Consider the following 55,388-nt stretch of genomic DNA (forward strand, 5'->3'; position numbering starts at 1 on the left):
TGGCCGGGTCTTCCAGAAGGTCCAGGGTAACAGAAAAGCCCATACAATCTCCTAAGTCCCCTGTGAGGGTGATAGATAGTTTGCAGCCCTTTCTGTAAAGTCCAGCACTGCCTGTCTGGATCTTCCACCAGGGCCCGGGCTAAGGCAACCTGTAGTGAGCACCTTTCTCCTTCCAACAGAAGGTCCATGAAAATATCTGTATTAGGGCGATTCACACGAACATATTTGCAGAGGCATTTCCGCACATTAGTAAGTTGCACATATACCGTGCCCATTTGACGCCTTTGCTTACAATGGCTTCGTTCAGGCGAATGTGTTTTTTTGGCGCAAAATATTCGTGCAAGAAAAAATAGGACCCGCTCTATCTTTCTCTTTTATACGGGATAGCTCTTGACCTATCTTTGGCCATGTTATGCACAAAGCTGCCATAGACTTCTATGGCAGCTGAAAAAAGGGAGGGAGAGGGAAGCGGGGACATGGCTGATTTCCAGAGACACAAAAAGAAGAGTTCTTGTAATTTTTCTATGTTCAGTATTCCTTTAACCCCTTAGTGACCAAGCTTGTTTGCGCCTTAATGCCCAGGCCAAATTTTGCAAATCTGACATGTGTCACTTTAACATGGAAAAACACCAGAAAGGTTTTGCATATCCTAGGGATTCTGACATTGTTTTTTCGCCACATGTTGTTCTTCATTTAGGCGGAAAAAAAAAACCAATAGAATTTGTGTTTATTTAATAAAAGCGCCAAAATTGGGAAAATATTGAAAAAATCGTCATTTTTTCACATTTCCGACTGCAATATCTTAAATATGTGCAAACATAAAATAGAAATTTTTGCTAAGATTTATATTTCCACCCGTGTACTTTATTTTGTGCGCACATTGGAAAAACTTTCGTTTTTTTTAACCATTTAGGAGACGTACAAATTTAACATTACTTTTTAGCATTTTGAGGAACACTTTGTTTTTCTACACCAAGCCAAGATTAGAAAGGCTCATGAGTGTCAGAATAATAGATACCCCCACAAATGACCCCATTTTAAAAACTACACCCCTTAGTGTATTCACTGAGGGGTGTCATTAGTATTTTGACCCCACAGTTTTTTTTCAGGAATTAATTCAATTTAGAGGGGAAAAAGTAAAATTTCATATTTTTGCAAATCTATAATTTTAAAGACATATTTTTTTCCTATAGTTTACATGGAAATGAGGATACACCCCAAAATGGATACCCCTGTTTCTCCCGTGTTCAGAAATATACCCATTGTGGCCCTAATGTTATATCCAAGTCCACAACAGGGCCCAAAATGAAAGGAGTAGTCAGTGTCTTTCAAAACAGAAATTTTGCTTGAAGTCCTTTTAGGCCCCATAGCACACATGTAGAGTTCTTGAGCGCCCAAAACCATAGAAAACCCCCACAAATGACCCCATTTTGAAAACTAGACCCCTTAAGGAATTTATCTAGTGGTGTACTGCATATTTTGACCCCACAGGTTTTGAATGAATTCAAGCCAAGCAAAAGGAAAAATTGTGATTTTTGTTTTTTTTGGCAATTCTGTCATATTAAAAACAGCTTTTTTTTTGTACAGCACACATATGAATGAAGACTTGCACCCCAAAATGGATACCCCTGTTTGTCCTGTTTTAGGAAACATACCCATTGTGGCCCTAATCTTATGTCTGTATGCACAACGGGGCCCAAAATGAAAGGAGTAATCGGTGGCTTTCAGAACATAGATTTTGCTTGAAGTCCTTTTAGGCCCCATTGCCCCCTTGTAGAGTTCCTGAGCGGCCAAAACCATAGAGAACCCCCACAAATGACCCCATTTTGAAAACTAGACCCCTTAACGAATTTATCTAGGGGTGTACTGTGTATTTTAACCCTACAATTTTTGAATAGATCTAAGCAAAGCAGTAAGAAAAAATTACAATTTTCATTTTTTGGGCTATTGTGTCAATTTAAACACAGGTTTTTTGTACAGAACATATAAATGAAGACTTTCACCCCAAAATGGATACCCCTGTTTGTCCCGTGTTCAGAAACATACCCATTGTGGCCCTAATAGACTTACAGGACCCATGGCTAGGCCTACAATGAAAGGAATACCCGTTGGATTTCAGGGTACAACTGAATAAATTCCAGGCCCCATTGCCCACTTATAGAGCCATTGAGCGGCCAAAACTATAAAGAACCCCCACAAATGACCCCATTTGGAAACCTGACCCCTCAACAAATTCATCTAGGGGTGTACTGCGTATTTTGACCCCACAGTATTTGAATTAATCTAAGCAAAGCAGAAGGAAAAAGTTACGATTTTCAACTTTTTGGGCAATTTTTTAAATTTAAAAACAGTTTTTTTGTACAGCGTACATAGGAATGAAGACATTCACCCCAAAATGGATACCCACGTTTGTCCTGTGTTCAGAAACATACCCATTGTGACCCTAATTTACTTACAGGACCCATGGCAAGTCCTATAAAGGAGGGAACACCCGTTGGATTTCAGGGTGCAACTGAATAAATTCCAGGCCCCATTGCTTATTTGTACGGAATAAAAATTGACTCCCTAAAAATTTTCCCCCTGCACCACCCCCACACACTCCGCGCCCTTTTCGGCGTTCGTAAATCTTAGATAAAAGTAATAATATGAACTGTGTGGTATTTCTGAAGACAGGGGTAATTACGGAGGCTGGTTGGAATGGGCCCATGGGCAATAAAACCGGTATCCCCCCTCCTCTCATGCTTTTTGGGGGTATTTCTTGACCTCAGTGGCTGGTATGGGGTGTAAAAAGTGGCACTCTGTGAGTCTCTGTAAGCTTGCTGAGGTGCGGCGGTCTCACACAGAAGGCGCTCAACAAGCTGCTCCTGGAACTGCATGAAGGCGAGCGTTCCCGGGGCTTCTTGTAAAATACGTATTACAGGTAGCGGTCTGAATAACGCTGGGCTCACGCAGCCGTAGGCGGAATCCGCTTGCGGAGGCCCGCAGCAGATCCCATCTGTGAGTCCGGCTGTGACCCTGCGTACGGCCGCGTAATGTACTGCGCATAACTGCGTACTTACACGGGCGGTCATGCGCAGTACACTTTTTTTTATTTGTATTTCCTGCACCGTCGCTTAGCGATGACACGGGTACCCACAGCCCATATACAATGTAGTTGCGTATGGGCAGCGGGTATATCCGCGACCATGGAGCACAATGGGCTGCGGATATAACCTGCTGCGTTCTCTTTACTGCGAGTGGATTACACAATTCCAACCCGCTAATGTGAGCGGAATTGTGTAATCCAATGCGATTGATCTGCGTATTAGCGCGGATCAGACGCATGCGGAATCCGTAATTCCTATCCGGTCACGTGAGACCGGCCAAAGGTAGATAGCTACCTTTTTATCACGTGACCGGGGACCGCTCAACAAGGCCACCCGTCACTGCTCCAGGCTAACGGCGACCGTTGGTCGCTGAGAGCAAGGAGATTTTAAATTTCCTGGGCTCCACGACTCCTGCGCATGTGTTCGCTGTTTTGCCGGCAATCGCATGTGCAGAATCCGGGAAAGTTCACAAAGGAGGATTGCATCGGGGTTCAAATACGCAGGCCTCTGGTAAAAAGTTTCATCTCCTCTCACCGATCGCATCGGTGAGGGGAGATGAAACTTCAAATTTTTTTTTTAACTTTTATGTGACCGCCATTATTGGATAACAGCGAACACGTGATCAGGAACCGCTCACCGCGGCCCCCGGTGAAATATCCAGGCTCTTGGCTACGGGCGTGTGCGCAGAAGCTGGGGTAAGGTCCGCGGATTAATCCGGGGCCTTATGTACGTACTTTCATCCTCCCTCACAGATATGATCCGTGAGGGGAGATGAAACGTATGCTTTTTAACCTTTTTTTTCCTTTTTTTACACTTTTTTTTTACTTTACATGATCACTGTTATCCATTGGGCAACAGTGATCATGTCCCCGGTATAATCTCTCTGCTCCTGGCTACACATGGCAGCCAGGAGCAGAGGGATTTTGAATTTCCTGGGGCTCGAGCCCCTCTGTGCACGCGCCCGACGTCAATCATCGGGCGCGCATTCGCAGAAGGGGACTTCGGGTCCCGGGACAGCGGGACATCGGGGAGGACCGAGGTGAGTATTTTCACCTCCCCTCATGGATCTGATCCATGAGGGGAGGTGAAACTTTGCTTTTTTAAAAAAAACTTTTATTCACTTTTCGGTCCCAGCTGACATCTTCTGCCTCCCGGCTACCTACAGGAGCCGGGAGCCAGGAGATTTTAAATCTCCCGCAGCTCCGGGCCTTCTGCGGCTGACGTAATGCCGCCTGGCGCGCATGTGCAGAAGACCGGCTTCGGGGCCCGGAGGACGAGGAGAGCAGGGAGCAGTGCGGCGGACCTGGGTGAGTAATTTCAGCTGCCCTGATGGATCCAATCAGCTGAATCTTTAACTTTTTTTCAACTTTTTTTAACTTTTATGCGATCGGCGCTATCGATTGGATAGCGCCGATCACATTGCCGGGGGGGGGGGGGGGGAAGGGGCTGTGCAGCCCGGGATGACAGCTCCATGCTGTCGGCTACCTGCGGGCACCGACAGCATGGAGCTGTCACGTCCAGAGCCCAAGGGGCTTTATTCTCTGTAGGACGCATGTTTTTACGTCCTCAGAGAATAAAGCCCACTTCGGGAGCACGTAAAAAGGCTATGGCCCGGTTGTTAAGGGGTTAACATACGCCATGGGTAAGAAGAGGTTCCCACAAATGGGCATAATGTTACGTCCCATGGATGGTGTAGGCTCAAAAGGTGAGCCCATGCCAGCTGCAGCAGGAATTGGCAGTAACTGACAGCTGGTCTCCTTCTGCAACAGCGGGGATCGGTGAAAATGCGGATCTCCGCTGTTAGACCCAATGTCGACGGGCAGACTTTTGCTACGTAATCCAGAGCTGGTGTAGCGCTCCAAATTCCGCAGCAATAAGCCTTCATAGAACGCTATGGTAAAATGATCTTTCATGTTCTGGAGCAGAAACCAATTGTGGTTTCTGCTCGCGGTTAAAAAACCTGCATGCTCCATTTTCCTGTGGTTCCCGCACAGATGGCTTCCGTTGAAGTCAATGGAAGCCGTCCGATCTGCAGCTCATCCGCAGTTGATTCTGCGGACAGGCTGCGGATTCTGCAGGAAAGTAGGAGTCTGAAAAAAAAATTGTTGCGCCGGCCGACACTTCCGCTCACACCTGCAGTACAGAAAAAAAAAGACCTTGACAGGGTCTTTCTCAGACGTATCTTTTATACTGGGCGTGAAAAGATAGCTCTTGACCTATCTTTGGCTGTGTTATGCACAAAGCTGCCACAGACTTCTATGGCAGCTAAAAAAAAGGCAGGGAGAGGGAAGCGGGGTCCCTGACTGCTGGCAGGGTCGGATTCCGCTGAAATCCAACCCGCCCATGGACATGAGGCCTTAACCCCTTACATGCTGCAATCTATATTGATCACTGCATTTAAGAGGTTCAAAATGGGAGGCACTCATTCTATCATGTCCTGTGTCCAGTTGTGCCGTGGCCTGTGATTGCTACAGTAGGTGATAATGCATTGCAGTATAGAAGTACTTCAGTGTATCAGAGTGATTATAGCATCCAGGTTCATGTTCCCAACAGGAAGACAAAAAATGTAACAAAAATAAATAAATAAAATTAGTAAAAGAAAACCTAAAAACACTTTTTGGCCTCCTGCACATGGGCGGATTTGCATTGCGAAATCCAAAGCTGGATTCCGCAGCAAATCCGCCTATAGCATGCAATGACAATCCGCGATTTCCGGCGCGCGAGCTGAAATCGATTGCGATTTGCTGATCGCGGCTGGGAAATCGCAGAGTGCTGCGATTCTGTGCGGGCTATGCACAGCTGACTTCCATTGAAGTAAATGGAAACCGCCTGTACCGCGGCATTTCCGCAGTGAGCACTACGGGAGTATCGCGGGATTAGCGTTATCGCAAAGTGACGGCGGCTACTGCGCATGTGCGGCGGAGTGCTGGCGGGCACGTCCGCAGTGCTGAAGACTCCGCAGAGAAGTCTCCGGACATGAACGCTAGGGTCACTGGCCGGGTTGAACTCTGCTGGCGGGAATCCCACATGCAGGGTCTGACCCGCCCGTGTGCAGGTGGCCTTACCCCTCTTATTTAAAAACAAACAAAACAAAAAAACCATGTTTGGTATCGTCACACGCATAACCCATAATAAATTGTGGAACATACTTTTTATCCCTTATGGCAACCCTAGAAAATAAGGCCAAAAAGCTGAGTCAAAATGTTTTTTTTAGGTAGCATCACTAAGGGGTTAAGCTTTCTCCAGGGCGTGTTTCTCTTTAAGAAAAAATTTCCAAAAAGACCACTTGTGATTTTTTGATGTTGACTTCATTTTTTACAGGTATTTTTCTTTTTATATCACATGTAGGTTTTTTTGTGTTTTTCCCATAAAAAATTCTAAAGGGAAACACTTGAAAAAATGCCCCTTAGTACATTGGTTGCACTTCACCCCAGCGCAATATTTACTTAGACCGCTTTATAAAACGTGACAGCCGCCTATATGTGTGAGATAGCGGAGTAGGATAGCAGTCTGTTACCGTCTACACAATACGCTGCAGCCAGGCAGCATCAGAAGCTCAGTTCTTGCTCGGTGACTTTGCCATCTGCTTCCTTTTGCCTACAGCCACTCATCTTCCCTGCTCCAGACTAAACACACTCTGGCAGCGCTGCGAATTGGACGCCGTGTCTGTTTGACTTAGTTCCACGGAAGCCGAACTTGTGAATGAATAAATCTGAGTCAATGGAAAGAATTTCTAGAAGGAATGAAGGGAAATTATAATAATCATAGATGACATCAATACTATATAAAACTGAGTTTCTTATAGCATTCAGTATCCTCAGGTCTGGTCATCGGTGCTAGACTAGTCGGGGCCAGGAGTTCACTGCCAGCCTTGTGGGGTTTTCTTGTGTAGCAGTGTGGAGAGTATACTGAGAATGGTGTGATCAAGGAAAACATCCAGCAAAAAGGAACAGATACAATCTGTCACCAAAAGGGGTCAGAGGAGGATGTCAGGAATTGTTCTAATGAACAGGCGCTGCAGTTAAGAGCAGCTGAATACAACGCTAGTGCTCCAAATAACGTGTCCGAACACACAACTCATTGTTATATGATATGTATATGACAGCAGACAACCAGTTACAGCACTATTGTGTCTAAGAGAACAGGAAGAGACACCAGGGAGCAAAAGAGCGCAAAAACTGTATCACAAAGGGGCCGTCCATATTAGCATTTGTTCATCCGTGAAATGAAAAAGTAGCGTTCACAGTTCCATAGGCTAGAATAGACTAAATGCGATCAAACTATGTATACACATTTGCCTACGTTTAGCCTGGCATATGTTTCTGTGTGGGATTAAAAAGAAACACAAAAAAGTATTAAAACATCATTTTTTTTTTACATTGCAGTGAATGAAAAACGTATGGAAGTGTATGGCTTATTGTTTCTATACGCTTAACTATATGTTTTTTGTGATCAAGGAATAAAATGTGTTGAACTGCAAAATGTTATTAAGCAAAAAAGAGTTTGCAGTGAAAAACGTATAAAAAATGGATCAAAATGCATATATGATTTTAAAAACACATGCTGAGGGCTTATGCCAACGTGCGTATATCAGCATGGTTTTCACGCCCGGCCGATATAAGCCGTCCCTCTCTGTAGGGGGAGGTGGCGGGCCGGGGCAGGAGCAGTGCACTGAGTTCCCGCCTCCTCTCTGCCCCTCGCCACTGTTTGCAATGGGAGGGGGAAAGGAGGGGGCAGGAGCTGAGTGCACTGCTCACAGCCCGGCCCGCCTCCTCCCCCTGTAGAGAGAGATGGCGTACATCGGCCGGGCGTGAAAGCCATGCTGATATACACATGTCAGAATAAGCTCTTAACCCTTTCCAATTCCCTGTCTGATGTCTAAAGACATTCTGATTTGAAGGCTGCACAGCTCCGATATTGGAAGACGTCCGGCAGGGTATTCTTACTGTAGATTACTGGCCGCTCTGCTGTCCGGGGCCTCTCTGGCATGTCACATACCGCAGTGCTGGCTCTAGCCAGCAGATGGCGCCATTGTATAATGGCAGAAAGAGAATGCCCCCTAGGAAATCCTGAATCCAAAATTGGATTGCAAAGGGTTAAAATGTAAGTTTTTACAGATTTTTTTGTATTTCTTGCATATGTGAAATGTATGTGAAAGTGCCAGTGTGGACCGGACCCTGAGCAGTAGAAAAACATCGCATGGTCAGATGAATCCAGATTTCTATTGCAGCATGCTGATGTGAGGCAAGAATTTGGAGAAAGCAGCAGTGGCATAGCTATAGGGGTTGCATTTGCGACCGGGCCCTCAGCTAGGGTGGAGACCTGTACTCCTCTCCCTTTTTGGTAAAGACGTTCTTCACCCCTCCGACTGCTGATATCGTTCCTGCAACTGCAGCACCTTGACATCCCAGGTGGTCCGTGCTTTTTCCTCCTTGGCTCTTTCTCCTCCACTTGGGAGCCTCAGAGCACCAGAGAGGCAACAGCACTGACAGCCTGTGATGTCAAGGTGCAGCCATCACAGAAAGGATGTGAGCAGTCGGAGAGATTAAGGGCTCAATACATAGAAGGGTACAAAATGCTAATATTATACCCATCTCTATAGCCATTCCAGGCAATCTGGTCCTGTCCATTCCCTCCTCTCTTTGGGTAGTGGTCACATAATAAAGGTCACGTGACTGCTGCAGCGTCTGGGTCCAGAGATTGGAAGGACGGAAGCTGAATAGATTAACCCCTTCCCGCTCCAGGGCGTAAGTTTACATCCTGGGAGCGGGGTACTTCCCGCAACAGGGCGTAAACTTACGTCCTGGGGATAGCGCGAGATCACATATGATCCCGCGCTAACCCGCAGCGGGAGCCGGCTGTTAGTCACAGTCGGCCCCCCGCCGCAACAGTGGGGGGTGCATCGGAGATGCAGCATCCGCTGTTAACCCCTTCCCTGCCGCAATCTAAGTAGATCACGGCAGGGAAAGAGTTCACAGAGGGAGCGCGCTCCCTCTGTGTCTTCGGCCGGCTCTCGCGATAACATCGCGAGAGCCTGGCCTGTCGGCATGGCAAAAGGACGTCAGACACTGGCGTCCTGTGTTGCCAGTGCCTGAGATCGCTGTATAAGCGATAAGGCATGGCAGGGCAGTAGCCCTGCCATGCCTTATCACAGCGATCATCAGGGCTGTGGTGAAAGTCCCCCAGAGGGACACAAACGTTGTAAAAAAAAAAAAAAAAAAAAAAAGATTAAAAAAATGAATTAAAAAAATGTAAAAAAAGTTACAAAAAAACACCTTTTTTATGCTTTTTCTCAGATTAGCATAAAAAAAGGTAAAAAAATTAAAACCCCACATATTTGGTATTGTCGCGTCTGTAACGGCGTGTACAATAAGTTGCATATGCTTTTGACTGTGCACGGAAAAAAGCGTTAAAAACGTTAAAAAAAATGCTAAAAAACTGAGGTAAAAATGCCTATGAAGAGCTAGTATCTAAAGATATATGGGCACTGTATGAATGTATGTATGAGGGTAATATTGGTCCTTATATAAGTCCTTTGTTTTTTTTTTACCTGGACATTTTTTTACTCTACTATTTTTTTTACTTTTATTGTCTGTTTCTGCGGGAACTTAAACTGCTGGCCTCCAATTGCCTGGTGTGAAGAGAAATTGCCAGAGGAAGGGGGTACAAACTCTTGTATCCGGTTCCATGACTTTTTAGGTACACCCCTGGCAATGACCCCTTCTGTTAGGCTACTTGAGGTGAAGAAATGATGCTGGTAATGACTTATTGCCAGATGGTTCCTATGAAAGCTCTGGGTGGATTCAACAATGAACTGCTGTGATTCTGAAGTCTAAAGGAGGTCAACGTGCTGCTAAATGTGCGTGTACAGTGTAAATATACTGTTAGGGACTTGTACTGACTGTATCTTGTTCTGATACATTTCTTATAGCCCATCTGACCTCCAATTTTATATAAAAAGACCCCTTATATATAACCTGGGTTCCAAAATGCAATATAAGATACTTAGCTTTTGCTACTGCACCATTGTATATAGTACATGATGTCATCTGCCCCACTCCATGTCTGTCCTCCTACAAAACCATAACTCCAAATCTGCACTGACAGCTGTCAGTTGGGCAGCCCTGATGTACAGACTTACCATCAGACTATCTGCTCACATACAGTGTATCTGCAAGGCAGTAAAAGAGAAGTCAATATTATATTTACTCCCCAATATTTGAGGGCACATACTCGTTGATTCCACGTTCGCAACCTTCTATGCTTTGCCTGTACTATGATCTTCATATTTTGCCTTTTTTTATTGGCCGTAAAGCACCTTGAAAGTAAGACCCAGATGTTCTCATTATAGTAAGTGCTAGATGCAATGCCCCCATTAAGAGTCTCTGCCACAGGTTCTTCCTTTAGTCTTGCCATAGGTTCCACTTTTGTCTGCCACAGATGTCTCCCTTAAAGCTTGCCATAGGACTATCCTTTAATGCCAGCCATAGGTACTTTCTTTAGGGAATGCTATAGGTCCCCTTTTAAGTGCCAGCCTGTGTGCCACTTTAGTGCTTGCCATAGGTGCCACTTCTAATGCATGCCATAGAAGAACCCTTTAAATCAAGCTGCCATATGTGGTTTCTTTAGGGATTGCCATAGGTGCCCCTTTAATGTTTGCTGTAGGTTTCATTAGTACTTGCCATAAGTGTTCCTTTTATGTTTGCCATAGGAGCACACTTTAATGCAAGGCATAAGGATTGCTATAAGTGCCACTTCAATGCTTGTTCTAAGTTTCTTTAGTACCTACTATAATTGCTCATTTTATGCTTGCCATAGGTGCCACCTTTAATGTTTGCCCAAGTTCCACCTGTAATGCTTGCAATAGGAGATCCCTTTAATGCCAGCCATAGGTGCCCTCTTTAGGGATTACCATAGGTACTACTTTAAAGTTTGCTGTAGGTTTCTTTAGTGCCTGATATAACTGATTCTTTTATTCTTGCAATATGTGTTCCCTGTAATTCCTGCTATAGATGCCCCCTATGAAGCTTGTCGTAGGTGCCTCCTTTAGTGCTGCCATAAGTATCCCCCTTACTGCTTGCCATAGGCGCTCCCTTATGTCCACCAAGTATCCCTAACCTTACTCTAGCTGCCAGATGCCCTGCCTGCAACCAGATGAGTGCACCCTCATGTCACCATGTTGCGTTACTCAGGGGCGTAACTATAGTGGAGCCCAATAAGTTCTCTCTAGACCAGTACCAGTACTATATATGATAATTACAGCGGGGGGGCCCTGGTACAATATTTTGCATTGGGGACCAGTAGCAACAAGTTATATCTATACTTAGGAAGATCTCCATTTCCAGTATTTGGGTTTATTGCCTTCTGAACATCAGAAGCAGAAATCTTTTGACCTTTATGCCTGAAGTAGCAAAACTTCTGCTGGTTTAGACCGAAGAATCACAATAGCTCACAGCCAGGGGTCCATACATGTAAGCTGTAAAATGGTGTTTAATAATAGAGTTCAATACAAGTAAAATGCATCTGCGGTTGGAATCAGTTGCCATGGTATTTAATGGAGAGGAAATACAGTATTTGGCCCGTCTTCACACAACGACCCCCATGGTTTCTGCTATACAACTGCTTAGTAAATACTTCTAGTGTGACAGTAGGGGGCAGGTGGATTTTCTATGGGTCACTGATGTATTTGATGATTCTCTGTAGCAATACAAGGATTGTAATAAAGCTGAGCTGTAGGTAGACAGGTCCAGTCGACGACCAATTTACTAACTTTGGTTGCTTCTTCTCCATGGGATGCGATTTCGGTTTCGCCTTCCAAGATACTGTATTTGTTTACTGCAGTAAATCTCTCCAGCTGGTGCTAAAAATTGAACTTGGTAGACGTTTTGGCATTACATCATCATCTTCTTCAGTAGTAACTAGTAGTCATCACATTATCACACAACAAAGAGGAGCTTTACAAATTGCCCTAACAACACAGTATTGTGCAAAAGTTTTAGGCAGGGGTGGCAAAAATACTCCCAAATATGGAAGCGTTAATAGATTAGTTTTGTCAATTAACAAAATGCAAAGTGAGTAAGCAAAAGAGAAATGTAAAACAAATCAATATTTGGTGTGACCGCCTTTTGCCTTCAAAACATCAACAGTTCTTCTAGGTACACTTGCACACAGTTTTTGAAGTAACCGGGCATGGAGGTTGTTCCAAACATTTTTGAGAACTAACCACACATCTTCAGTGGTTGTAGGCTTGCTCAGATCCTTCTGTCCAGAGGCATGGCTAGGCTAGGCCCCTTTACCCCACCTCCAACTCCCCAAGAAACATCAGTCTTTACTTCCAGGTGCAAGAAGCCCCCCCCCCCCACCACCACACAACTCTTGCAGACATGACAGCGGTAGCTCTAATAGAACCAAGACTACAGCCGTTTATATTAGAACAAGCACAGTTTATCCAAGACTGTAATGTCCTTTTCCTGTAGAACCAGCTCTGTTCCAGGTAAACTGTAGAGGCTTAAATTGCCTGCACCCGGGGCACATGCCCCATGCTCCCCCGCCCCAGCTATCCCCTGCTTTTGTCTCCTTATGTGATCTCAGACAGACTCGATGTTGTTGAGATGAGGGCTCAGAGGGAGCCACATCATCATTTTCAAGACTCCTTGTCCTTCTTTACACTGAAGTTAGTTCATAATGACATTGACTTGGGTTTTCTCTATACTGGGAAAGATCTTTGAACAAATTATTAAACAGCGTGTATGAAAATGAGAGTAATTAACCAGAGTCAGCATGGGTTAGTAACAAGCAAGTCATGCCAGACACATCTAATTTCCATCAATAACAGAATCACCGACTGGGTTGAGGGAAATGAGGTAGATATAGTATATCCTGACTTTAGTAAAGCATTTGACAAAGTATCTCATCCCTACCTTTTGAAAAAATAACCAAATATGGGATTGACAAGGCGACTGTTAGGTGGATTCACAACTGGCTGAGTGATCGTACTCAAAGAGTGGTCATAAATGGAAGAATGTATCAAGTGGGGTACCACAAGGCTCTGTCCTAGGCCCAGTGTTGCTCAACATTTTTATAAACGATCTGGAGAAGGGAATTGATCACATTTACTGATGATACAAAGCTAGGAGGGACAGCTTAAGCTGGATTTACACGGGACGACTGTTGGGCAAACAATGCACATGTGCAAAGTACTTGGGAATACTAATAGATTACAGACTAAAAATGCATTAACGATGTGATGAAGTAGCAAAAAAGGGAAAAACACAATTCAGGGATGTATTAAGAGAAGCATAGAGTCTAGATCACGTGAGGTCAGGGGCGTAACTATAGGGGATGCAGGGGATGCGGTTGCACCCGGGCCCAGGAGCCTTAGGGGGCCCATAAGGCCTCTCTTCCCCATATAGGGAGCCCAGTACTATGAATAAAGCATTATAGTTGGGGGCCCCATTACAGGTTTTGCATTGCGGCCCAGGAGCTTCAAGTTACACCTCTGCGTGAGGTCATTATCCCCCTCTACTCTGCATTAGTCAGACCCCATCTGGAATACTGTGTCCAGTTCTGGGCACCCCACTTTAAAAAAGACAGATAAACTGGAGTAAGTTCAGAGAAGAGTTACCAAGATAGTAAGCGGTCTGCAAATCATGTCCTATGAGGAGCGGTTAAAGGATCTGGGAATGTTTAGCTTGCAAAAAAGAAGGCTGAGAGGAGACTTAATAGCGGTCTACAAATATCTGAAGGGCTGTCACAGTGCAGAGGGATCAGCCCTATTCTCATTTGTACAAGGAAAGACTAGAAGCAATGGGATCAAACTGAAAGTGAAGAGACCCAAATTAGATATTAGACAGTGAGGGTGATCAATGAGTGGAACAGGTTACCACAGGAGGTGGTGAGTTCTCCTTCAACGGAAGTCCTCAAACTAAGGCTGGACAAATATCTATCTGGGATGATTTAGTGAATCCTGTAGCATGGGGTTAAACCCGATGACCCTGGAGGTCCCTTCCAACTCTACCATTCTATGATTCTATGAACACTCAAGTACTGAATATACCCTCCTTTAGAGCAAAAGTAATTATTTAATTATTAGATTATTTTTGTAGAAAAAAACTGTTGTCTATAGCCCTGTCTGACACTACCACACCATAATAATGCCAGCACCCTTCTTCAATATATCAGAGTAGTTAGTGGAAGATATGACCTGATGGTCTGGGATGATTTAGTGAATCCTGCATTGAGCAGGGGGTTGAACCATATGACCATGGAGGTCCCTTCCAACTCTACAACTCTACAATTCTATGATTACTATGGAGAGTATACTGAGAATGGTGTGATTGGGGAAAACATTTAGTGACACGGGGATCATGTGGATGGTAACAACTCATCACCAAAAAGGGTCAGAGAAGGATGTCAGGAATTGTTCTGACCAACAGACACCACACAGTCAAGAGTAACTGAATACAACACTGGTGCTCCAACTAACATGTCCGAATATACATGATAGCATGGATGAGCTATAACAGCAGACGACCAGTTCCAGTGCCACTATGTCTAAGAGAAACAGCAAGATTAGACTTCAGGGGGTAAAAGAGCGCAAAAATTGTATTACTAAGCAGCGGAAAAACATCTCCTGGTCGGATGGATCCAGATTTCTGTTGGTCGTGCTGATGGGAGGTCAGAATTTGGTGCAAGCAGCATGAATCAATGACCCCTTCCTGTCAGCTGGTCAGAACATGTCAGCACCTCCATCTAATCTGCAGCAACTATAAAAAGCTTCCTGTCCGCAGGGGCCAATATCCCTGCAGAACGATTTTATCAACGAGTGGGATCTACACCATAATTTCTGTTCAATGTGCTACTAGATGGGGGTCTCAAATAAAGTGACCATTCAGTGTATAGTACATCATTTTCATGAAGACAAATCTGATTAATACTTCTTAGTACTTGTATACTGTCCATATGAATACAGTGCCGCTGTTTGCTAAACCAGGCTCATGCCGTATGAATAGACTCTAATTAATGGAATCAGATGAACCATGGATGGCAGTCAGTGATATCAGGCATTGGAGGATACGGTTATGGATATTTAGAATGCGGTGAACATTGAGCTGGTGATCATTATGTACTGAATATTGAGACAAATGACGTCAATCTGATAAATGCTGATAATTAAAACAAGAAAAGCGAAAATATAGAAGAGCTCCTAAATGGACAAACATCTGTGAAAAATATTCGAGATTGTAAGCAACACAGTGAAAAACAAGGTTTGCTGTCCAGAAGGTCCAAGAGATCAAAAAGAAATGGTTTGTCCATGATAAAAACATCAAAAAATCATCTGCTCTGCCATACAGGCTCCGTGCTCTGCCGTACAGGCTCTGTGCTCTGCCGTACAGGCTCTGTGTACCTACACACAGAGGGTCCCTGCTCTGTAGTACAGGCACCGTGCTCTGCCGTAAAGGCTCTGTGTACCTCCGTGCTCTGCCATACAGGCTCTGTGCTCTGCCATACAGACTCTGTGCTCTGCCGTACAGGCTCTGTGCTCTGCCGTACAGGCTCTGTGCTCTGCCGTACAGGTTCTGTGTACCTACACACAGAGGGTCCCTGCTCTGTAGTACAGGCACCGTGCTCTGCCGTAAAGGCTCTGTGTACCTCCGTGCTCTGCCATACAGGCTCTGTGCTCTGCCATACAGACTCTGTGCTCTGCCGTACAGGCTCTGTGCTCTGCCGTACAGGCTCTGTGTACCTACACACAGAGGGTCCCTGCTCTGTAGTACAGGCACCGTGCTCTGCCGTAAAGGCTCTGTGTACCTCCGTGCTCTGCCGTACAGGCTCTGTGTACCTACACACAGAGGGCCCCTGCTCTGTAATACAGGCGCCATGCTCTGCCATAAAAGCTCTGTGTACCTACACACAAGCTCCATGCTCTGCCATACAGGCTCTGTGCTCTGCCGTACAGGCTCTGTGTACCTACACACGGGCTCCCTGCTCTGCAGTACAGGCGCCGTGCTCTGCTGTAAAGGCTCTGTGTACCTACATACAAGCTCCATGCTCTGCCGTACAAGATCTGTGGATCTACATATAGGCTCCATACTCTGCCGTACAGACTCCGTGCTCTGCCGTACAAGCTCTGTGTACCTACATACAGGCTTCGTGCTCTGTGTACCTACATACAGGTTCCGTGCTCTGCCATACAGGTTCCATGCTCTGCCGTATAGGCTCTGTGTACCTACATACAAGCTCCGTGCTCTGTCGTTCAGGCTCTGTGTACCTACATACAGGGTCCATGCTCTGCCGTAAAGGCTCTGTGTACCTACACAAAGGCTCCCTTCTCTGCATTACAGGCTCCGTGCTATGCCGTAAAGGCTCTGTGTACCTACATACAAGCTCCGTGCTCTGCTGTTCAGGCTCTGTGTATCTACATACAGGGTTTATGCTCTGCCATACAGGCTCTGTGTACCTACACAAAGGCTCCCTGCTCTGCATTACAGGCTCCGTGCTATGCCGTAAAGGCTCTGTGTACCTACATACAAGCTCCGTGCTCTGTCGTTCAGGCTCTGTGTACCTACATACAGGGTCCATGCTCTGCCGTAAAGGCTCTGTGTACCTACACAAAGGCTCCCTTCTCTGCATTACAGGCTCCGTGCTATGCCGTAAAGGCTCTGTGTACCTACATATAGCCTCCGTGCTCTGCCGTATAGGCTCTGTGTACCTACATACAAGCTCCGTGCTCTGCTGTTCAGGCTCTGTGTATCTACATACAGGGTTTATGCTCTGCCGTACAGGCTCTGTGTACCTACACAAAGGCTCCCTGCTCTGCATTACAGGCTCCGTGGTCTGCCGTACAGACTTTGTGTGCTTACATACATGCTCCGTGCTCTGCCATACAGGTTCCGTGCTTCATGCTTTGTGAAAGGGGACTGATTCTCTGCTCCATGTTCCATACTGTGAGAAAAAGGATCTTGTAGACGGAAACAACTCGTCGTCTAAAGCGGTCAGAGTCTCTGTGCTATTTTGTACTGGCTTTGTGCACTGCTGTACAGGTTCCGTGCTTTGGCATACGGGGTCCATGCTCTGGCATACAGGCTCTGTGCGCTGATATACAGTCCCTGTGCATGGACTCCGTGCCAATCTGCATGAGTCCTTAGAAGAACTCTTTGCAATATCCATCGTGTTCTGGAGGCAGTTAATGATATCATCTGCACTGAAGAAACTTCATTTCTGGAAGATGAAGCCAAATTGTCTCAGAGATGATTGCCAAATAGGGAAACCGCAGGAATTGATGGCATCACAATAAAAGTATTACACACAACTCAAGGATGATTACATTTATGCCAAGACGTCTGGAAAACGACTAAATGACAGATTAGAAACCAGCAGAAGGAAAAGAAAGAACAGAGCCTAAATATTACAGACTACCATACAATTGTCCTTCTATCACATCATCAAGAAGAATATACCCCATATGCCTATTAGGTGAGAGAGTTCTACCTACTTGAGAGATCAGGAGACCCTGACCCAGATTTGTCAATGCAAAATGGCCACCATGCATGTAATTCTTTTGGTTAATTTTTATGGAAGCGAGCAGTAAACCACTTTTTCCGTAAAGATCTGCACACACGCGTGGTCACTTCATCATTAAAGGGGTTTTGTCAACATTATAAGTCATATTGTAATCACTGCATAAGGGGGAAACTTTCTGATTGGTATAGGTCTGACCGTTGGGAGACCTGCGAACAGATCCTGAGAACAGGGGTTTATAAATCTTCCCATATGACTGGAGGGGTGGATGAGCATGCGCACTGCTGCTTTGTTAATTTCATTGAGACTACCAGAGTTAGTCAAGAGCTAAAAGGGATTTTCCAATTACTTAAAATTGCATCACAACTGCTCTGTCCGTCTTGGTTGCTGCTGACCAGGACATGTGACTGCAGTTGCCAATCAGTAGCCACAGGTAGTGACCTTCTGTTGGCTTCAGCACTCACATGTCCTTGTCAACAGCAACCAGGAAGGACATAATACTTGTGAAGCAATTTGGAAAACCCCTTTAACCCTGACAATCTATGGCAGCCCCATCGAAATGCGCATGCTCAACGACTGCCACTCTATTCCTCTGGGGACATTCAGGACCCCCATTCTCGGAAATGGTGGAGGTCCCAGGAGTTGGATCTCTACAAAGTTATACCCTGTCCCCTAACCCAGCAGCAAGTGTTTAATTGCCCTGCAGCTCCCCCACAGGAGAAACAAAGAGTTATAGGGGATATTGAGATATGTGTTCCCACCTCTCTACTCCTTCTCCTTCTCATCTAGATAGGTTCATCAAATAACCATCAGGTAGGATGGGTGCTGGAATCCTCCAAGGTCCCCTTAGTGGTAGAGGGTCCATAGGGCTCCATGGTGGTTAGGGGTCCCTAGGGCACTAAGTAGAACTGGATAGATTCAGCAAATAGCCATCAGGGAAGGTGGGTGTTGGAGGGCTTCTAGATTTGCATAGTAGTGCAGTCTCTCTAGGGGCTCATAGTGGTTAAGGGCCCCTGTAGCCTCATTGTCATTGAGGGTCCCTTGGGCCCTATGGACAGGTAGACAATATCGCTAAACAGCCATGGGAGAAGTTGGGTGTTGGAGACTCTCTAGATCTCTATGGTGGTGGAGGGTCCTAGTGGTTAAGGTTACCTGCAGCCTCATCATGGTTAAGGGTGCCTAGAACTTATAGTGGTTAACAGTCCACAGAGCTCCACATACAGCTAGAAAAGATCGCCAAACAGACAACATAGATGGTGTATGTTGAAGGTTCCCTAGATGCACATAGTGGTAGAGGTTAGTAAAAGGTGCCTAGGACCCCATAATTCTTAAGTGTATCCATGGCCCTATGTACAGCTCGATAGGATCACCAAACAACAATTAGTGAGGCCCCCTATGTTACCATAATAGTTAAAAATCCATAGGGCCCCTTACATACAGGTAGAAAGATTCACCAAACAGTCAATCAGGGTGTATTTTGGATGCCTTCCACACCCCTACACTGGATAGAGGGCCCTAGGGCCCCATTTATAACTGGACAGATTCACCAATATTGGTGGTGCAGGATCCTTAGAGTCCTCCATGACCCCTATAGATGGAGTCTGCTCCCTATAATCGAGCGCTGGTTGCCACTGAAATCAGTGAATGAACAAAACTAACAATTTGTTATCATAATGTAACATTTTTTCCAAAAATTGCTCATTATTAGTATATTCAAAATTCATCAAAAGATCCAAGACAGAAACCTTTGGTACGTTTAGGCTATTTTGAGAAACTCTCAAAACTCCTTTGAGAAATAGTTATGAGAAATTCTTGGCTGGCATAAACTCGGCCTTGTTCCAAGAGGCAGACATTAAATCCTTAGCATCTCCGTGTCTAATGAGGGTAAAAAAAAAACTGATTTGTTCCATGGTCACAATTTCCCATCCTATTTGTAATCTGGAAAGGTGTGATACCCATAAACGTCCCAGATTATAACTGTGATACTATGTTAAGAGCTGCATTAAAAATCCATTTCTCCGGTCACAGTAGAAGGATGACTAATACTTTCCTTCAGGCTCGGTTGATTTTGCAGTCCTTTTTTCCCCCCTCCAGCTGTCTCCAGTATATAACTTGGTACAAACACACTTTTCAGGAACTTTTTGACCAAGCTGGATGCCTCTGCCTGGATCCTCTAGCTGAATGGCTCCGAGGCGTATTAGCATCTGGTGGCTTCTGGCTCTTTTTGCTTTGCCGTGTTGCCTTGGTCAAGACGAAAACATGGAGGTGAGGAGAAGATCTAATAAGCTGTCGGCCAAAGTAGTTGGGAGTCATCATCAACGGACGGGCTTTATATCCGGCAGGGAAGTAGTAGGAGAGCGGAATCTCCACATTGAGACATTTACCATTAATACTGCTACTGAAAAAGAGTTGGGGAACCCCGAGGTAGATGAGGGAGAGCACACCTCACACAGAGTCCAGGTACTCTGCATTCATCTTCTTCACCTATGTCTTTTTCTTAGCTTGCTAACTAGACCAGCGGTTGGTCTTCCTGTTTTATATGATGCATAGGCACAGATGTAGCAGAGCTGAATGTGTCCTTATTGAACCAATCTTCTAACTCTGTACCTGTGGGCAACATATTGAGACAAACGTCGTATGAAATGACCGATCCGCCTCGAACCACATCTGACAAACTCAGCCCTGCTACATCTGTAGTCCGTCGTATGTCACTTTCTCGCACTGTTACCAATGCATTTTTGTATTATGACGGAGATATTTGGCCAGGTCTCGCTTGATTTGCTATGTTGTTGCATTAGCTAGTTCATTATGAGCAATGCTTATAGATTTCTATGTTTCTATTCTGTTACCTTTGGCAGTTTATTATGACTATTTATGACTTTTTTTTGTCATTGGTAGTTCTTTAGATTTTTTCGTAAATTGCCATTCATAGCTGTGCGTTCCGGTATATTACAATGAATGTATATTGTAGGATCATCAGTCTGTTTTGTGCAGACAACCATACCACCATGTAGTGCATCCATGCCTTCCTATTCAAGTACTCTCTTGTTAGTTCACTATAGGACAGCAGTTTGGAGATATAGCGCTGGATCCGGATTTTTGACTGCATCCTGTATAGTTGGGCAAATGCTATAATTGCTGATATTTATTGCTTCTGTGCGTCTGGTTTATGTAACAGGCACTGTTGTGGCCCCTGTGGACACTGTGAGTGGTCTTGATTCCAGTGCAGTGGCCCCTTATAGGTCACTGTGCTGGGCAGAGGATGTGTGTCTGTTGGATGAATGGTAGGGCTTGTCTCACCCCGCAGGGTGGTGTCTGTCTGGTATAAATGGCGGGGTGGGACACAAGCGCATTTGTTGCTGTTGCTACAAACAAGTGAAATGTTTAGTGCAGTCGTGAACCGCGAGCGAGCCCCTATAGCCGGGGGGCAGCCGATAGCACTGTGCTGTGTGCAAGCCATGAAGACTTCTCATCTTGGATCTATGTCTTGACTGTCGAGCAGATGGGTCTCCAGTCGTTGATCTGCTATATGGCTGTGTAAGAGAGAGAAAGCCCTCCATAGAGACTGAGTGTACAGCATTGTGACTGTCCAGTGTCCACGGAGCCACACCAGGCCGGCTGAATATTTAAAGGGAAAACTTCAAAAGAAGGCCCTTTCACATGGGCGCATATAAGCCACGTTTTCACGCCTGGCCATATATGTACGCTACCGATGTGATGCTGTTCCAATGCATCAATTCACAGGGGCGAATATACGGCATGTAAAAACGTGGAACCGTGAAAAATGGAACATCCGCGTCCAAAATACGCACCGACGCATATACGTTCTGGAACTATCTTTTGGTTAATATACGCCGGCGGGTCCCATAGACTCCTGTGGTAGCAGGGAAAAAAAGGGAGGGGGAGGCATTTTTACAGCGGCCAACACTGCGAAAAGCTTACAGGGGCCTCTATGTAGGCATTAGAAGTTAATTCAGAAGATTTAGGCCGAGCGGGGGTTTTCCGGGGTACAACGTATTTTTTCGCTAAAAACCACACTCACGGTCGTGTGAATGGGTGAGAAAACGACATATCTAGTACTGTATTGTCATTTATTACTGATTGTGAATTACAGCCTTTATTATATTTCAGAGCTGCATTAACAATTCTACAGAGCTGAAATCACTACCACTCCCTTGTTGTTGAGTGTCTGTATTGTGCTTGCTATGGTAATGCAATTTATAAGAACTGCAACATGTTAAGGCCCATTTAGACGGGACGAGTGTCGGGCAAACAATGCCCGACACTCGTCCCCGCACATACTCGCTCTCGTGCTGCTGTATGGGATCTAGTATCGCTGACTCACAGCGGGGCGGCTGCAAGAGATTTCTCTGCTCGCGCTCCCCCGCCCCTCTCCATTGACTTAACATAGCGGCTGTTCAGTACTGAACGGCTGCTATTTACAGCCGCCCCCCGCTGTGAGCCAGCGATACTAGCTCCTGTGCAGCAGCACGAGAGCAAGTATGTGCGGGGACGAGTGTCTGTTATCGTTTGCCCGACACTCATCCCGTCTAAATGGGCCTTTACACAAGGCGCTGTAAAGTAATCTGATGTAGGAAAAACTACTGCAACTGCCTTCCCTTTGTAATATGGAAGCTCACTAAGCTGTTCGAGTTGTTATGCTGACAAGCTAGCTGATTGTTTACAGTAACAACTAACAGAATAGTGAGTGCAGCTCTGGAGTGTAATACAGGATGTAACTCATCATAAGTAATGTATGTACACAGTGACTCCAGCAGCAGAATAGTGAGTACAGCTCTGGAGTATAATACAGGATGTAACTCAGGGTCAGTACAGGATAAGTAATGTATGTACACAGTGACTTTAGCAGCAGAATAGTGAGTGCAGCTGTGGAGTATAATACAGGATGTAATGTAGTATTGGTACAGGATAAGTAATGTATGTACACAGTGACTCCACCAGCAGAATAGTGAGTGCAGCTCTGGAGTATAATACAGGATGTAACTCAGGATTAGTAAAGTATAAGTAATGTATGTACACAGTGACTCCACCAGCAGAATAGTGAGTGCAGCTCTGGAGTATAATACAGGATGTAACTCAGGATTAGTAAAGTATAAGTAATGTATGTACACAGTGACTCCACCAGCAGAATAGTGAGTGCAGCTCTGGAGTATAATACAGGATGTAACTCAGGGTCAGTACAGGATAAGTAATGTATGTACACAGTGACTTTAGCAGCAGAATAGTGAGTGCAGCTGTGGAGTATAATACAGGATGTAATGTAGTATCGGTACAGGATAAGTAATGTATGTACACAGTGACTCCACCAGCAGAATAGTGAGTGCAGCTCTGGAGTATAATACAGGATGTAACTCAGGATCAGTACAGGATAAGTAATGTATGCACACAGTGACTCCACCAGCAGAATAGTGAGTGCAGCTCTGGAGTATAATACAGGATGTAACGGAGGATCAGTACAGGATAAGTAATGTATGTACACAGTGACTCCACCAGCAGAATAGTGAGTGCAGCTCTGGAGTATAATATAAGATATACCCAGGATCAGTACAGGATAAGTAATGTATGTACACAGTGACTCCACCGGCAGAATACTGAGTGCAGCTCTGGAGTATAATACAGGATGTAACTAAGGATCAGTACAGGATAAGTAATGTATGTACACAGTGACTCCACCAGCAGAATAGTGAGTACAGCTCTGGGGTATAATACAGGATGTAACTCAGGATCAGTACAGGATAAGTAATGTATGTACACAGTGACTCCACCAGCAGAATAGTGAGTACAGCTCTGGGGTATAATACAGGATGTAACTCAGGATCAGTACAGGATAAGTAATGTATGTACACAGTGACTCCACCAGCAGAATAGTGAGTACAGCTCTGGGGTATAATACAGGATGTAACTCAGGATCAGTACAGGATAAGTAATAATAATAATAATAATCTTTATTTGTATAGCGCCAACTTATTCCGCAGTACAACTTGGTATGTACGTTAATATTATATGGATAACATGAAATATCTTTTAAAGCTGTTGATATAAAAAAAACTTAAAATGTTGCAAGTTGCAAGGATGCTGAGGATAAAACAGCTCAAGGTATGAGATTTTTGTAATATCAGTTATTGATTGTAATATTTCTTTATGTTCTTTAGACCCCACAGCAACCAGATTGTAATAGCTGTTGTCGCGGAGACTTTGGATATAGATTTCAGCAACCAATCGCTGGACCACCAGGGCTACCTGGACCACCGGGAATACCAGGCAAGTGTGTAGCAATATGTCTGATTCTGTAACAAAGCTAAAATATAAGGGCTAAAAGACTAAAGAAACTGCTGGAGAAAGAGTAAGGGTCCTTTTCTCGTTTGAACTGGTGAAGGAGCGAGTGACATCACCGCTAAGGCAGGCCATTTGGATTGCGGAATCCACAATTGTCACCTGCGTGGATGATCCGCGGTATTCCGCATCCATTAACAAGAATAGTGCAGTGGCATGTCCGCTCACGTAAGTGGATGGGGATTCCGATTTCTGCTCACACAAATAAAATCGCAGCATACTCTATTGTTCTATAGATTCCACACGGACAGCTTCCATTAAAGTCAATGGAAGCCGCCCGACCTGCGGACCATCCGCAATTAACGAACAGGCTGAAGGTACTCACATCATTGCCTAGAGACGGTGCCGGAAAAACAAACATTTGAAAAAAAAATCTGTCCAATGACAGCTCGCCATAGATATCCGCAGTGCAGATAAAGAAGGAAGAAGACAGGTATGCACGGACGCCGGCTGCGGTCAGGGCCAGATTCCGAGTCATTCACTTTCGCTCTTTTGAAGGATAATTGTTCCGTCCAAAAGCACCTTACTGAAGCCGTCACACAGCCATATTTTGGGGGCATAGCGCTTTTTTAACAAATGATTTTTTCGCATGGACCGATGATGCAGAGTCTGTGGAGATGAGACAGCAAACGTCATCACATATTCACCAGAACTGGAGAGACCAAAGCCCCCACAATCCAGAGTGGTAAATACATGTACAACGGTTCATCTTCTCATCCCTGGGTGATAACATGAAGAACAGTTTCCATTCCACCCTCCACACACATAACCCTACTGCGGTGTCACTGGAAGTTGTATTAATGCAATCTATATTTAAGCATTTCCAAGATAGCACGCATGCAAAAGTGTAATGTACACTGAATGGCCTCGTTATTAGACCCCCGACCCTCTCACAACTGGAGCTTCCCTGTATGAAAATTATCCTTGTGTCCCCGGGGTGCAGCATAAAATCACATAACAAGTTTTCCATGGATCAGTTTCAGTGGGAATCCACATTAGATGGGAAAATCCAGCGATCTGAGTGATTCCAACGAGGCCCGGTCATTGGTGCTAGACCAGCCGGGCTAGGATTTCACTGCAAACACAGAATATACAGAGAATGGCGTGTTTGACGAAAGGTGTCTAGCAAAAGGGGATCCTGTGGATGGAAACAATTGATCACCAAAAGGGGTCAGAGGAGGATGTCAAGAATCATTTTGACCAACGGGCGCTGCGCAGTCAGGAGCGGCTGAATACAACGCTGATCCTCCAACTAACGTGTCTGTAGCCACAACGCACCATTACTTGGCACAGATGGGCTATAACAGCAGACGACCAGTTCCAGCACCATTGTGTCAGAGAAGGAGAGACTCCAAGGGGCAAAAGAGCATAAAAATTATATCACTGACCAGTGGAAAAACATCTCCTGGTCAGATGGATCCAGATTTCTGTTGCCCGTGCTGATGGGGGCAAGCAGCATAAATCGATGACGCCTTCCTGTCAGCTGGTCAGAACATGTCAGCACCTCCTTCTAATTGGTGGCAACTAGAAGAAGCTTGCTGTCCGCAGGGGCCGGTATTTCTGCAGAACGATTTCATTATCTAATGGAATCTACACCACATTGAAGTACTACGATTCTGAAGACCAAAAGATGTCCAATGCGCTACTAGATGGGAGCCGCCATTGTCTCAGACTTCTCCATGTAGGAATCTGGAAGAAAGTCAAACATATGCCCCAACAGCTGCAGGAACCCCTGAGACAAGACCTGCAGAGGAAGATGCAGTTGGGCTAACTCACCCGTGGGCGATGGATGGAGGAGTGTCTTTGACTTGCCTGCAGCGCTAAGCTTGGAGAAGTCTGAAACAGTAGCAGTCACATTGTGGAGACAGGGAGAAAAAAGGTGATATGCCCATAGGATTTGCGCAAATGCTTGTGATTTTAAAATGCCAGAAAACTGGCAGAAAAGGGTTTGTGAACGAGCTGAAAGGGAGCAGAGCTCTCTACTCACTTTCAGGTCATTCTCCTGTTTTTCCAGACCAAATGCAAGAAGAAGCAACTAAAATGGAGCTAAGAGCTCTCAGTATTACCAGTATTATGTGTAGGAGGCGGGTAAAGCAGGAAGTCTGTGAGATGCAATTTCAACCAATAGCTGCAGAGCAGGAAGTGATGTCAGAGAAGGGGGTGTGTAAGGATCTGTAGTGTTGTAGTGCGGAGCTGCTTGGAAACTTGTATTTCAGGGGTTGGAGCTAAATAATTAATGGCCCTGCCATGTTATGTGACCCATTTTTTTTTTACTAATGATGAATATTTGATCAAAGTTTCACTGTCTTACAATAAATGTTTGTGTATCAATGCTTAGGAAATCATGGGAATAATGGAAATAATGGGGCAGCCGGACACGAAGGAACAAAGGGTGAAAAGGGTGACAAAGGAGACATGGGCCCAAGAGGAGAACGGGGTAATATAGGCCTGAGAGGTGAAAAGGGATATCCAGGCATACCTCCGGAGCTTCAGGTGAGAGGATTTCATGTCACTGCATTCTGTATAGACTTACATCCCTGACCCATGAAGATCTGCTGCTGAGCTCCTCAGGGTAAGTAAGAAATGTTGCACACGTACTGGAGGCCTCTTGCATATGGCCATATTATGGCTCTGTTTGACTCTGAAGTGTATGGTATAGTTATATGGCACCTAAAGATTTCAATGACCCTATATACAATACTTCTGTTTGCCACTGATTTCATTTTAAGGCATCCAGAAACTAAAGGGGTCACTTGTGACCCAAAACCATTGTTGGTCCGCCCTTGAATTCGAATGAACTGCGTATGCACAATTCATATGAATACAAGGATGGCCTACCACTAGTGATGGACCAGCTGTTGACATATCCATAACCTGAGCCACCAGGGTTCCTGGGATAGTGTGTATGACGTCAATGGAAGTGTAGTGGAATTAACAGTAGGGGCATGTTACTGTAATTCCAATGGGTGAAAGTCGTTGGTAATCGCAATTGGTTGCATCCAGAGCTTGAAAACTTTGCAGGCCTACAACTTCTCCCAACTGAGGGTTTGTTACAATTGTATTGAGTCTAGACAATCCTCGGGTGACATCACAAGAGTGCTAGCGGCTACTGCTGGCACTCGTGTTCTCCTAACAATGGCCGGGCTGCCCCTGTGCTTGCAAGTGCAGGCCGGTAATTGTCGGGAAAACACGAGCAGTAGCAGTGGCTGCTAGTGCCCTTTTAATAGCAGCCCAAACTAAACAGCTCGGGCTCTGAACTGATTCATTATAGCAAGTGTTCGACTTCAAAGGGGTTTTACCACTAAACATAGGGAAAAAATGTCTAATCGCTGGGACCCCCAGCAATTCCGACATTGGTGAACCTGAGTGGCCCACTTGAATGGAGCAGTGAACGTACATGCATGACCACCACTCCATTTACTTCTATAGCATGGAGGGAGATTGCTGAGCAATCCACTGGTGGGATCGAGGGGCTCCCGAAAAAACAGATGAGCGAGACATTGCATTTGCTGAATGTTAAGGAATAGTGCAGCAGACTACGCTATTCCATGAAAGGTATATAGTATAAAAATATATGCTTTTCCTTTTGATCTGTATAGTCACTGGGGTGGTCTAATGTTGTTAAGTGTTAAGCTCCCCATAAACCTTTATTTAACACGTTCAGCCAACAGTTGTTTCCGCTGCTCCCCCATACAGATGAACACTCGACTCAGATGAGCATCCATGAGTTTAGGGAGGTAAGCTGCAACTTGACAGCTTTGGCGGTGGCTTATTTCCTAGGGAATTAAATCTGATGTTGAAATTCAGCATCTGTGATGTAATCATGGCAGGCAATGTTGTACTAAGATTCTTCGAACCCCCAAAGGAGATGATTCTGTGTTCCTGTAAGGGAAGTCGACTAATGGAGAGGAGGGTTCCATGACAGTAGGAGATGGAGGTCTTACCTCAGGGGCTGGCAGCAGACAGTCAGGTTCAGCCACATGCTTCCCAGCCAGGGAACCTTCTGGCTTGGGTTGGATGACATACCCATACCCGTACTGTCAGTCACAGGCCTATAATAATGCTACCATGGGCTTTTGTACATAAGCATGAACGACATAGGCCATAGCTGCCAGAACATGGAATTTATTAATCAAAACAGTCACTCAATATCCGTGTAACAGGTTCAGGCTGCAACAACGAGAGTCTCTGGAGCAATGAATGAGCCAGGGTACAGTCCATAAAACGAAGAATGTTGCTCAACTTAATCACAGGTCTTTCCGTGGTATGGAAGATCAGCTATATTAACAGTAGCCGCCAAAGTAGAGTTCGAAGTTATGACTACTTACTTCACCGGATGAGATAGTTGTTGCTCCTAGAATGGGGGTTGTGAGGACGGTGTTTCGGGAACCAGGATGCATGAGCTTTGACACAATTTACCAGTAAAGCCGCAGGCCACGTATTCTGAAGGAGGCCGTCTTTGTACTGAAGTCACAGCTATAAGCTGCAGTCTTCAGGGCTTACAAGAAAAGTGGGGACTGACTTTCCATCTAGCCTTGATTTCTTCTCTCATACTAAAGTACATCACTCACAAAGAGGTGCATAACGTCCATATATATATATATATATATATATATATATATATATATATATATATATATATATCCACAGGAGGAAGTCCTAGGATCCCCGTGACCGCCACCACATAACCTCCTCCCACACTATAGTGTGACACGAACACCAGGTGGCACCAGAACCCAACCATGAACCCTTTCCAATCCAATTTTGGATTTAGGGTTTCCTAAAAGGCTTTCTCTTTTTGCTGTTATACAACAGTGCCATCTGCTGGCTAAAGACAGTGTGTGTGCATCAGAGAGGCTCCAATAGTGGAGTGGCCAGCAATAGACGGTAAGAATACTCTGTTGGACGTCTTCTGACAGGGGAGCTGTACAAACTTCAATCAGAATGTCGGAAGATGTCAGACAGTGGATTGGAAAGGGTTAAACCTTCCACTATTCTTGGTACAGCTCATTCAATAAAACATCAGAAACAGATAAATGTAACACCTGACCCCTTCTTCAGTCCCTTTCCACGTATAGAGAGCGTGACGTCCACTTATAATCGCATCCTAATCTTTGTGATCACTGTACACACAGGTTATTATTAATCATGCCATGAGAAATAGATCCAAGTGGGAAGGGATCGAGCCAAAGCCACCTCCGAATGGGGTTTGTCTTCTGCTGGACTTCCAGGTCCATTATTGCATCAGCTATAAGAGAAAATAAACACCTCCATAGTGAAAAGCAAGGTCGATTTATTCAGGCACAATTACGTGTATCAGCATCGAATTAGCACCTTCATCAACCTTCTGGGACCACAACTCTTCATCAGTGCTTGGGTTCACCAAAGGTCCCTCTTCGTACTCTGGTGGGTCAGTCCAACCAAATTCGACTTCACTTCTCGATAAAATCTCCTGTTATTCCTGGGCTGGAGTTCTTGTTCTGCCAGTATTTCTGCTCTAGAATATCCTTTCATTGACTGTCCACATTACGTCCCAGAGCGATTATCTTTCAGTAGATCCAATATCACAATGACTTTGGGTCTTTATCTTTAAAACCATATGGATAAAATGGAAGAACCTTGTCACCGGCAAGCAATACAAAGTTGCATGTTAGCGGTTGCTTTATGTAATTACTGAAAGGTTGATCACTGAGAGATTAATAAAGCCTGACGTTCGGAGCAGATGGCTGCTGCATCCTATCTGTGGATGTGTCATTTCCAGGCAGGTGTCGGCACAACATTGCTACATCCCCACCATTTCTTGATTGCTATTGAATATGACATTTGCTTGCTTTATACCATGAAAGCCCTGACTTTTCATGTTATCTCTGTACACGCAATTACTTTAATACCGCGCACAACTTCCTCGAATATATGAATGTTTTGCAGCCCCAATAATTGAATTCAGGGAGGGAGAAGAGCATTTCCATGGCAACATATCGGTTTTTCTTTCTTCTGTATAACACTTTTATCTTTTCTGTATCCCGTCGGTCCCGTGTTGTCAGGGAGATTGTTTTCTTAATGCTTTGTATGTGTATCTGTAGTTTTCAAAAAAGTTTGAACTTTGAGTAAAGTGGAGAGTAAAGTATCAGTGGGAAATGGCTATGTGGGTTGAAGGGACTTTAAACCACACTACCCAAAAAAACGAAGCAACACTTAAATCCCAATGAACGAAAGACGCAAGTTGAAAATTTTGCTGATATAAATTGTGCAGTTCTTCAATTACAAAATGATGTTTCAACAGTCAACGTAAACCAAAATCATCAACCAATTGAGGGCTGGATTCCAAATCACCCAGAAAATCGATTTGCATGAATTTCATTATGGCAACTCGTAATGTGACTCAGTAGTGTCTATAACCCCCCATGTGACTGCATGCACTCTAAACAAGGTCTGGTTAGCTCCTGATGAGATGGCAGGTGATATCCTGGGGGTCTCCTCCGAGACCTGAATCAAGGCATCAGTGAGTCAGTTTGTGGCACTACATGGGGGCATCGGATGCACCAACACAGAATGTCCCAGAGGTTCTAGGTTGGATTCAGGTCTGGGGAATGTGAGAGCCAGACAGTGACATCAATGCCTTCATCATCCAGGAACTGCCTGTACACTCTGGCCACAGGAGACCGGGCATTGTCCTGCACCAGGAGGAACCAGGGCCCACTGCACCAGTGTACAATTTGACAATAGCTCTGAGGATTTCATCCAAGTCCTTGAAAAGCAGTTGGGGTGCTGTTGGCTGTTACATGGAAGTCTGTACGAACCTCCAAGGATATGTCTCCTGGATCATCACTGATCCACCACCAAACCAGTCATGCCGGAGGATATTTCAAGCAGCATAATGTTCACCATGGCATCTCCAGACTCTCACGTCTGTCATGTGTGCTCCATGTGAATCTGCTTTCATCTGTGAAAGAACGGAATGCCAGTGGCTGGACCTGCCAATTTTGGTGTTCTCTGGCAAATGCCAATCAAGCTGCACGATGCTAGACTGTGAACACCGTTGCCACTACAGGACATTGGGTCCTCATACCACCCTCATGGACTCTGAGAGTTTGGTCAGTAGCCCTCTGGAGATCATTTTGTGGGGCTCTGAAAGCACTCCTGCTATTCCTCCAGTTGTGATGCTGGGTTGATGCCCTTCTATGGCCCTGTTGCACTTATCGTGTAACAGACCGTGTCCTGGTATCTGCTTCATGCTCATTAGACTTTGACGCAAGAAGAACTTGCTGTGGTATAATGATATTGAAAAGTGTCACCCAACAGTCCATGGCGCAGTTACTCCCATCTCTGTGCGACTCTCAGAACCTCCAGAATTGTCTATAGGCGTAGCCAATCATCTTTCCCCTATCATGCTTAACATCTATGGATAGGTAAATTCCTGATATTAAACATAATGGCCATATCTTCCCAGAGCGCCTTCTGGGGAAATATGGTCAAAATATTAAATCAGGGTTTCCTACAGATCTTCCATGCATATACTCAACCCGCCCTTGATGACGTCAGAAAAAGGCCAGCGGGGGTGTGGTTCTGTGGAGGCTTTACAACTAAGTGGGTTCCTTATTCAAATTGTCAGACCTTCAGAGATATGCCCAACATTAGGACTGCCCCAATTTTGCTATTTGTGACTCCGCACAAATCAGAACCTTGGGCCGACCATATCAAATCTGGTACCTTTCGTTTATTTTCTCCTTGTTTGTTTTCAAATACAGTCTTGTTGTATATGCCTGCAAACCTTACTTCAATGGTTATATCTTTTTCGGTATACTTTTGTACATATATATATATTTTGCACTGCTAATCTTTTTCTAGAATTGAACTGCAATTTATTAGTTGAACCTTGTCTGTTTTAAAACAAACCAAAACTCTGAAGTTTGTGTTCATAATTCATAAGTCTGGGTCACAGCTTACCTTTAAAAGCTGGTGGCCGTAGCAAGTGTGTGTGTGGGTATTGCAGAGGGCAAGTGCTATTAGACCGTATCAGGTAGTGATTTGAGCTTTTGCTTTGCATGCATGTAGAAGCCCAGGAAAGCTGGGTATAAATCAGTCTGTATTCTAATGACTCCTTTCTTGCATTCCCGTTAGAGTGATCGATCTAGGCTCTGCCATGACAAATTGGCAGCAGCGACTGCACTCCGGATAGTCAATCTGTTAGTAATCGGGGACAGAGGCACGATCAATTGTTATCACCCCCCTTTCTCTCACTGACACTTGCTAATTCCTATATATATATATATATATATATATATATATACACGAAATATATATAACATTTTTGTGTATTCAGTGCATGTTGCATACGAATAGCACCCTGTGCCTCCATATCTGGGGGGACCAATAGCTGGAATGGTATGAATCAAGATAATGGAAATGGCTGCACATGCAAAATCACATTCCATAATCATTAAAGGGAATAGCAATAAGTACCATGGACTGGATTTATACTAATATCAGAAAACTTATGCTAATATCAGAAAAGTTTAGTCCCATGGATACCAGTTCTTCTAATTTTGTGCTTGCCTTTGAGCAAGAACTATGCCTGTAAAGGGTGTGGAAGAGGCAGTTACATGCAAGCTCTGGTGTCTTAGGGGTGTCCCAAGCCTTTATGCTGCCTGAGGCAAATTGTTAAATGGCCCCCCTGCAAAAAAACAACAACACTTGTTTAACAAGCATTGAAAACGCCAATATACAAGATATCCAACACATATTTAAACCACTTTGACTTGGCTGAACTGAGAGAGTAATAGTGCCCCCAGTAGTGTTTTTAATAGTAAGTGGCCCCAATAGTAATAGTGACCTCTCTTAATGGCCCCAGTAGTAATAATGAATCCATTAGTGGCCCCAGTAGCTAATGTCTCCCCATTAGTGGCCCCAGTAACAGTAGTCTACTCTACAGTGTCCACAATAATAATAGTGACCCCATTAGTGGCCCCAGTACTAATAGTGACCCCATTAGTGCCTCCAGTAGTAATGAGGTCTGTTTGTGGGCCCAGTAAAAATAGTGTCTCCCATTGTGGCCTTAGTAGTGATAGTGACCCGGTTAGTGTTTCCAGTAGTATTAGTGACCACATTAGTGGCCCCAGTAGTAAAAGTGTCCCTGAAAATGGCCACAGAAATAATAGTGTCCCACATAGTGGTCCCAGGCAGTCATAGCATCCCCCTATAATCTCCCCAATAGTAATAATGTCACTCTTTAGTAGCCCCAGTAGTAATAGTGACCCCCCCTGCTGGGCAGAAACCCGACAAGCATTTAACTCACTTGCTCTGCAGTTCCAGTCCAACAATGGTGCCGTCACCAAAACTGGAAACAGAGTGAGACCAGTGACCTCTTTGCCGAGCATTTAGGCTGTGTGCAGGAATGCAGAAACCAAATGAAAAGTCTGATTACAGCAGTGGTGGCCATCACTGATCCAGAACTACAGAGCAAGGGAGTTAAATGCTTGTCGAGTTGCTGTCCAGCTGGTTCACATGAGGTGGCAGTCCCAGGTTGCCTCGTGGTAGGGTGCCCCTGCTTAGCGGATCCTTTTACTACATAAGAAGACACCAGTATTATAAATGGCACCTGGTAGGTCATGCAACTGGTATAGGTTTTTAACTGGGGCCCAGGAGCTTTTACTTATGCAGTACTCTGCAGAACATTAGGCACTGCAAGACAGCAAATATTGACATTATTATGGAAAATAACTTCAGACTTGGCTTCTTTATGGTAGGTCGCCTTCATGGCTTCCATGGCAACTCATTTCAGCAACATTAATAGTGGAATCATCTTCAGCAGCGTGGAAACAAATGTCGGAAACTTCTTCGACGTCATGACTGGAAGATTTTCCGCCCCAGTAGCAGGTATGAAATTAAAGGAAATGCGATATAATACTGTTCAGTCTGTAATTGGACAAAATAATAGTAATTTAGTCTGTAGATGATCTGTAAAGAGTTATTTATACATTTGGTCAGGGAAGTGCTCTAAAATTAGCACAAACATATACAAACTGAATTAAGCTCTTCTACTATTCTGTATTAGTGGACATTTTGGCACATTGTGAGAAGAAAGCATTGAAAAAAGATGGAAAATATGCTCTCATAGATCCGGAGTTTACATAAAGAGGCATTTTTCCTAGACCGACGAGAGACGTCAAACTCAAGTTTTTCTAAATGCAAAGTAACTAAGTCAGAGGCCTGTTATGGTCAGCAGGATGTCTCTTGCTGCATCGATACCTCTCAACTTTTATAAGAGAAGTTGCTATGACCCATTGGAGGGGGATCAGTGAAGAACACTGCTCAGCCTCATGACACAGAGAAGTATCTGATTGTTTCTCCTCTCTAAAAATACTGTTGGTTTCTGCAGTGTGGTGCGGTTGATGACTGTGACAACATGTGTTCTATCCAATATTCCTTGTTCTAGTTTAGTCTTGTCTAGTCTACCCAGTCAGTGTCTTGCTTTTTGGTGTTCTGGTCCAGTCTTTTCCAGTCTATCAAGTCAGTATGTCTTGCTCTTTGCTTTTCTAGTCCAATCTTGTCTAGTCTGTCCATCCAGTGTGTCTTGGTCCTTGGTTTTCTCAAGTCTTATTACCACAAGGTTTAAAAGCTTTGCAATGTATATTATGTATGGATGCCTGCTTGCGTACACCCTTATCAATTCAATTGTAGGTAGCAAATCCCATTACATCATAAACCCCAACAAATAGAGTAATTCACTAATCAAAATATATAATTTTATATTATGAGAAGTGAATGACTCTGTTGGTGAAGTCCAGTCTTGTCTAGTCTATCTAGTCAGTGTGTCTATTTCCTTGGTTTCTAGTCAATTCTTCCCTAGTCTGTGCAGTCAGTGTGTCTTGCTCCTTGGTTTTCTAGTCCAGTTTTGTCTAGTCTAACCAATTAGCCTGTCTTGCTCATTGGTCTTACTGCCAGATATATTGTGGCACCATGCAGCACTTAGCCTGACTTCTATCACTTCTCCTGCTTCAGGCTATGTGGAGCTGTACCATGCTGTCTGGAAGTACTGTGGGATATAGATACCTGGAGAGTCATCATAAGAAGGGGGCTCCATAGTCGCTGTGTGGTCTACTGGCAATGGCAGCACAGCACCACCGCCGCCGCCTACCACATGCCATTTACAGTATAATACTAGTGTCTTTTTGACTAGCATATGGACGGCACAACGTCTACCTCTGCACCCCCTATAGTTATACATCTGTTGAGCAGATGACAGCCTTGGAAAGATGATTTGCAAATGGTATGTTTAATTCTGTCTTCCCATTAGGCAGTGATTTCAGAAATGAAACTTTGTAATTACCGTTATTATGTATAATATATTCCAATGGCAACGTATACTGTAATTATTTATTTCCACTCTACTTTTTGAGTCTTTGCTATTTGCTTAGCCTTATGCTACTGTAACTGGTTGACCCACCGCTGCTCTTACAGCAAGAACATCTGGGACTGTCACCTCCTCTCCTGTCTTATACGTCTCACAGTCTGCAAATCCTCTTAAAATGGGAAAAAAATGTTGCCAAGAAAGCTGAAATTCATTAATAGATGTTGGCATTGGTTGGACTTTATAGTAGTATTAAATGTTTTTTTTAATTATTTTTATTCTGACAAGTGCATCTACATACAGTGGGGGGGGGGGGGAGTATTTAGTTAGATACCAATTGTACAAGTTCTCCCACTTAAAAAGATGAGAGAGGCCTGTAATTGACATCATAGGTGGACCTCAACTATGAGAGACAACATGAGAAAACACATCCAGAAAATCACATTGTCTGATTTTTAACGAATTTATTTGCAAATTATGGTAGAAAATAAGTATTTGGTCACCTACAAACAAGCAAGATTTCTTGGTCTCACAGACCTGTAACTTCTTCTTTAAGAGGCTCCTCTGTTCTCCACTCATTACCTGTAGTAATGGCACCTGTTTGAACTTGTATTAGTATAAAAGACACCTGTCCACAACCTCAAGCAGTCACACTCCAAACTCCACTATGGTGAAGACCAAAGAGCTGTCGAAGGACACCAGAAACAAAATTGTAGCCCTGCACCAGACTGGGAAGACTGAATCTGCAATAGGCAAGCAGCTCGGTGTGAAGAAATCAACTGTGGGAGCAATAATTAGAAAACGAAAGAGATACAAGACCACTGATAATCTCCCTCGATCTGAGGCTCCACGTAAGATCTCACCTCGTGGGGTCAAATGATTACAAGAGCGGCGAGCAGAAATCCCAGAATCACACGGAGGAACTTAGTGAATGACCTGCAGAGAGCTGGGACCAAGGTAACAAAGGCTAACACCAGTAACACACTACGCCGCCAATGACTCAGATCCTCCATTGCCAGACGTGTCCCCCTGCTTAAGCCAATACATGTCTGGGGCTGACTGAAGTTTGCCAGAGAGCATTTGGATGATCCAGAAGAGTATTGGGAGAATGTCATATGGTCAGATGAAACCAAAGTAGAACTGTTTGGCAGAAACACAACTCATCGTGTTTGGAGGAGAAAGAATGCCGAGTTGCATCCGAAGAACACCATACCTACTGTGAAGTATGGGGGTGGCAACATCATGCTTTGGGGCTGTTTCTCTGCAAAGGGACCAGGACGACTGATCCGTATACATGAAAGAATGAATGGGGCCATGTATGGTGAGATTTTGAGTGCAAACCTCCTTCCATCAGCAAGGGCATTGAAGATGAAATGGGTCTTTCAGCATGACAATGATCCCAAGCACACCACCAGGGCAACGAAGGAGTGGGTTTGTAAGAAGCATTTCAAGGTCCTGGAGTGGCCTAGCCAGTTTCCAGATCTCAACTCTATAGAAACTTTTGGAGGAAGTTGAAAGTCTGTGTTGCCCAGCGACAGCCCCAAAACATCACTGCTCTTGAGTAGATCTGCATGGAGGAATGGGCCAACATACCAGCAACAGTGTGTGCCAACCTTGTGAGGACTTACAGAAAACGTTTGACCTCTGTCATTGCCAAAAAAGGATATATAACAAAGTATTGAGATGAACTTTGTTATTGACCAAATACTTATTTTCCACCATAATTTGCAAATAAATTTGTTAAAAATCAGACAATGTGATTTTCTGGATGTGTTTTCTCATGTTGTCTCTCATAGTTGAGGTCTACCTATGATGTCAATTACAGGCCTCTCTCATCTTTTTAAGTGGGAGAACTTGTACAATTGATATCTGACTAAATACTTTTTTCCCCACTGTATCTGTGTCATTAGTAAGACTACAAATACAGAGTTGAGTCACATTATGACCACCAGCTAATATCCAGAATAATCACCATGTGCCACACTGACAGGAGCAAGACGGGCTGGGAGTCACTCAATAAGGTGCCAGTAGGTTGTTTCAGATATCTGGAGCCTTGCTGACTGCACTGCATCTCACAGTTGCTGGGGGTGCATGGGGAAGGATTAAGATGGTCCTACAGATGCTCAGTTGGGTTCAAGTCTGGGGAACTGGGGAATTAGGGGGCTGGGGAAGTACTTGGAAGTTTTGGTCTTACTCTTGCAACCACTGTTGGCCATTTCTAGCTGTTTGACATGTCGCATTGTCTTGCTGGAAGATCCCATGTACCCTAGGGAAGATAACATTGGCAAATGAATGAGTGGGCTCAGAGATGCCACAAAAAAATTCCCCAGACTATAACGTTGCCTCCACCACCTTATGTTCTTCCAGCAGTGGTTGCTGAGTGTTTGTTCTCTGATGTTTCTTGTCTGACACACCAACATCCATCCATTTGATGAAGCCGAAAACATGACTCATCGGAGAAGGCAACACTCTGCTAATCAGTGGTGGTCCTATTCTAATACTGCGGTGAAAATTGAAGAATTGTAGCCTTTTCTTCTGATGAACTTTTGTTCTCATAGCTGCAGTGAGCATCTGTCTGCTTTGGAGCCCGATATGCAATAGGGGTCACTGAACTGTTGTTGTAGACACACATCTGGTAGCCCCCTGGTTCAATTTCATGGTGAGCTGCTCCACTATAACATATCGGTCGGTCCCCACACACCTTTGTAACTGATGTTCACCTCTCACATCAATGATACGTGGTGACTGATGTTCACCTCTCACATCAATGATACGTGGTGCTTCACAGTTTCCACGTTGGTTATTCCCAATGGCGCCATTTGTCCACTTTCACCACAGCAGCACGCGAATAATTCACAAAATGTGCTGTTTGGGAATTATTGTCCCCTGGCCCATTATCAACCCTTTTTGCAACTCTGATAAATTCCCCCTTTTACCCATGACAACGGGTGAAATGTGCGTAGACAGCCTATCAGACACCTTATATACCCACCAAGCCAGCCCACCACACGTCATTTCCTTCATGAGCTACACGATGCTGACATCAAAAGTTGTAAGTGGTCTTAATAATGTGACTCAACCGGGGAGCGGCAGGGGAGAGCGGGGAGGAACGGAGGGGAGATCTCTCTCCCCCCCCCCCGCTCCCCGCCGCAACTCACCTGTCACCCGCGCCGGTCCCCGCATCTTTAGAGACGAGCGGGGAGATACTCGGCTAAGGCACTACTCGCTCGAGTAATGTGCCTTAGCGAGTATACTCGATCATCTCTAGCCGTGAAATAAAAAAGTACGGAGTGCCAGAATTATGTGTTTTTTTTTGTTATCCTGGCTCCCAAAAAATTAGAATAATAAATTATCAAAAAAAGTATGGCTAGACAAATATCAGTCTGGGATGATTTAGTGATCCTGCACTGAGCATGGGGTTGGACCCGATGACCCTGGAGGTCCCTTCCAACTCCACCATTCTATGATACTACTGATGGAGCTCTCTGAGGGCTTGTTTTTTGCAGAGTCATTTGCAGTTTCTATTGGTATAATTATGGGGTGCATGAAACTTTTTAATCACTTTTTATTCATTTTTTTAGAGGTGATCAAAAAAATGTAATCCTGGAATTGTGTAATTTTGTTTTTATGGTTTTCACCCTCTGGGATCAATAATGCGATATCTTAATAGTTCAGACTTTTGTGAACTTGGTTATACCAATTATGCTCACTTCTTATTCTTTAGATATATTTTTATTTTTAATGTTTATTTTTTTTACATTTTAACCCCTCAACACATCCTGACGTACAGGTATACCATGGAGGTTTGAGGTTTGTATAAAGGGGAATTGGAAGCCAATCCCGCTCCACACAATGTGGATGCTGCCTGTTTCTTACAGCCGACACTCGCCCGCAACAGTTGCAATCAGCATTCCCTCTGATCATGGCTGTTAACCATTTAAATGCCACAGTCAATTCTGATCAGGGTGCCGTTCGGTTGCCATGGCAGCCAGAAGCCTTCTGAAAGCCCCCAGGGCTGCCATTGCAGATTGTCTGTCAAATCACAGTATGATGTAATACTATATTATTACATCATACCGGTACTATGGTAATACATCATATTGCAGGAGCAATCAAACTATCGCAAGTTCCTGTCTTGTATATGGACTAAAAAAAAAATGTAAAAAACTGTTTAAAAATGTTTTATTAATTATAAAAAAAAAATAAAAGGTAATCAAAGTTAAAAATAAACATGACTAAATTTATGATTTAAAAAATCTGAATAAAACCCCCCAAAACATGTTTGGTATCGCTGTGTGCATAAAACTTTGATCCATCAAAGTAGTGCATTACTTACCCCACACTGTAAACGTTGTCAGAAAAATAAATACAGTCAGAATTGTGCTTTTTTGGTCACTGCATATCCAAGAATTTTTTTAAAAAAAGCGATTAAAAACTTATATGTACTTTAAAATGCAACCAATAGAAAACTACAGGGTGTCCGACAAAAAAAACGAGCCCTCACACAACTATGTCAACGGAAAGTTCAAAAAGTTATGGCTGTCAAAAAATATTTTTTAAAAGTGGGGAGGAAAAAAAACGAAATAAAAAATAAAAAAGGACCGCGTCCTTAAGGGGTTAAACATGTGTTAAACTTATTTTTACAATTCATATTAATCTCCATAGGGGATTTGAAGTTGGAACATTTTGATTGCTTGTACAGGTACAATACACTGCAATACTTTTTTATTGTAGTATATTGTACTATTAGCGATCATCTATTAAGCTTGGCCTTGTTCTAAAAGACTGGGGCCTTACTGTCCTGGTTGGGCTGCCAGTTCTGTAACAAACCAGTTAGGCCTCCTGCACACGGGCAGATTTGCATTGCAGAGTCCGGACTCCACAGCAAATACCGCCCCATAGCATTAAATGGCAAAACACCATTTCATCTGGAAATCGATTGCGATTTTTCTGCTCACGGAGAAGAAATCGCAGCATGATGCGATTTTGTGCAGGCTACGCACAGCCAGCTTCCATTGAAGTCAATGGAAGCCGCCCGTCCCGCGGCACTTCCGCAGTGAGCACTGTGGAAGTATTGCGGGATATGTGTCATTGCAGAGCGCCGGCGCCTACTGCACAAGCGTGCCAAAAGTGCCAGCGGGCACATCTGCAGCGCTCGCAGAAGATACCAGACAGGTATGCACAGGTCACCGGCCGGGCACCGTCAAACTTCGCTGCGGGAATCCTGCATGCGGGGTCTGACCTGCCCATGTGCAGGAGGTCTTACTAGTTGCCAGGCCTCTGTCTCTTCCTTGTGTGAAACCCTGTGTCTGGCCAGTAACACCCAGCAGACAGCTGAAAAGAGCTAATATTGCTTTGTATTTCGGACAGCCCATTGATTTCGAAAACCACCATGTAATGCTTCATTTACCCTATGGAGGCGCTGCAGGAGAATGGAAGACTTGCTGCTGGATTCCCTCACAGATTCTAGCTGATCACTGATGGACACAACAGGTGGACCCTTATCAGACCCTTCTAGCAAATAGAGGTTATTAAAAGTCAAAAACCCCTTTACACCCTGCAAATTGTAGTGCAACAGGGGTGGACCTACTGTAAAAAAACGTCCAGGTCATTTCCTCAGGAGTAATCTCAGTAGAGTGACAGGTGAAAGGGCACTGGAGTGCGGTATTAAATGTATGAGCAAGGATGTAAAAGTATAACAGGCCGAGGTCAGGACAGGCAGAGTTGGGAAAGGTATTCAGGCAAGGGTCAAAACCGAGTGGTAAGCAGGTAGAGGAGCAGCTTCACTTTGAACATTAAGGACCTTATTGCTCAGGTGCCTTCCGGTGGGGGTGGGGGGTGGGGGGTGGAGGTGCCTCATATAATCTGGTAAGCATCTGGATAGGCTGAGAACAAGAAAGTTGGGTGCGCGCACTGGCCCTCTAAGTGGTGGGTCAAGAGCGTGTGTGCACCCTACAGGCAGCTGGGAGGATAGTATGGTGTCTGCCGCACAGAAGACCCAGATGATTGCCAATGGCCATGACCAGAAGAAAAAGGAGGTGAGGATTGGCATCATCAGCCATAACATAGATATTAGAACTGGGACTGAGATCTACCAGTGCTTATGTTGAGAGGGGGCTAATACTTTTCTCTATTAATGTTACATCAATCATTTTAGTATCTGCAGTTTGCAATTATAAATTTGTCATGCACAGAAAATAAATCTCGTACAGTAAGAAAACAAATTCTAAAAACTTTTCTTTTATGGTTGCTGCTATTAGGGTGGATGGTAGTATCAGGTCCATGTATGTTATTGCCATCAGTGCTGGGTGAAGTGGAGGTGTAAGAGCACCAAGTCTGGAGAGCCAGTAGATAGTCAGTCTTGCAGGGGCTGTAGGTTAGGCCCTTGGCCCCAGAGAAAGAAACTCTAACCCATGACTACTAAAAGCTGTGATAAAGCTATAGCTTGGGCATTCAGAGTTTAAAGGGGTTGTACAAGATTACAAACAATCCCCTATTTACAGGATAGGATATAACTTGCTGATCGGTGTGGGTCTCACCGTTGAGACCCTCTCCGATCTCAAGAACGAGGGTCCCAGTACCTCCTCATTGTGGAGTTAGTGCACCCCCAGCAGTGAGGAGGAGACTGAATTAAAGGGGTTGTCCGGCCAGAAACATCAGGTCTCATTACTTCTGTTTGCCCATTTCCATGCACTTTGTAATATACATTGTGCATGGAAAATGAAGCAAACAGAAGTTTTGGACTTACCTTTAGGGGTGCCCCCCCCTGTGTTGACCCTCGGTCGTCCCAGGTTACGACAAGAAATCTTCTGCATTTCTTGTCGGGCCGGCAGCAGCTCTCGTCGGCGCTGGAACGCTCCTCTTCCCTTCCGCGCATGCGCAGTCCTTCTTTCTTCTGCCGGGACCGCGCTCTTTACCTCTTCATCGCAGGGGACGCGCGCCGCCGGTCGGCGCATGCGCAGTACACTCACTTCCTGGTTTCATATACCAGAGCGGAGTGAGTGTCTGCCTGCCGCTGTCGGGACCGTCGGGACTTTAAAAGTATGTGAAAGGGGAGAAGGGGAGAAGGGGAGTAGGGGAGAAGGGGAGAAATGTTGGAGAGATGGATGGATGGATGGATGTGTGCACGGGGGGGGGGGGGGGGGGCGGGGCAGTGATGTGTGTGTGTGGTGTGGTGTGCACGGACCGGCTGACAGAAGTCCCGGGGGAAGGGGGGGGTGTGGAGTGGGAGAGATCGATGGATGGATGGATGGATGTGTGCAGGGGAAGGGGGGGGGGGCAGTGATGTGTGTGTGGTGTGCACGGACCGGCTGACAGAAGTCCCGGGGGAAGGGGGGGGGTGTGGAGTGGGAGAGATCGATGGATGGATGGATGTGTGCAGGGGAAGGGGGGGGGGTGCAGTGATGTATATGTGCATTGACCCGGCTGACAGAAGTGTGGGGAGGGGGGTCATTGTGAGAGGGGCACTATGAGGGCATGTGTGTGTGGGGAAATGTTTTACTTTACTTTAGCAGGGGGCGGGGCCTGGGCGGGGAGGACTGTAGAGCAGTTCAATAGAGGTGGGCGTGTCGTGGGCGGGGCTAGGACGTGAGCTGAGGGAAATCCTGCCTTTTCATGTCTTACTACCATCGGGAGCGCGCACAAGAGGGGGGGGGGGGCGCAGGGCATGTGAGAAGGCAGCACAGAGGCGCCATCTTTGAAAACTGCAGAGAAGATCAGTCTAAGGTAATAAACTGACATTGCAGCTGATCTGCCGGCCAGTTTGAGCCCTAGTATGCTGTCTGTTACTATCCTTACTGAAAGGGAAGCAGCAGCATTATAAAAATTTTTACCCTGTGTGGCCGGACAACTCCTTTAAAGGTTGGCCATACAAGTGTTCTAACGCTGCATTCGCTTTCAATGGGACTGCAGAGATTCCTTGTATTTGGGTTATGGCAGATGCTACAGGTTGCAAGAAAAAGTAAGTGAACCCTTTAGAATTCCCTGAATTTCTGCATTGCTGACTACTCAAATGTGCTCTGATTTGTTAGCTGGGTCATAATTATAGACAAACAATTTAACAAATAACACGCAATCAGTTGTACCAGTTATTTCTTTCATTGCATACACCGAATAATCATTCACAGTAAGTGAACACTTCAATTTAATAACCTGTAGATTCCCCTTTATTAGTATTCACCTCCACCAAATTTTTCCTGTAGCTGCAAATAAGATTTGCACACTGTTAAAGGAGGAATTCTGGACCCTTCCATCCTGTAAATATGTTTCACGTCATCAATATTTCTGGGGTGCTTTGTGTGCAGAGTCTTCTTCAGGCCATACCACAGCATTTCCATGGTATTAATGTCTGGATACTGACTTGGCCATTCCAAAATACAAATACTTTTTCCACCATTCTTTAGCTGATTACTTGTGTACTTTGGGTCATTGTCTTGTTGGCGCACCCATCGTCTCTTCAGCTTGAAGTCATGGACGTCTGCCGTTACATTCTCCTGTGTCGCCGTCTAGCTCTAGTCATAAATATCCCTACAAATCCTGTGAACGTGTTGCCTCTGTTATTCTTTAGGTATTAATCCTAATCCTTTTTTTCAGGTGTATACTTTTTTACTTTCACTATGATGAAGCATGAAGAAGTGGAGGACGTCTACATCTACCTGATGCACAATGGCAATACCATAGTCAGCATGTACAGGTAAGTGGCCCTGGATGGAAGGCTCCAACTCAAACAAGTCCAATTTTCCCCTCTTGAAATCAATGGAGAGTGAAGAATGAAAGAAAGCGCCTACTTATTTCTCCAGTAAGAGCGCCATCTCCTTTATTGCCTGTGTCTGGTATTGCGTTCTGCTGCATTCAGTTGTGTGGGGAATCCAACAAAAATAAAGTGATCCCCATTTCACAGCCCTATATTGGCGGTAAAGAAATATTAGACTGGAGTGGCCATGCTGAGGTCAGTAGTGGCTCTGCAGTCGACACTACTGACCTTGTATAAATTTTTGGCCCAAAAGAGACACTATATCATTTCTTATTTTCGGGGGATGTCTTATTATACTTACCTAGCAGGCTCGGTCCAGGTCGCTCCGGCAGCTCTCCGGAGCTCTAGAGTTCTGCAGTGCTTGGCCGTTCATACAACATCACTTCCTGGTTACAGGATTCATAAATCCCGCCTCCAGTAAGCGATGGCTGTGATTGGTTCTTCGACTACTGCTCAGCCAATCAATGCAGCGCTAGATGAACCAATGTGATGGCTGTGATTGTTTTATGCTGTAAGAGCGGGCAAGGACTGCAGGAGCCGTGCCAAAACACGCTGAACCTCTAGAGAGCAGCGGGAGGGACCTCGACTGAGCCTGCTAGGTAATGTATTCCTTTTTTTTTAAATTGTAGTGTAACTAGCGCTTATTTTCAGGGAAAGTCTTATTTTTGGGGAAACGGGGTATTAAGGAGAACCGGTCATGACCTCTGATCAGCAGGGCCAGTTTGCGGCTCTGCTGACTCTATCGTACCTCTTCTTTTTTCTGTTCACCCCCTGTTCCTACGCACTGATCTCCATTAGATTTGGCTCATGGCACTTTAAATCTGTCAGTTGGGTGGTCTCCTACACTCACTGCCATTGGGTGGTCAGGTTTCCTCAGCCCAACAATGTCATCCATTGACAGTGAGTGGAGGAGACCCCCCACTTCACAGAGTTGAATCTAACCTATCCAGCCAAATCTAAAGAAGTTGACCAGAAAAAAAAGAAGAGGTGTGATAGTCAGCGCGCCCTCGGCTACGAAACTATGCAGCCAGCCCCACTGAACAGAAGACATGACTGGTCCACCTCTAACGATGCAGATGGAACAAAACCAAATTTAACCTCTTGACTTATTTTCTTCAACCACTTCCCATTACAGTCATTTTTGTTGTCATGTTTTCATCCAAGAGCTATAAGTTTTTAAAACGTGTTTTAGTTGAAGTAGGGCTTGCTTTTTTAATAGTCAGTTATCACACTTGGACAACGATTATCCGTAGCGCCGATCTAGAATGACCAATACCAAGAGCATTGTTCCACTCCGTTGTCTATCTGTTGCACCCACACACGCCACCAGGAGACCTTTGCCATCCGGCGGGTGGGGGGGGCGTCTCTCGATTTTCCTAGCAATGCTGTTGCATTCCTACAGCCATAGATTTTTAATTTTTCCATCCACATAACTATATGACGTCTTGTTTTTGTGGGACTCACTTGTATTTTTTAATAGCATCATTTTTGGGTACATCTAATGTATTGTGTAACTTTTACAGTTTTTTTTAATGGGATTGGGGGGAAAAAATTAGCTCTGCCCTTTGTTTTTTGGATTTCATTTTTAAGCAGTTCGTTGTGCAAATTAAATAATGAGATATTATTCTCTTGTTTTTTAGCCCCCTTGTGCGACATTGTGATCTTTTGATTACTTGTACAATACACTTCAATACATGGAGCATATCTAATGTGCCTCTCTATGTTTTCTGATTAAAGGGATTGTGTCAAAACCACAACTCTTGTTCATTTGTTCATATTAGGGCCTATTAACGTCATGGAGTGGGGTCCCCAACTTAGGGTTCTCCTCTATGACCCAGAACGGAGAGCAGATCCCATTCTGGCGGACCTTGTGCTGCCCTTTAATACTAAATTGGCTGTTCGCCCCTGGGCCCACACTCTGGGTTAAGAGAAGGATCCCCACTAGAGATGAGCGAGTATACTCGCTAAAGGCAATTGCTCGAGCGAGCATTGCCTTTAGCGAGTATCTCCCCGCTCGAGACTGCAGGTTCGGGTGCCGGCGCAGGGAGCGGTGAGTAGCGGCAGTCAGCAGGAGGGAGCAGGGGGGAGAGAGGGAGAGAGAGATCTCCAGTCCGTTCCGCCCCGCTCTCCCCCGCAGCTCCGTGCCTGCTGCCGGCACCCGAACCTGCAGTCTCGAGCGGGGAGATACCCGCTAAAGGCAATGCTCGCTCGAGCAATTGCCTTTAGCGAGTATACTTGCTCATCTATAATCCCCACCCATCTTTCTAACCATTTGGATGCCATGGTAAGTAATGACCACAACATTTAAAGGGGTTTTCCCAGCAGCATTGGCTGTCAGTGCTGGGATACACCAGGGTGTGAGTGGAAACTGTTGCTTCAACCCCTGTGTAGTGGCCGGTGCTTGTAACTGCAGGCGCAGCTCCCATTGAAATCAATGAGAGCTGCGCTTGTAATTGCAGGCTGGGGTCCCATTGATTTCAATGAGAACTGTGTCTAAAATTATGAGTGTCAGTCTATTCCACCTACCTACAGGGCAGATGGAGGGGGTCTGACTTTAGGAAGAGTTCCCAACTATTTCCTTACCTCCCATAGAGTATGCAGTCACTGCTCCTACAACTCGTTAAGGATGCCCTGGTATAGAGGAATGAGGTTCCTCATTCCCATGATCAGTTGGGGGTCCCAGCAGTTGGAATTCCACCTTTCTAATATTTATCATGTAACCTATGGATAGATGAGACACGTTCATGACTACAATAATCTTTAAGTTTCTTATGGGTCTGTTCTTCGAAAAATGGGGAGTGGGAGTATATGGTGGAGCCCGCTGCATTGTGATGTTGCTGTAATGTTCCCGTAGTATTTGATCACATTCAATATGTTGTTGAATATCTCTATAGAAGCTTATCGCCAATGTACAGAGACGTGCGCTGCCTCTTATCTCAACGCCACAAACAGAGTAACAGATAGATGTCAATTGCAAACACTCACAGCCGGCAATCAATTTGTCTCAGGAAGCTCCAGTATTTGTTTAATCCCGCGCACAGCCGGCCACCTATAATACAGATCAATTTCTGGTGGGCGTCCTGGAGGTTCAGACCGGAGCAGCAGATTGTGTATCATCTGTAGTGAGGATATCATTAGTAGATAAGTATTTGTCAGTTCTAACCTCACACGTCATTCACCTGCGTTACATACAGTCAGTGGTAACAGGTGAGGCACCAATCGCACCAGGGTCTGACGGGGCACCGAACACATGGCAGAATCTGCAGATTGTGCTGAGATTGTGGGCAATGGCAAACACAAGATGTAGAGAGGTGGTTTCAGAACAGCAACGATAGCAAAATCTCTCCTTATTAAAGTATGTAACATGCACTATATGATCAAAAGTATGTGAACCCCGCCTAATTATTGAGCTCGGATGTTTCAGTCATACTTATTTGCAAAACACGCCTCCCAACTATGAAAGCTTGTAAAAGGGACAAAAATTGTATAGCAGCAAATTTGTTAACATTAAGCCACACCAATAATGCCACCAAATCCCCTCTGTGCCCTCATCTGTGTACCCACAGTGTTACTGCTCTCTTAGTGGCCTACACAGTAAATAGTGTCTCTTTGTGCCCCACACACTTTCATAGTGCCCCCTTTGTATGACATACAGTAATAAAGCCCCCCACACAGTAATGAGGCTCCCTTAGTAACCCCAACAAAATAAGGATTCCCCCTTTCTACCCCTCAAGGGATGCCTCTTTGGTGCACCGTCACAATTTGATATGCTCCTACTATCCCTCACAGTAGAGATATTCTCCATATAATAAATATTCACACTTAGGGCCCCCACACAGAAAAAAATACCCCCAGTGATACCCCTTTAGTCCTCCTAGTATTGGCCACCACACAGTATGACGTTCCCTTAGTGCCCCCACACAGAAAATGTGCCCGCAGTGATGCCCTCTTACCGCCCTCCAGACAATAAGGATGTGTCTGTAGCTGTTTAGCTCACAGAGTATTGTCTACACTGGATACAACTGCATCCACTTCTCAGCTGAGAGCAGGACTAGCTATGTACAATGTATCAGTCTGGAGTCTGGGTTGTTTAGCTCACAGAGCATTGTCTACACTGGATACAATTGTATCCACTTCTCAGCTGAAAGCAGGACTAGCTGTGTACAATGTATCAGTCTACAGTCAGGCTGTTGAGCTCACAGAGCATTGTCTACACTGGATACAATTGTATCCACTTCCCAGCTGAAAGCAGGACTAGCTATATACAATGTATCAGTCTACAGTCCAGGCTGTTGAGCTCACAGAGCATTGTCTACACTGGATACAATTGTATCCACTTCCCAGCTGAAAGCAGGACTAGCTATGTACAATGTATCAGTCTACAGTCCAGGCTGTTGAGCTCACAGAGCATTGTCTACACTGGATACAATTGTATCCACTTCTCAGCTGAAAGCAAGACTAGCTATGTACAATATATCAGTCTGGAGTCCGGGCTGTTGCGCTCACAGAACATTGTCTACACTGGATACAATTGTATCCACTTCTCAGCTGAAAGCAAGACTAACTATATACAGGGTTACTGCCTCTGAACAGAAGCACGATTTTTTTCATTCACTGACAGCAAAGACATATCTTGAAAAAGATGAGGATATGAAACTAGAAGCTGCAGAATAAGTTCCACTTTAATTTCGTTGTACTTGCTAAAAAAACCAATTGTTTCGCTTTTACTCTTGTTTCCCAGTATCTCTATGAAAGACATAATTTGCGGCTTCAGCAGGCGATGAGTTAATTTATCACTTCAGTTGATCATTCAATATCTCATAAAGCATCAGATGAGTTACCTGCCATATTATCTTCTCAGCCAGAATGAATTTTCCCGTAGCGCAGCATTTGTGGAACGACTTCTCACCGAGGAGGTAACTGCCGCCTTATTTATGATTATTGCGAGGACTAACAGCGGGGGGGAGGGAGGGAATTACCAACAGGCTGATTAGGTATCAGGATCATTGACCCCCCGCTGGAAAGTCTATTACATAGAGATACAGTGTATCATCAGCATTAGATGTTACTGAGCCACAATGGTGTGATAGACACCTGGCGTTACTTCTGTTGGCGCTGTATGCCACAGGTGGTGCTTTGTAATATAAGCCATCATTGTATTCGAAGAGGTTTCAATTGAAAATAATTTTAGTGAAGTTTCCTTATTTTCTATTGCTTTATTTTATATACAATTTAACCCCTTAGTGACCAGCCTATTTTGTGCCTTAAGATCCAAACGATTTTCATAGTCGCATTGCAAGAGCCATAACTTGTTGGCATAGCCGTATGAGGGCTTGTTTTTTGTAAGACGAGTTGTGTTTTTCAATGGCAGCACTCCGGGGTACAAATAATGTGTAACAAAACTTTTATTACATTTTGAGGGGGGAGATGGAAAAACCCCACAGAAATTCCACCATTGTTTTTTTTGTCAATGATTGTCAATGATGAGTGGCTGTGATTGGTCACAGCGCTCAGCTAATCAGAGGCAGTGCTTCAAGGAGGCGGGGATTTTTCAATCCCCGGCCAGAAGAAAATGAAGAACAGTGCCAGGGACCCAGGGAGAACACGCACTGGAGCCGGACAGCACGGAAGCGAAAAACGCTGTCCTGTCTTTTGCAGGTGCGAGTTTTTAGCGATTGTAAAAACGGACATGTGACCACTTTTGTTGGAAACCATTGGTTCTAATAGAGCCGTTTTTGAAACGCACCTATTCATGCGTGAAAAAAACGCTCGTCTGACTGAGCCCTCACAGTATTTTTTAGTCCCTTAGGGAGACTTGAAGATGTGACAATTCAATTGCTAAGATAGTACACTGCATTACTTATGTAGTGTATTCTACAACGCCTATGACAGTAGCCTATTAGACTCTGCCAGAGGCAAGGTCTAATAGGTTGAGTTACATGGCAGACATCGAGGCCTTTGTTAGGCCTCCAGCTGCTATGGGAACCCATTGGTACCTTGCTATCCCATTGTGGTGTATTGATGGGTGACAGGAGAAGCCACTTCCCCCTGTCATCTGCTTACATGCCACAGTTGCTACTGATTGTGAATGGAAGGAGTTAAACAGCCAGGATCTGAGGTTTCTCCATTACAGTAGGCGCCTGGCTGTCAGTCAGCTGAGCCACTTCTTTAAAAAGATGTATGTGTAGGTTTAAAGCCCATTACTGACTGCCATAAGAAAGCGTATTGGTGGTCACTTAGGGGTTGAAGGAGTACTTTATAATGCTCCTGAACATGTAGTATGTCCTGTTAGTGGGATATAATCAAACTTCATGAGGAACTACATCTACTGCTGTTTCATGACTGTGGCTGCCAACATTCTTGCCCTGAGCCTACTTCTGCTATGGAACCATATGGCTATGACTGTTGTGGGGGCACCATTATGAGGGCACTGTGGCTTTCTATATGGGGTGCTTTTACGGGGCAGTTTAACTATTTTCATAGTGGGGGCACTATGGATATTGGTTATTTCCGTTGTGGAGTACTTTGATCATTACCGTTATGTAAGTGCTACTGTTGTCTACTATGTTGGGCACTGTGGTGGTCATTATGGGTTGATAGCCAGCAATTTAACCCCTTACTGTTGCAGCCTCTTTTTTGTTTCCTCATTTTCATTTTTTCTTCCCAACTTTCAAAAAAATCATAGCTCCTTCATTTTTCTGATGACATAACTACCTGAGGGCTTGTTTTTTGTAGGACAATTTATATTTTTTACCTATAAATTTACGGTTCCATATAATGCATTAGAAAACTTTAAAAAATTGCTGAGCGTGGAGAAATGAAGGTAAAAAGAAAACATTTTAGGGAGGTTTTGTTTTTATGATGTTCATGGTGCAGTAAAAATGACTTTATCTTTGTTCTGTGGGTCGGTACAATTACGATGATACTGAATTTTATATAGTTTTTTTGAATGTTTTTTGAACTTTAAAAGAGCAATTTTTTTTTAAAGAAAAAAATTGCTTTCTGTCCCTATCTTTTGACCCCCACAATTTTTTATTTTTCTGTCGATGGCGCTGTGTGAGGGCTTGTTTTTTGCAAGGTGACCTGTAGTTTTTATTGACATTAGAGATGAGCGAGCATACTCGCTAAGGACAATTGCTCGATCGAGCCTTGTCCTTAGCGAGTATCTCCCCGCTCAGAAGAAAAGGTTCGGCTGCCGGCGCGGGTGAGAGGTGAGTTGTGGCCATGAGCAGGGGGGTGTGGGGGGGAGAGAGGGAGAGAGATCTCCCCTCCGTTCCTCCCCGCTCTCCCCCGCCGCTCCCCGCCCGCCGCCGGCAGCCGAATCTTTGCTCCCGAGCGGGCAGGTACTCGCTAAGGGCAATGCTCGATCGAGCAATTGCCCTTAGCGAGTATGCTCGCTCATCTCTAATTGACATCGTTTTGGGGTACATATGACTTTTTGATCTCTTTTGAACTCAGTTTTGTCTTTGATTCAATTACCAAAAAAACACAATTCTGGCATTGCATTCTCTTTTTTTCTCTGTTTGCTGTATGGAATAAAAACTGTGATATTTTAATAAATTGGACTTATATGGACGTGGTGATACTAAATCTCAATGGTTCAAATACATGTTGGGTATCTTGTGTATTGGTGCTTTCAATGTCTAAAAAATTGGGGGACAGGGGTACCATTTCACACTTTGCCTCAGGCGGGTGCTTGGGGTGTTTTTCAGTGATGCCTCTGATAGAAGGATAAGGTCACAAGCCCCTTCATCAACCGCCGTGTTGCAGATGGCAATGCAGTACTGTAAGTGAACGAGATTCCAGTCAACAATCGTCCACCCCCAATAGCCTCTTCACCAGCCCAAACCATCACCAAATTGTAATTCATATTTTCACTACATGCTTTCTGTATTAACGAACATATTTTTATTCCAGCTATGAAACCAAAGGAAAGCAGGACACGTCGGGGAACAGCGCCGTGCTAAAACTGGCAAAGGATGATGAGGTGTGGCTGAGAATGGGAACCGGCGCCCTCCACGGGGATCATCAACGCTACTGCACCTTCTGCGGGTTCATGCTCTTTGAGACTAAATGAGAACGTTGGATAACGATGGATTTTCTCTTAATCTCCACACATTTATCCAGAAGAATTAGAATAAGAAATTACAGGATATTGTATACTGAAAGGGTTAAAAAGAGAATGAAGAATAAAAATAAAAACATTTTTTATAAAAATACCAAAAGTTCTTGGAGCAATGTGTAAGCTTCCTATACATTACACATCCGGCTATACATGAGCATGTACCTACAGATCTAGTAAAGTTTAACATGACGGTGATAACATTCTGCGACTAATTATCTTATTTTAAGCCCCCGTAATGCAAGAGAAAGGGTTAATAAACTGCGGCACAGAAAGTTATTTTATGGTGTTAAGTTCAACTTTGCTACATCTGTAGAGGTGAGGCTGCCTTTTAGGAAAGTTTAAAGGGGTGCTTTCGTCCAAACATAGCACCCCCCTTTGTCTATGGGTTGTGTCTGCTATTACAGCTTAGCCCCCATTCATTTCAATGGTGCTGAGCTGCAGTACCACACACAACCCTCTGGATAAGAGTGGTGCTGTGTTTGGAAGAAAGCAGCCATGTTTTTCTGTCCGTGGGCAACCCCTTTAAAAATAAGTGCTGGTTAACACCTAACACCCAGACAGGTGCACAGCTACAGGGGTGCAGAAGTTGTAGTAGAAAAAAAAAACGCAGCCTGTCCTACTTTGGTGTATATTACACATGTAATATGCACCAATATAGGCTATTGGGATTTAATGTAAGTAGCAAACATGAATTTCCATGCGTCTTTACTGTGTATTTTTCATGCGTGTAATACACAGGATACATATACGCGCCCCTTTTGTGAGTGAGCCCTAAGAGAAACAGAAAGGTGACACTTCAGGGGGCTAAACAGCACACGAGTTGTATCACTGAGTAGTGGAGAAACATCTCCTGGTCAGATGGATCCAGATTTCTGTTGCCCCGTGCTGATGGGAGGTCAGAATTTGGCACAAGCAGCATGAATTGATGACCCCTTCCTGTCAGCTGGTCAGAACATGTCAGCACCTCCATCTAATGTGCAGCAACTACAAGAAGCTTCCTGTCCGCAGGGGCCAAAATTCCCGCAGAACGTTTTTAGCACCTAGCAGAATCTATGCAACGACGAATTACTGCAGTTATGAACGCCAACGGAGGTCCAACCTGCTGCTACAAATTTCCTTTTTCAAGCGAGAGGTTCAAAAACTTGCCATGTCTCTGATACTTATTTTATACAGACTATACATTGGAGAGGTCCCTCCGTGCCAGGCTAAACAAAGATGGCTGCGCCAGTTTCTCTGACTGCCTGATGCACACTCTACATAATACGCATCGGTAGTCTAAGATGCTACGTGCTGATCTGACTGGCCAGAACTGCTCATGTGGACACAGGTAGTCAGAAAAGCTGTGCCGCCATCTTAGTTTTTCTAGGTTTGTAGGGTCACTTTAAAGGGGCACTAACTTTTCAGACAGCGTCTGCTTATCTGCTAGTTAGTGTTAGTCTAATCATTTCTGTAATATGCTTGCAGTAAGAATGTTGTTTGCTTTACCACTGAAAATCATGTTTGAAGTGGCTGCCACTAGGGGTCACCCTTCCAGCTTGTCTGTAATTTACTCTCTTTTGTTAGGTATAGAGTTTCTATGCTAGGGCTCATGCCCATGGCCGTGACGGGCTCTGCAAGCAGACTATCGCAGTGGAGTCCGTCACAGTGCCTCCCCAAAGACCCCATACTCACCTCCAGATCCGCTGCATAGCTCCTGCATGACACGCTGGTGCGCATGACGTGCAGGCGGTGTCATACGACGCGATGGGCAGGGCACGTATTCACGCTATACTTCCGCTGTGCTACAGCGGAAGTAAAGTGTGTTGGGCGGCCTCCATTGACTTCAATGGAAGCTGTCCGCGCGTATTCCCGCGGCAAATAGGATATGCTGCAGGTAAGTTAACACTGCAGAATTCCACCATGGAATTCCATGGTGGAATTCCGCAGCGTGTACATTGAGCTATTAGGTTCAATAGAACGCCACGTATTTCCGCCACGCGCCACGTAACGGAAATCTGTCCGTGGGCATTAGCCCTTAACAAGGAACAGAGGGATGAGCTATCTTCACAGATAGATCTCCTGCACTTACAGGCTGCAGGCTGACAGATCAGCAGACACTGTGATAATCTCCGCAGTCTCTGCCTCACCTGCTATTACAATGTGTGTCTGTGCACACATTACACACAGAAACACATTATAGTGAGTTTACTAACCACCTAGCCAGAATGTCTCTGAATGCTTCCGTCCTGCTGATTGGACCAGAGACAGTGCTTTGCATCATAGGAAGTAAAGGCAAGGAAGTCAGGACAGTGAACTACTGGCAGAATGCTAAGCTTGCTAGACACCTCTTCCCTGATAGTGGATTACAAAACAGCAGAGCAACAGAAACATGGTGAAGACAACCTAAAAATCAGAACTTAGTGACATGAAAAAAGGTGCAAAGTGCAGCAGATGAGTGCGTAAGGAGAAGCTGATGGATTTTAGAAAACTTGTTGAAAGCTCAAGTACGTGTTAAGTGTCAAAAAAGGAGGAAAATGCTGGACTTGTTGTTCCACATCTTAATAATGTTTACATAGTTTGTTATTGTGCTGGCATTATCAGCTCTGCCCTCCTACGCCTTCAGTGTTTGTAACCAGGAGATGGAAACACAGACTGTTGATTGCTCTATAATCCGAGAATAAACTCCATTAGTATGTGTGTACATGTCTGAGATCTGCTTTTCTCAAAAGTTGTTGAATCTCTTCTCCATACTGGATTATGAAGACGGCCGCTCTAGAGCACGACAATGACAATACAACCATTTTTGCTAAAAAATTTACATAATGCTGTTCCTCTGTTATTGATCCTCGAAATTAATAAATTGACAATGGAGATGGAAAAATGCCTCAGCAGAGCCACTTATTAGAAAGAAGCTCCTCTATAAATCCAAGACTCTGTACATCTGGGGAAGTACTGTTTCTCCTTGTGGAGAGCACCAAGTAGGTCTAGAGAGACTTATAGGCCAATCAATGCTCCCTGGGGAAAAAAAGTATGCAAATAGAAGAGATAGTACAATTCCTCTGCAGCGCCACCTATTGGAAGTCAATGGAAAACCTTCTGGCTGGCCTTGTGACATGACGGATATAAGCCAAAACTAGAATATTCTCCAGAAGGAAAAGATAACCATTAGAGATGAGCGAATATACTCGCTAAGGCACATTACTCGAGCGAGTAGTGCCTTAG

At 44.7% G+C, this 55,388-nt stretch overlaps 1 protein-coding gene across 2 annotated transcripts; it reads left to right on the forward strand.

Annotated features, from left to right (window-relative positions):
- Positions 1-19,735: 19,735 nt before the first annotated feature.
- Positions 19,736-52,380, forward strand: C1QTNF3 (C1q and TNF related 3). Of its 2 annotated transcripts, none has more exons than XM_066602464.1 (6): positions 19,736-20,066; positions 23,780-23,888; positions 26,299-26,453; positions 33,707-33,836; positions 43,903-44,002; positions 51,980-52,380. In XM_066602464.1, the coding sequence occupies exons 1-6, from the start codon at positions 19,788-19,790 to the stop codon at positions 52,137-52,139; spliced, it is 933 nt and encodes a 310-aa protein (XP_066458561.1). In that variant the 5' UTR covers positions 19,736-19,787; the 3' UTR covers positions 52,140-52,380. The 2 variants fall into 2 exon arrangements, with proteins under 2 accessions (XP_066458561.1, XP_066458562.1); XM_066602465.1 differs by having other exon boundaries at positions 19,736-19,871; positions 51,980-52,373.
- Positions 52,381-55,388: the final 3,008 nt, after the last annotated feature.

This window comes from Eleutherodactylus coqui, chromosome 5 (assembly GCF_035609145.1).
Source record: "Eleutherodactylus coqui strain aEleCoq1 chromosome 5, aEleCoq1.hap1, whole genome shotgun sequence".
Lineage (NCBI taxonomy): Eukaryota > Metazoa > Chordata > Amphibia > Anura > Eleutherodactylidae > Eleutherodactylus > Eleutherodactylus coqui.

Excerpts from the sequence above, each read along its gene's own strand:
- C1QTNF3 (XM_066602464.1), top strand. The coding sequence starts at position 19,788 with ATGGCTCCGAGGCGTATTAGCATCTGGTGGCTTCTGGCTCTTTTTGCT. Across the intron at positions 20,067-23,779 it reads ACACCTCACACAGAGTCCAG|ACCCCACAGCAACCAGATTG; the intron begins GTACTCTGCATT and ends TATGTTCTTTAG. Across the intron at positions 33,837-43,902 it reads ATTTTCCGCCCCAGTAGCAG|GTGTATACTTTTTTACTTTC; the intron begins GTATGAAATTAA and ends CCTTTTTTTCAG.